The sequence below is a fragment of the Lissotriton helveticus genome, chromosome 3_1, assembly GCF_964261635.1.
Source record: "Lissotriton helveticus chromosome 3_1, aLisHel1.1, whole genome shotgun sequence".
NCBI lineage: Eukaryota > Metazoa > Chordata > Amphibia > Caudata > Salamandridae > Lissotriton > Lissotriton helveticus.
The window spans coordinates 1,143,917,788-1,143,989,876 of record NC_136061.1 but is presented as its reverse complement, the minus strand read 5'-3'; the positions used below and the strand labels follow the sequence as shown (position 1 = coordinate 1,143,989,876).

Here is a 72,089-nt window from a genome sequence, read left to right as displayed (position 1 = left end):
CAGATGAATCCTCAATCCCGCAACATTCCACAAAGCCTCACCCCTGATCTCCCTCCTTTCACCATCCCTTTAACCATGGCTCACTGGTTAGAGGAGGCAGACCCGGACGCTGAGATCAGACCCGGGACCAGGGTTCAATTCCCGACGCGGCAGGGTCTTGAGCCCAAAATGTCCACGGACTCGGTAATTCTCGCTTCGGTGCCAACTCGAATCACAGGTTCACACTCTGCAACTCTGGGCAATAGCTTGCTTAATCTCCACTACGGCCCCCTGCGGCAGGATGCCTGGCTTTCACCTTGGGGGTACCCAGTAGGGGCTATCTCACAGGGAAAAACCAGGACGGGTTCCCAATGCAAAGCGCTTTGAGACCTGGCGGTGATATTGCGCTATATAAAAACCTATCCATCCTATCTTCAGTCCACTCTTCCCTCTTGAACTAGCTACATAGTTACTGATGGAATTGATACAGTATCTAGTTCCATAGATAGAATGGGAATTCTGCAGGTGCCTTTGTAGAAATGTGTATATTCAAGGCAGTTGGTTATTTTTAGGTCTCACCTGTGACAGGGCATGCACTGCTTGCACATGCACTCTGGCTTGCAAGAAATTGTATACAAGGGGTTTTGCTAATGCTTGTTATGTGGGCAGCATAAGAGGTGTGATCATGTAAGTGCTAGATTGCGACATGAGTGAATGCAGCGTGTGTGGTGCAAGTGTATGGAGAAAGGTGCGTCAATATAAATGCAGGGCGAGAGGTTTGAGTGCAATATGAGAGAAGGGCCCATTATGAGTGCCAGGTGGGAAGAGTGCACAGAGTGAGAAAAATGAGTGCAGGGTGGGTGGGTGGTGTGAGCTTGTGTAAATGCGGGGTGAGTGGTGTGCTTGTGTGCGTGCTGGGGGACCAGTGTGCCTCTGAGTGCAGGGTGAGCGGCAAGAGTGAACAGTGAGCTGTAGATGTGACGGATGGGTGCATAGTGAGAGGTTAGTGCAGGGTTAGTGTTGTCCCTGTGAGTTCTGGCAGACTCTTGTGCCTGTGTGCAGGTAGTGTAAGCTGCATAAGTGATGGGTTAGTGGAGTGCCTGTGTAAGTGCAGGCTGAGCAGTGTGCCTATGTGAGTGGTGGGTTAGAGACAGATTGCAGGTTGAGTGGTGAGAGTCCATAGTGAGTGATATGGCTGTTTGAGTGGTGTGAGTACAGGATGGGTGGTGGGCCAATGTGATTGAAGGGTGAGCTGTGTGAGTGACCCGAGTGCCTATGTAAGTGCAGGATGACCGATGTACCTTTGTGAAAGTAGGGCGAGGCGTGAGTGCAGGATGAGGTAATGCGAGTGCAGGATGAGTTAATGCGAGTGCAGGGCGAGTAATGTGCCCATTTGAGTTTGGCTGAAAGTGCAGAAGAGGAAGGATGAATGCATGGTGACTGATGTGCTTGTTAGCAGGGCGAGTGTAGGCGGAGCAGTAAGAGTGACAGCTGAGAGGTGTGCCTGTGTGAGTGCAGGGTAAACATTTGTGCAGGGTGAACGGTGTGAAGGCATGGCGAGTGGTGTAAATAGTGTGATCACTGCGAGTCCAGGGTCAGAGTGACAGGCAAGTTGAGTGTCATGTGAGTGCAGGCTGAATTGTGTGCTCCTTTGGGTGCAGGGTAAGAAGGCCTAAACGGCAAGAGTGTACGGTGAGTGGTGCAAGTACAATGTGATTGTCATGAATGCAGGGTGAGAGGAGACTGCAGGGGGAGTGGTGTGCTCATTTTAGTGCAGCATAAGAGGAGGGTAAACGGTGTAAGTGCACAGTGAGCAGTGTTGGTGCAATGGGATCGCTGTGAGTGCAAGGAGAGCATGGAGAATTATGTGCAAGTTGTCTGAATAAACTATTTCTAATATGGCATCAATCAGGGATGGGGGGGGGGGAGAAAAATGATTTGCGGGTCTTGCAACAAACTTTCAGGCTCTTGATATGCATTGAAACTATAAAGGATGTGGTGTAACGGCCAGAGCTACTGGCTTGGAGTTGGGGAACCAGGTTTGAGTCTTTGCTCAACATCCTGGGATTCTGGGCAAGTCACTTAATATCCCCGAGCCTACAAAAAAGAATGTGTCCTTGTGCAATGTAACTGGTGCTCATGTAAAGTGCCTCAGTACCTTCTGGTCGAGTTTGAGCTATAAAAAAACTGCAAAACAAAATCCAATGTTACTTTTCAGGAAATTCATTTTCCCACTATGGCAGCAAAAGTAATTTGCTAATGTAAGGAACAGGTAGAGTGGAGATGAAGGGGTCAGGAACAGGTGAAAGAAAAGAAACAGTCTTGTTAACAAGTAACAGACCTGTGAAATTCTCAGAGGAAAAGAGATGAAGTGTCAGCCACTGTCCAAACAGGCTATGACAGCGAAAGAACTGTGTGCCCTGAAGCTTCCTCAGCCTGGGATCTTGGGTCAATGTCCACGGACTCGATAATTCTCGCCGAGGTGCCTACGCTAACCATGGGTCCCACTCTGCAACTCTGGGCAATAGCTTGCTTAATCTCCACAACGGCCCCATCAGCGCCGGGGATGCCTGGTTTCACCTAGGAGGTGCCCAGGAGGGACCATCTCACAAGGAAAGCCAGGACGGGTTCCCCAGCAGTATACAGCGCCAGGACACTCCGAGATGGAGTAACAGTGTGCTTTACAAGTATACTTACTTTACTTATAAGACACGATGGGGGGGGTGAGGCTAAAGCCCTTTCAGCCCTATGGGGGCTGCGCACCTCTACATTAGTCACAGAGTCGCCCATCTCCTCTAGCACAGTTGAATGGACACACCAACTCTGAATACCTGCTCAGGCGGACAGCTTCTCCTAGTACCACAGCCCCTGTGGAGGTAGGGTGCATTTTCCATTAAATGTGTCCTGTAAAGCAAACTGCTGTTCAGAAACCTAGGAAGACCACATAAAATACCATACACTCCCAATACTATCGAACTTTCCATCCACCCTGATTCACGACAGGAAGTAAGAATAGATCCTAAACAACTAGGAACATGTGACTGAATGAAAAATCCAAATGTGAGTCTGTTAATCACTATTACTCCTTTAGCTTTAAAACCCAAGAACAAATGCAATTATGGCTAAAAAGTGGCATAGAAAAAAAATATGAACTTCATGGAAACGATCTGCTTTAACATTCAAAGACCTAATGAGAGCAACCCCGAGCGCACAAACACTCAAGAAGACCCGAAACACCTCTTGCCACTCTTGATCAATCATCGAGAATAAATGTGTCCCTTCAAGTTAATCAAGAAAGCTTATAATCACAATCGAAACGGCAACACAGCATAATTTTTATGCTAAGATAGGTCTAGTCACTAATCAGTAATGATGCCCCTTGTTATTTTACAATCAGATCCAAACAGAACATATACATATAGCTTAATTTACTGTAAACCTTAAACCAGTGCTTAACCCATAATTTGTATCAACTCACCCAATTTGCTTTTCATCTCATGCTATAAAACTGCATTATAATTTGGGGTGACAAAAGGAGAAGGATGGCAACTTGTTCAAACTGGGGTTGTTAACGGGGAGGCACTTAGTGAGGAATAAGTGTGGGGGTGGGGGAGGGTGTAAACCTGCTCTGAACACAGAGGCCTTGTGGCCCTGGTAGAAAATGGTCACTTTGCTGATTTTGTTCGTAGGGGCTAGGAGTGTGCGAAATTCGTGTTTGTGTAATTTTTCAAAATATTTTGTGATATTATGTAAAATGCATAGCCAGCATTTGGTTCTCGGTTTTGGCACAAAGTGTGACCTCATGTCCATTTTAGACACAGAAATTCATTCCACATAAAAAAAAAAGAAGTTGTACAAAAAAGTGGCACAGACGGAAGCCCCTCTTATTCTAGTCATCTGCAAAGCTCCTGTGCGCTTGTGCTACATTGTTGCCACAAATAGCACACAATTAAGTGATGGGGCGTAATAGCATAATTTTAGGAATTTCACATGACCAACATAATGTGAAATTACACAAGATTATGACAGTATCAGAAATTTTTCCCAGGCATACTAAGCATGCTGGAATCTAGATCCAACTGAGTAAGCAACACAGATGTGTTTTGGCACACTCTAGGGCAATTCCTGGGTTGATCTACAGTATACATCAACACCATATTGAAATTCATTAGGGTCTACCATCTGTTTTGTGGGCTGTCTTAATAAGGCAATTAACCCCTTGTGGTGTGGTTTCAGTTGTTTGACTCACTTATCTCCTATTGCCTTTCGTTGATCCCGAATGGTCTCCTAATCTTGGTAGTCTGGATCCCTCAGTGACAAGCTCCATAATGAGAGGGAAGAACCCAGGTCTACCGCCAACTGTCTGAGTCCATGAAGCACTAGGGTTACCTGAAATGTCACAGGCTCGAATCAAGCGGAGAGTTGATCCCCACTTTGTAGGCGGACCCATGATAGTCTAATCTTCTGCTGCAACCCCATCATGTGCTCCCAGGAAAAAGAGAAGCATATAATTTACTTATTCAATATTTCTTCATTATTTTGGCCACAAATAAATGACTGCCATGGAAATCTCTGAATCTGTAACTGTTAGGCTTCCAGTTCTCTTTTTGATATTTTTACGACAAGGCAAGTCATCCCATGCTTCTAAAGCTACACAGATATGCCTCATCAAATACATGGATATTAGTATGCCAGATTCAGTTTGTGGACAACTGGAAACCAAAAATACTTTAGTTTATAATATCCCTATACCAACAATCTATATTAGAGCATTGGAATGTTGGGACCTCCACTGAAAACAATGAAGTGCTCCAGGCTTCTAGCATTCCTATGATGTCCTGTGAAGAAAGGCCTCACGGAGCTCGAGGGGATTTCAACCCCTTTGGGCTCTATGAGGCCTTTGTTTCATTTGTTAGAACATTCTGCCCTCAAGTGGCGGAATGTTCCAATAGCCTTATAGCCCTCCGTAGCTGGGGTATACTGGGAATAAAGTCCTACTTCCTTGTTAAAGGCCCTCAACTTTAGCTTGGGCCTTTAATGCTGGAACATGCCTTTAATGGCATGTACAGCCTGCTACGGCAAGCTACAAGGCTATATTAGACACGGCCTGGCACAAAACACTAACTTAGAACAACAACAAGTCCCAGACATCATCATGAGTACACGACCACACCAAAGCGATTCAGATGATTAAGCATTGCTGCTTCTACAGTACATTCTGCATGCTTCCCCTCCCACCCAGAATGGCTCAACAAAGCCTAGTAAACAGAAAACATCCCTTATATCCAAAGCAGCATATAGATGTGCCTAACCAAATGCAATGCCTCTAGCCCATCTTGATCATGGTCAATCAAAAAAGGGAGAACTTACTTTTCACCCTTTGCCAAATGTACACAGACAGCAGGTGGCATCAAAAAAACACAGCTCCAAGACATTGTCTGCTAAGCTATCTAAACCGCTCATCCATATTCTAGCATCATTCTTGATATTATGGTTTCATAGTAGCTTTAACATACCACACTCATGAATACCAACTCTGCCAAAGGCACAAACAAACTCCTCTCATAGATAATTTCCCAATATAATTATTAGAACTTAAGGAATTTTGTGGAAGAAAGGTACATTCTTGAATAAGCTTCGATGTTCACAAACAGCAGAAATTATATCTGGTGCCACCACAGACACCCGCCATCTAGCAAGGAATCACCAAAACAAGCTTTTGATGCAATAATTTTATTTAAAACTATGCTATCATTTTACCCCATGCTCCCAAGTAAAATGCACTTCAGTAATTTTGTACACTAAACGTTATAAAAAGAGAAAAGAATCCTTTAAGGCACATTGTTGGACTTGGCCTTTTTCCCCCAAAATTTTTCGCTTTTGACCCCCTTATCTAGACTGTCTCCCCCATGGGATTAAACCTGTATAGGCCATGAGTGGTGTGAGACCCCTTGTGAAAAATGTAATTACATGAAATAATGTGAGCACTTGTAAAATCCCCCATTTTAAAACTGCACCTGACTGAAATGTAGTGTTTTTAAAATGGATGCCATGGCCCTGGGTTTTGCCACTGGACTGACATAGGTCAGCGGACTAGATAATATTACCCAGCTACCCCTAGCTTTTGGAGGGAAAGCCTGGCACCCAGGGTGCTCACCCCCTCCCCTAGAACCAGTTTAGGCTAGATGTGCCAACATTCTAGAAGGTCCTGGCACTGCCTGGGAGGAGGGTATAAATAGGGAGAAGTGTCACCAGAGAGTCAGTCAGCGCTGGGACCAAGAAGGGAGGGGTTCTACTGTGAGGTGCTACCGCCACATGGGCCTGTGAGCTGGGCCCTGCACCCTTATAAACCCCCCTGCTGCTGTCCCCATGGGCCCCTGACAAGGGAGGGCCCCTTCCCTGGTCACTGACGTTGGATGGACCGGGAACCACGCCAGCACTGCGTGAAGAAGCGCCCAGGAGGTGAGGAGTGTACCCCTGAGGAGGACTGTGGGACTGTTCACCCTCCCCCCTGTGAGGTGTGCTGCAGTAGTGCTGTTTTGGGGAGGTTGATTCCCCCAAGGAAGCGGTGGCCCCTCTGGAAGCGCTGGGCTGTGAGATGCCTATGGTGAAAGGCTGTGGACAGCTGACTGGCGTAAACTGCCGTATCGCCCCATAAGCGCTGGATGTCTAAAGGCTGTTGCTGCCTGTGGAGCTGCCTGGGGAGGATGGTGCCCCCAAGGGACTGTGCCCTGTGATTGGTGTGGCCCCCGAAGTGCTGTTGGTTCTGAGGACTGTGTGGGCTGAGGGAGGAGCTGTCCTCTGAGAAAAGCTCCCCGGTCTCTGTGGAGAATAGCGACAGAAAGATAATTAATTAAAAGGGAGCCTACCCCTTATTGCCGCCGATTTCACCGCCGCAGCCCGAGGAGTGTTGGCGCTGCCTTGCGCCCGTCGTAAATTGGTGAAAATCACCACCGCGGCCCGGCACCGCCTTTCAGGGACCCCCACCGTTGTGAATACCGTTGCGGCGGCCCCCGGTGTGAGGAGAGGGCCGCCGAAGTGAAGAAAGGGCCGCGCTAGGCCCTGAGGCCGGCAGATCCCCTATCACGTGACGGGGGCCCGGCCGCGTCATCGGCCCGCCCCCGCCGTGCACGGATTGGCCTGCGCGGCCGTGACCTTTTAAGGCCGCGCAGGGATTGGCTGACGGCCGGGAAGGCCAGGAGAAGGGGATTCGAAGCCCTGGGTCCCCGTAAGGTCAGAGGGGGACCCGGGTGAAGTTTGGTTGCAGGGCCCCCGTGCCAACGAGGGAGCCCCGAGTGAAGCGACCGGAGCGGGAGGCCACCCCGCCGGTCTGTGCCCCGAGGGAGAAGGTCCGCTGAGGTAGGCGGGGCCGGGGCACACTGTCGGTGCCAGCCCCACCTCCCGACCTGAAGCGCCCGGAGGAGAGCAGCTGTGAGGCTCCCGTGAGGACCTGAGGAGCCCCGATTGAGCCGCCCAGACCTCCGGTGAGGAGGAGGAGTCGGGTGATTCCCCCAGAGGGGAGAAAAGTTCCCTTCGCGTGTGCCACGTCAGGGGGCCTCGAGGCACATTGTCGGTGCCTGGGCCTTCTGCCTTGCAGCCCGGGTCCCCACAAGATCAGAGGGGCCTGGGAGAGACAGAGGTCACGAGAAGGTGCTGCAGGTCCCGCAGGGCTCCCGGTTGGTCAGGGAAGCCCTGCAATTGAAAGCACTGTGCAGCAGGGGCATCGAGGCACATTGCCGGTGCCTGCCCCCACCGCAAAGGAGGTCCTGGACAGCCGGTGAGTGTGGGCAACAATACACAGTGTGGGGGTGGAGAGGGCAACGGGGCACAGGGTCGGTGCTCGCCCCCCCCCCCCCGGAGACATTGTAATTGAGCTCGTGGGCCCTAATTACGCCAGGGCCCCCGTAAGAAGTACCAGCAGGATTGCCAGGCCTCTGAACTGGGCTACGACATTAGTTAATCCCTGCCTGGGGTGTCCAGGTGAATGCCAGCTAGTGTAGGCCCTGGGATTTGTGTTAGTGTGGCAAGGCAGTGCTTCCGCTGAATTCCGCACCCAGTGTGTCAGTGTGTTTATGACCTAAGGGCACACCCCCATATAGGTTGGCTTGAATGAGCCGGGAAGGAACAGATGCCTAGGGGGCCTTCATTAGATGATGCACCAGTGGGGAGGATTAGGCTCATGCGTATGGTTTAATACCTGCCAATGCCCTATAAGGTGTATGCCTAATGTTCATGAAGAGAGTTGGCTGTGGTGTACACCCTGATGTCTTATGCTTATAGTGATGCCAACGTTCTGTCTGATGTTGATACCCCAAGGTTGTTGGTAGAGGGAGCCTAGCTATTTCCTTACAGGTGTTCCTGATATATAAGGAGGGCTCCTACCTGATATCTATGCTGGGCGATGTATGTTCCGCCTAGGTTGGTCAATGGGTTGGCCTGATGTTATTCCAGGCCCTTGTTATGTACCAGATTGATGGGCCAGATAGGCTGATTTATTGCAGATGTTCCTGCCCATGTTATGCCGTGATGCCCTAATGTTTTCTTTCCCTAACAGGGGTTGGGTTGGTGTTAATGTGCATGATGGTTAACTATGCTAATGTAAAACTTTTGCATTTACAGCCTTCCCTGTAGGATGAGAGTCTGAGTTGGCCACGCCAGATTGGGCTCCAGAACTAATGACATTTTGAATCCATCCTTTTTCCCTTACAGCATGGACTACTTCCGATGTACATAATTTCCCCCCTTTATTTACTTGGCTCTGGCGCCATTGGGCGTCTTGTGTGACACTACTGTTTTGCATTATTTTGCCTTGCAGGTTGGAAACCCTACTAAACGACGTATCTTTTTCCAACTCAAACTGGTGTCCTGCCTCTTTTGTGGTGTGCCTGGTGTGTTGACTGAGGGTACTGCGTGAGTGCTTCACATGTCCTCGAAGTTTGGCCTGCCCGCTTGATGCCATGCTACCCCCTTGGAGATTTGGGCAACCCCCATTTCCTACATTTGGTGGCAAGCGGTGGGATAGGACTTGTGTTTGCGCAGTACCACAGCGGCCATAGGTTACACCACAAGTAGAGCCTTGTGGTGGGGATTATTGTTTGGAAGATTGTTTGCTAAATTGCTTCCTCCTGAAGAGTGTTCTGAACTGTCCCCTTGTTCCACTGGGAGGGTGTGTCCCGGGTGTACCTCGCCACGATGGGTTTGATTTACCAGGAAGTGGAACTGATGGAGTACACCGAACAGGAGGTGATAGACTTCCTCCTGGAGAGAGGGATACCCCCAGTAGGGAACATTAGGAGGAATTTGTTTCTCTATGAGGCCCTCAAGAGGGGAGAGCCCTTGGAGATTGGTGGGGACTTATCTGACTACCCTCCCGAGGTTTTGAAGGGTCAGTGGGTTAGAGACCAGAGAGAGGGCTCCCCATCCAGAACCCTGGGAGGTAATTACTCCGATGAGGAGGAGGAAGAATTTGAGAGGGGGGGGAAGAGGCCAGGAGCTGATGAGGACACTGTAGATAGGGAGTCCAGCACTGGGTCCAGCCCCGGGGCCACTGCCCAATCCCTTTCCCTGTCCCCAGAAGAGTGGGTAGATAGGAGGGAAGAGAGGGAGTATCAGCTGGCGCTGGCAAAGCTCAGGCATGCCGAGGGCTTAGCGCAGCTGAGGGTAGAAGAGCAGCGACTAGAGACTGAAAAAGTCCTAGCCCAGGAGAGGATGGCGGAGGCGGAGAGGGCCTTCACCAGAGAGAGATCAGCTCAGGTGGGTAGGTTGTCCCCTGAGAGTGGTTTCAGGAGTCTGGATTCACCGTGGAGGGTGGGATCCAGTGGTGGCAGCGAGTGTAGGCCCAGTGCAAGGAGTCCTACTCCCGAAGCCCAAGAGACTGTGCCTGATTCCCCGGAAGAGGAGGACGGGTTAGTGTTTAGGGGCAGGGGAAAGCTGTTCCATCAGTCCTGGGGAGAGTTCGAGGAGGAGTGTTGGACTGTACTGGAGGATTGGGTGGTGAGGAGAGCAGTGGATGATTGGGAAGGGCTGTGCCATGCAGTTATCCGGGAGCACATGCTGAGGAGTTGTTTCCCAAGACTGCGTCACCATCTGTTGCGGTGCGGGTTCTCAGACCCCAGGGAACTTGCACGGGAGGCAGACCTCTGGGTAAGTGCCAGAGCGTCTGGGAAGGCTGAGGGGAGTGATCCTGAAGGGAGTGAGACGGGGGGGGGTCCCGAGGTGCCCCAGCTGTGGTCACCGGGCCTGGAGTGTTCTTTAAGAGAACCCCAGGTTGGGAGACTAGGCTGTCCCGATGTGTCATCCAAAGGAAGGGATCCCCTCATGTCAGGAGGACCCGGAGCATCAATAATCGGAGCTCCAGTGGTTCGGGGGTCTGACCAGTCACAGGGTTTAGATCCTGGACTGGGGTTCCAGGTTAAGGGGTTGCCTGACCTGGAGGGTGGGGTACCTGTAATTCAGGTCCCTACCAATGACTCCCAGGGGTACTACTCCCAGTGGGAGGGTGCGGAACTCTGGGAGGGGGTGCAGAGGGAGGAAGGTCTCTTCTCTGTCACCAGCTCAGCCACAGGGCGCAGATCCTGGGTTGGGTGGCCAGGGACAGGGGTTGCCTGCCCTGGTGGGAGGGACCTCTGTAACCAGAGTCCCCCCGGAAGTGACTCCCAGGGGTACTTCTCCGGGTAGGAGGGTGCGGAACTCTGGGAGGGGGTGCAGGGAGAGGGAGGACTCGCCCCTGTCACCAGTTCAGCCTGTGGGTTTCGACTCCAGGTTGGGGAGAGAGTTGTGTGAGGGTGTCCCCAGGCGTAGGAGATGGAGGAACCCTAGGAGGAGAAGTAGGGGGAGGAGAGCCTCGCCCCCAAGGGCTGGTCAGTCTGAGGGTGTAGACCCCAGATGGGTGGACCAGTGGCACTTTGGAGAGAAGAGAGTGGTCCAGGAGAATTACAAGCCTGAGGCTAGAGCCTCCCACTCTAGGAAGGAAAAACATCCCACTAGGGAACACCAGTGGGGTGGTTTTGTTGGTGAAGGGAGGGTTGCGAGAGAGAACCATTGGGTTCCAGAGTGGAGGAGAAACTGCAGGTGCTCCTGTAGTTGCAGGCCTGCGTCCACCTTTTTCCGCCCCAAGCAGGGAAGCCCATCAAGGCATTGATCGGTCTACCCTGGCTTTTGGCAGGGGGGGGGGGGGGGGGGGGAGTTGTGTTGGACTTGGCCTTTTCCCCCCAAAAATTTTCGCTTTTGACCCCCTTATCTAGACTGTCTCCCCCATGGGATTAAACCTGTATAGGCCATGAGTGGTGTGAGACCCCTTGTGAAAAATGTAATTACATGAAATAATGTGAGCACATGTAAAATCCCCCATTTTAAAACTGCACCTGACTGAAATGTAGTGTTTTTAAAATGGATGCCATGGCCCTGGGTTTTGCCACTGGACTGACATAGGTCAGCGGACTAGATATTACCCAGCTACCCCTAGCTTTTGGAGGGAAAGCCTGGCACCCAGGGTGCTCACCCCCTCCCCTAGAACCAGTTTAGGCTAGATGTGCCAACATTCTAGAAGGTCCTGGCACTGCCTGGGAGGAGGGTATAAATAGGGAGAAGTGTCACCAGAGAGTCAGTCAGCGCTGGGACCAAGAAGGGAGGGGATCTACTGTGAGGTGCTACCGCCACATGGGCCTGTGAGCTGGGCCCTGCATCCTTATAAACCCCCCTGCTGCTGTCCCCATGGGCCCCTGACAAGGGAGGGCCCCTTCCCTGGTCACGGACGTTGGATGGACCGGGAACCACGCCAGCACTGCGTGAAGAAGCGCCCAGGAGGTGAGGAGTGTACCCCTGAGGAGGACTGTGGGACTGTTCACCCTCCCCCCTGTGAGGTGTGCTGCAGTAGTGCTGTTTTGGGGAGGTTGATTCCCCCACGGAAGCGGTGGCCCCTCTGGAAGCGCTGGGCTGTGAGATGCCTATGGTGAAAGGCTGTGGACAGCTGACTGGCGTAAACTGCCGTATCGCCCCATAAGCGCTGGATGTCTAAAGGCTGTTGCTGCCTGGGGAGGATGGTGCCCCCAAGGGACTGTGCCCTGTGATTGGTGTGGCCCCCGAAGTGCTGTTGGTTCTGAGGACTGTGTGGGCTGAGGGAGGAGCTGTCCTCTGAGAAAAGCGCCCGGTCTCTGTGGAGAATAGCGACAGAAAGATAATTAATTAAAAGGGAGCCTACCCCTTATTGCCGCCGATTTCACCGCCGCAGCCCGAGGAGTGTTGGCGCTGCCTTGCGCCCGTCGTAAATTGGTGAAAATCACCACTGCGGCCCGGCACCGCCTTTCAGGGACCCCCACCGTTGTGAATACCGTTGCGGCGGCCCCCGGTGTGAGGAGAGGGCCGCCGAAGTGAAGAAAAGGCCGCGCTAGGCCCTGAGGCCGGCAGATCCCCTATCACGTGACGGGGGCCCGGCCGCGTCATCGGCCCGCCCCCGCCGTGCACGGATTGGCCTGCGCGGCCGTGACCTTTTAAGGCCGCGCAGGGATTGGCTGACGGCCGGGAAGGCCAGGAGAAGGGGATTCGAAGCCCCGGGTCCCCGTAAGGTCGGAGGGGGACCCGGGTGAAGTTTGGTTGCAGGGCCCCCGTGCCAACGAGGGAGCCCCGAGTGAAGCGACCAGAGCGGGAGGCCACCCCGCCGGTCTGTGCCCCGAGGGAGAAGGTCCGGTGAGGTAGGCGGGGCCGGGGCACACTGTCGGTGCCAGCCCCACCTCCCGACCTGAAGCGCCCGGAGGAGAGCAGCTGTGAGGCTCCCGTGAGGACCTGAGGAGCCCCGATTGAGCCGCCCAGACCTCCGGTGAGGAGGAGGAGTCGGGTGATTCCCCCAGAGGGGAGAAAAGTTCCCTTCGAGTGTGCCACGTCAGGGGGCCTCGAGGCACATTGTCGGTGCCTGGGCCCTCTGCCTTGAAGCCCGGGTCCCCACAAGATCAGAGGGGCCTGGGAGAGACAGAGGTCACGAGAAGGTGCTGCAGGTCCCGCAGGGCTCCCGGTTGGTCAGGGAAGCCCTGCAATTGAAAGCACTGTGCAGCAGGGGCATCGAGGCACATTGCCGATGCCTGCCCCCACCGCAAAGGAGGTCCTGGACAGCCGGTGAGTGTGGGCAAAAATACACAGTGTGGGGGTGGAGAGGGCAACGGGGCACAGGGTCGGTGCTCGCCCCCCCCCCCCCCCGGAGACATTGTAATTGAGCTCGTGGGCCCTAATTACGCCAGGGCCCCCGTGAGAAGTACCAGCAGGATTGCCAGGCCTCTGAACTGGGCTACGACATTAGTTAATCCCTGCCCTGGGTGTCCAGGTGAATGCCAGCTAGTGTAGGCCCTGGGATTTGTGTTAGTGTGGCAAGGCAGTGCTTCCGCTGAATTCCGCACCCAGTGTGTCAGTGTGTTTATGACCTAAGGGCACACCCCCATATAGGTTGGCTTGAATGAGCCGGGAGGGAACAGATGCCTAGGGGGCCTTCATTAGATGATGCACCAGTGGGGAGGATTAGGCTCATGCGTATGGTTTAATACCTGCCAATGCCCTATAAGGTGTATGCCTAATGTTCATGAAGAGAGTTGGCTGTGGTGTACACCCTGATGTCTTATGCTTATAGTGATGCCAACGTTCTGTCTGATGTTGATACCCCAAGGTTGTTGGTAGAGGGAGCCTAGCTATTTCCTTACAGGTGTTCCTGATATATAAGGAGGGCTCCTACCTGATATCTATGCTGGGCGATGTATGTTCCGCCTAGGTTGGTCAATGGGTTGGCCTGATGTTATTCCAGGCCCTTGTTATGTACCAGATTGATGGGCCAGATAGGCTGATTTATTGCAGATGTTCCTGCCCATGTTATGCCGTGATGCCCTAATGTTTTCTTTCCTTAACAGGGGTTGGGTTGGTGTTAATGTGCATGATGGTTAACTATGCTAATGTAGAACTTTTGCATTTACAGCCTTCCCTGTAGGATGAGAGTCTGAGTTGGCCCCGCCAGATTGGGCTCCAGAACTAATGACATTTTGAATCCATCCTTTTTCCCTTCCAGCATGGACTACTTCCGATGTACATAATTTCCCCCCTTTATTTACTTGGCTCTGGCGCCATTGGGCGTCTTGTGTGACACTACTGTTTTGCATTCTTTTGCCTTGCAGGTTGGAAACCCTACTAAACAACGTATCTTTTTCCAACTCAAACTGGTGTCCTGCCTCTTTTGTGGTGTGCCTGGTGTGTTGACTGAGGGTACTGCGTGAGTGCTTCACATGTCCTCGAAGTTTGGCCTGCCCGCTTGATGCCATGCTACCCCCTTGGAGATTTGGGCAACCCCCATTTCCTACACACATTAAAACCAATGGGCTAATAATTCAAAAACAGAGTTCTTACTATGGATACCTGGACGCCACAACACTAATGAAGGTGATTGCTACAATAAAATCAGGAATTAGTGTTGAGGGGTCCTTGCTTAATATTTGAAAACAGAATGGTCACAGTTACATTAGCACCCTATGCACGTATTTAGATTCATTTCTTGTTTATCCACCCAGGCATCACAGTCTATCAACTGAGGGTTTAGCTACTCACTTCTTACTTCCATGCGTCCAAAGGCATTTACTTCCAGTAGTACCAATTTATTTCCCATAAAAGTTTAATGAAAATAAGTGCATCAATTGGTAAATTCACAAAACGCTAAGGCATTAAAAAGGAGTGCAATCACAGGCGAAAGCAATACGCCCATTCAAGAAGAACCTCAGATCCAGTCTTTAAAGTGTATTAGCATCCTCACGATTGCTCTGGTCATTTCGAGGTCTTTATCACTTAGGAGATATATGGTGATCTTAAGAGGTCCGATTCAGGTGGTCTTCATAATTTTCAGGGGATGTTTCATCATGAGGTCTTGCTGAGATGGCCGGATGAGGAACAGATGTGGTACAGTGCCTAATACATACACCAAGGCAAGTCACAAACCAACAGCTTTCTCGTTCTTATGCCAGATTCCCTGGATCTACTTCACGAGCAGTTATAACCTAGGAATATGTTGGTAGTCTTAAAAGAATGTGAATGAGTTTGTGTCATTAATGCTCAGTTTCTGGTTTAAGTGGTGCTACATTTCATACATAGTGAAATGCTTCGTATTGCGCAACACGATAAATAAAAATAGAATGGTTATAGCTTAAAAACCTTTTTATTTCAAGAAAAACAATGATATTTTAATAAATACGGCAGAAACATTAACAAAAACAGACATACAAAGTGACTTCAACATTGAAAAAATTATTGTTCAGATTTAAACAGTTATAAATTATTTATACAATATTTAAGTACAGAAAGCAACTGCCAGCTATTTCGTAATACTGCCCAAAGCACACTGCTGCATTAATCAAAGCATCGTAGAGTGGTAAAAGTCCGCATTTGGTAGAGAAATGATTGGAATTGCATTTTTCCTTGTAAAGACAAAAAGAATGTGCTTGCAGTACAAAGAGCAGATCGTTCTACCATAATTCTCTACCCTGCATATTACAAATGAAACACAGCTTTAATACTTCAAAAATGAAGCGTCTTCATTGGCTAGAATGCTTGTTTTCAACAAGAAATCCTTTAGAGCTGGAGGTCCTTCTTTAGAAGACATTGAGAGAACTATGCAAGTAAATAGCCTATAAGTTGGTGGGTGTACACAAAATGACCGAATCTCTAGGTGGGCATCGGAACAGCTGAGGTACTGTAGGAATTTACCAATTTTAAGGTTTTTTTGTAGTTTTTTTTTTTTTTTTAATAAATACAGCTTTCCGGAACCCGGCCACCTCAAAATGAAGAGTGATGATGCAGTGTTCAAACACAACAATGCTGAGGAAGCAAGTGAAGCCTGACATTAATTTCTCAGGTCTATGGAGTGTTGGCTTCCATGGAATCACATTTTAAACTAGCCTATTCTGTGCCTAATTTGAGGGTGCAACACTGCAAACCAGTTTCTCTAAAGGTGGTACATAAAACGAAGAGCACCTCAACTTCATTTTGAGTTAACAGGACGCGTTTCAAGTATCCTATCTGAAATAACCTAAATAAAGCTATCACGTTTTAAATACAATCACAATGATGATGAAAAGTAGCATCTGGAGAATACAAGTGTACCTATTCTGTCCCTTCCACTGAACTTCACACATACCAGCTATTTCCTCAAAGAACAGAAAAAAACTTTAAAGACTTTCTTTTCCACAAACTCAACATTTTGCTTCTGCAATTTTGTCAGTATTTCCCCGATTCTGCAGTGGGTTTCCCAGAACAACCAACCCATGTCTTCCTATCATTTTGGTTTTGACGAATAACCACAGGAAGTTACAACAGACCACGTGAAAAATTGTTGTCCCAAAAAAATCCCAATCCAGGTTTAGTGAAAAAAAACAAAATAAAAAAACGACGTTAGTAACTTTAACAAGCTTCAAAACAAGGACTCATTAATGGGAAACAAGCCAGAAAGACAAAAATCCAAGATAACGACGTTTCTTCGGGTGCAAAATGTTTCCTTCCTTTCGAACACATTCAAGTTCTTTTTTTGGCATACAATCTATGCAACATTTTGGACATCTGACCTCTTCTTGCCACTTGGTCTACATGCGGAATCCTTAGTACCAAACAAGGTGAAGTGTAGCCAGTTAAGGTGCCGACGAAGAACCACCCCTTGTCTGCACACTTCGTTCAGTCTTCACCTGATCTGAAGACAAGGTCCATATTAATGAAAAAAATGTTCACATGCTCACATTACAGTGCAGCTTTTTGCTTTGTCCTTTCGCAAGTCTGTGGCCAGATCTGGTCTGCTTGGCATGTGTGAAATTCTTTTGGTTACCCGCGTAGACTTCTTCCGCTTTACGTTTTTGTTACTTTTGTTTACACATGCCAAGGTGGCAACGTGAAAAATGTCTCTAACACTGTTTTCTGATTGTAAGGCTGAGCACTCTATGTAAGTTGCTGCACCAATCTGTTTTGCCATGTTCGCGCCCTAAAGAAAAGAGGAAAATATTAAAATTGTGAACAGATGGTAGTCATAGATTGACTCATAAAAATACATAAATAATGTTCGCATATTTCAGCCACGGATAACCAATCTGGTGCTACAACATTAAGGCACAACACTTTTACAACACAAGTGGGATGCCCATTAATTTTCTTCATTAGTTTACAAGTCCAACTTTACTAAAGCTTCTACGATTAAATAAGAATAGTGTGGCACAGTTGCTTATGGCATGTAGTAATTTCTTTAAAATGTAGTGCAATTTCCAATTCTAGTTGGAGTAACCTCATGATAGGTCATGGTGACTATCAAGGAATGACCGTTCTGGGTGCCGCACTAAAATGTAGAGTATGATGACAATCTTGTGTTTAAATGCAACATAGTGTATCTACTTAAACTAAGTAATGAAGGGTTACAATCATCATAGCATTATGCAAATTAAGCAGGGATTATGCAGATGGAGTATGAGAAAAATGAACATGAGAGGAGTCAGAGGAAAGTACTCGGGCGAGGTCAGATGTTTAGAATGTGCGTGCGGGTTATAATTTTTCAATTAGTAAAATATTTGAGAGCCCAAATGCTAAGGTAACCATAAGGCGGCAGAGCACAATTAGGACTCGGATTAAGGGACGGCAAGTAGAGGGAGGCAGTCAAGACTCATGGCACTTGCGAGATGCGTGTCTCATAAGGGAATGTCAGGATCTTGAAGATGGGGGACCAGAGTACAGATGTGAAAAGAGCCAAACAGGTGGAAGTTAATTTTGAAAAAGTAAGGGTATGAACACCATCCAATTGGTTTCAAAGTAAGGTTTCGTTGTTGTGCCAGAGAAAGGAACCATGATCAAGGTGTTGCAGGCTGACAACAGCAAACATATGCATGACCAGTCCTTTGGAAACTGTGTACGTCGTCCAATGCTTAGATCCACCTGGGGACAATGACTGAGGAAGAAGGGAGGAGTCTTGCTACTATCATTCATCTCACATGTGGGACAGAACGGAGGGCCCTTCTGTACTATCACATACACTTTAATACTTCCATATTTCATTAAAGTCTTCCTAATGGTCTACTTATTCAAGGTGAAGGATCAACACCACCGCCCTTCTCCCAGTTCCGCTGTATTTACGTGCACACTCTTAGCCAGAACAGACTATGGTCTTCAGCTGATCTACAGCCCCTTCCTCCATCCCAATCTTACAAACCCCCATTACCTAAAGGTATTTATCAAATGTATTCTATATCTAGTGTGGAGATCTAGATTGGTTTTGTGTGCCACCTCCTCCTCTTTCGTTCAAGGTCACTGAGTGGCAAAGTGACATTAATGACGTTTAAAGGGGGTTAAACAAAAGATCTTAGCTTGAGGGTATAAAAGAATGCACATCTGAAAAAAATGCAACATAAGTGTTTAAACGTATAGCCTTGGACTGTAAAAATATATCCTGTTAATAGTACAAACATTTATGTATACATTGGAACTGATAAAGCACCGGCCTGCCAAGGTAGCAGCTATGCACTGTACATGAAGGGACTTTGGAATTGGGGGATATTCCCTGGAATAGGGTATTTTTATGGTTCTGCTAGCAGATGAGGAGCCCGTTGATTTCCCTTGATGGCAGATGACGGGTTTCAACTCTTTGTGAAGACCGGGATGGTGGAAAGAGTGTGGTCTTCTTGGGGGTTGGGGGATGCTAGTGTAAGTTTGTGGGTGTTCAGCTTGATAAGGCAGGTCTTCTTTAAATGCCTAGTAATTTCCATTCCAGTGATTTCACGGTTTTATGCTATATATGTAGAACATTAGGTTATAGCAAAAGAAATATACTGTCATCTTAAAAAGATATGTGGATTTTTTCGTACTGGGCGTAGACCTGCTCAAAGGAAAGCAAATATTTGGAATCTGAACAGCTAACAGATGCATAATTCAGAAAGGGATGCGCTCTTGCATTGAAATAGGTGTGCTGTATTTTGACTTTTAGATCCATGAACTTGGACGTCCACTGGGGGGATTGAGAACACATTAAATACATTAAAGGAATATTTGGAACGCTAACAAAGAGGAAGCAAGCACTTCTACTGGTGACATCACAAGAGCGGGCACCCACTTTTGTTAACCACTGATAAAATCGCAGCAGTGACTGATTTTCATATAGTTATTCACGATAAAGGGGTACCCAGGAAGCCATATACAACAGAAAAATTGTATATTCTACCTACATTAAAGAAATAGGCAAGTGACTACATTTTCATAACGTTCAATATTTTATTTTACAACAAGTTGGTATTTTAGGAGGTCTGTAAACTGGTTCGAGCTACAATAGCAGCGTAAGAAGTTTAACGCCTGAACCATATTGTGAAGTGGCAAGGAACATAGGCCACGAAGGAAATCATATGTGCTGATCGTCATACACCAGAAGTTGATTCAAGTAACCCTTTCCTGTGCTTTTGCAGGACCCCAGTTCCTTCCAACTCAAACATCTCAGCCTCTCAAGACTCATTTCTAGTCTCCACAGATCTAACTTTTAAATTAAATAAAACACATTTTTCCTCTTGGGACAGTTGCCACCAGTTACAAAGAGAGAGGAGTAAAATGTTTTACTACAGCAAGTGCAACTATAACATAATACGTTCTTACATTACTATCAGCCTCTACAGATGGATGAGTTTGAAAGTTATACTTTACCTGATCGTAAGACACTGGTGTCTGTCTGTGATTGGATAATTCCACTAATGTGGTGAGATCTGTGCGAAGATCAGACTTGCAGCCAACTAGCAACATTTTGGTGTTTGGGCAAAACTCCTGGATTTCACCTTTCCACTGCAAAAACAGAATTATATTCTAATTAGGAGTGTAATGCTAAGAATATATACAAAAATCAATGTTCGACATATATGTACACAAAGCACAATGGCATTGTATTAACAAGATATTAAAGTTCATCCATCTCACACCAAAAAAATCTGGTTATTCAAGCATAACAGACACACACAATGACAACGCACCAATTTAAAGTATTCAAATGTACCAGTAGTTTCCTTGAGGCAATAAGGTTGGTGCGAAATTAAACACGGTGTGCCCTTTTTCCATGTAGGATGAGCGCCAACGCGCACTAATTTATTTTCCACTTCTGCACCTCGATCGGACACTGCTATCAAGGAATCCTCTCAACTAGCATGCAGGTGGTAATTTTACCACCAGTTCACATGTACCCCTCGAGGATATCGCGGACCATAAGCATTAGAAAGCCCAAACTTATCCACATTAACTGCCTGGATTTCCCAATCAAGTAACACAGAACTAAGTAGAAAATCCCGGTCATAAAGTTCCATACCTTACTACTCTTTTGACCATGAAGAATCAAACTAAGAAAAAATATCAAATCCGCTACATAACATTCCGTGGTTAAAATACCAAATCACCAATGCAAATTTTAACACCCAGACAGAAAAGACACCCGTCATCCAGCATAGAAAACTTGGTTACGGATTCAAAAGCCCCATGCAACACCTCTTCATACCATCATCTTCAAAGCTAACCCATGATTTGGGTCAATCATCATTCTAATGAGACTACAAGGAGCAGCACTCACATAGAAGAATCTCAACATCTAACACAACCCCACTGGCTAAAAATTCAACCTTTTCACGCCCACCCGCATTGCAGAAATGTTAAAATGGTTGGCTACAACGCTACATCATTTAGGTGCTCTTTAGCTGAAGCACACCAACACAACCAGTTAACCAACATTTTGAGTGTGAATGGCAGGATAGTCAGAAGACCAGTACCATTTGCCAGAAGATATTGTCCGGTTTATGTAATTTTTGGTTTAACTTAGTTGTAAAAGGTAATGACTGACATTACCCGGAGTGTCCTTAACCCTCAGAAGTGATGCAATTTTCAAACTGGTACATTTGTACAATATTAATAATGACCTACCTAGTTTTAGCTAAAAATGTAACCTCCATTTAGATTTTTTATTCTGTAGTCATTTTTTGGCTATGCAGAGTGCTGAAACGTGACACTAGTGTGTGAAGGAACACAGTTGATGAATGTTGAAGGAAAGGTGAACAGTGAGCTGACAAATGTTACAGGGATGTCAGGGGGAAATTAAAAACATACCTTCTTTAAAACACTGTCAAGAGTCTCAGGACGGCTGATGTCAAAACAAATCAAGACTGCATCAGAATCCGGATATGAAAGCGGGCGAACGTTGTCATAATACGGAGAACCTGAAAATGAAATTTATACATTATAACATTTTTAATCAATCAGAGCACTATATATAAAGAAACCTTAATTCTCCATTTCCCTTCATACAGTGGAATAGATGGTTTAGTCAAAGGAACATGAAACCCAAGAGTAAAAACAGTAGATAAAGATCAATCAGACCGCACCCCCCCCCCCCCCGCCCCCCCAGACTTGGCCCCCTACCATACATCATTTTCTTTAGGGTCAAGGAACTTTAGCAAAATAGGCCATCAGAGAGTGAAATCAGACATGTAGTTCTAGATCATACAGATATTGCATGGGACATATTTTATAGCTAGGTTTTCTAGTGCTGTAAAATTTACAGCATTTACAGCATCACACTGGGATGCCGGAATAAAATGAAGTTTGAAAGTTCCTCAACATAAAGAAAGCCCAGAGAAGTCAGAGGATAAAGAGGCGGCAGAGTGGGCTATGCAAACACAGTAATGTAACTGCATCAGAGACAGATGGGCCAATGAAGGCAATCACATTGGAAGCCCGTAATCCACTAATACACCAGAGAGAAACACTCTTGGCTAGAAACAGCTGTACTAGACCAATCTACTAAAGGAAACCCTCACATTCCAACCGAAACAGCAAGCACGACTAGGTTAAAAAAATGCCTTTTTAATCCACCTGGATTTTAGGGCAACCTTGAACAGTTGTGCGGTCTTTTGAAAAACCGATGGATTTAGGCCCATGTCTGTACTGGGGTGAATGTATGACATTGTTCTGCATTCTGTCCATCAATTGTTCTTTTTGCCTTTGTCACCCCGAGTGGGACAGGTATGCTCAGACGTGAGCCCCGTGCTCTCCATTCCACTGGAAGCAAGCTATAATGGCTGGTGAGGGCTGAAAGCCCGAAACCGGTCCTAGGATGCTTGTTCCTAGTCCAGGGAGAATCTGGCCTGGCAGTTCGGGCTGGACTGTTCCCATTGGGTGCAGGGTCAAGACTGATTTGCATATGGCTGGGTCCAAACTGGAATGGCATGGTGAGCAAAAAGAAAAACGATGGATTTAGGGCCAGATCTCTTTACTGGGGTGAATGTCTGACATTTTTCTAAATTCGGTCATCAATTGTTCTTTTTGTCTTTTGAATGAAGGCACATTACCTCACAGTTTTATTAAAAACCTATGCAGATAGTGATCTTAGACAAGAAGATGTAGGTGCAAAAGGCCAAGTAAGAAGTGAAGGTTAGCCTTCCTTCCTTTAAGTTAAAGGTTCATAAAGCTTTATCATCCAGCCTGCTGCATGTTCAGCCTTCTAGTTTTTGACTGGTTAGGAGTAGTTGCAAGTCAAACGTGCAACAAGGAGTAGGTAAAGTCTAGAAACTCCGCTTTTCTGATGAAAATGCAAATTGTGGTTACAGGAGCACCGTGCAGCATACCGAGGGTGCGCAAGGGCAATGGAGTGGAGTGGACATGTATGGTATCATTTTGTTTTATTTATTGCCTTTTCAACTTATTCTGCACTCCCACAAAAAATTCACTTTGTGAGTAGCACGTCCATAAAGATCACCTATTCAGAAGCACACATTTATTGATGTATTAAATTGTAATAGGTCTTTCCTTATAAGAGTTGAAATTCGGCCTTAATGTATTAGTGTTTATATGGCATCTTAATTAAAAAGCATTACAACTAAAGTGCTAAAAGGAAACCAGAAATAAACTATACAAACGCCGATATTCAAGAAATAAAAATGAAATGCAAGCAACAAGAGGTGGTGTTAAACAACAATAAACCACATTTGTCTATGCATATGATAGAGAGGGGAAGTGTGTTATGGTTTGCCAACGGTAAGTTGATGAATGAGTGTTCCCTAGTGCGATTTTTGGTCACCTAAAGGACACCCAGCTAGAATTACCAAACAAGGGTGGTTGAGAACATTTATGGCTGGAACGCTGCCGCTGGGGTACAACATCGGCTCAAGCAGCAGCAAAATCAACACAAGTAGTAGCGCCCTCTGGTGCGCTGCCATCTGCACTGAATTTTCAGCATGGAACAAGCTCCTGGGCCTAAAAACCAGTTCGATTAACTCTGCTGAATCTTATGGAGTTTTCACGTAACTTGACAAAATTACACAGATTGAAACTCCACTAGGTTCGCCCAACCCTAGTGATTGCTGTTCTATGGAAATCTCACATTAAATAAAAAAAAAATCTTTTAAAAATAAAAATACATCTAAAAATCTTGTGTCATTAATGACCGTACCCAAACAGTTGCCACTACAAACACTGGTCGAAAGGTGCATAAATCAGCACACAGTGCACTTCACCAGGTATCAAACATGCATTGCCGTCAGCACTGACCACAAATTCCCACTTGAAAACATGCCCTGATTCAGCATAAATAAGCAGGATGTGCATTTAATTTTAAATAGCTCTTTCATGACATGTAGTGCAAATATGCTTTTTGAATGAATTAACTAAACAGCTCAACGTTTCTAGGACAGAAGCCAAAGCCACCGAATGCTTGCCGTTTGTAGGAGTATGTTAATTTGAATACTACGTACTTCGCTCTTTAAAATGTGAAAAAAAAGTATCTGTTTTTAAAAAAAATAATATATAAACCATTATGCATCAAGGCCTTATACAAGACAAATTCACGGATCTACAAATTCCAACAAGAGAATCTTCTGCCAGACGTAACCCCCTCAATGTCTAAATAGTTAAAATTAGTTAGAATGATACACTTTATAAAAACATTTCTTTAAGAAACCCACACACAACAGAAGGTGTTCCAAACACAAAGGCACTGCCAGATCTACAGCACATACAGCTGGTGCCTACGTCCATTGCTTGGCTCGCTGTCATGGTCTGCTGGAAGTTGTGATCTCATTGTGCACTTTGCAAAATTTAAAATAATTTTATTCAGAGAGAAAAATGTACTTGGAGGTAAATCCGTATTATTTTTGATACTCACTAAACCTGAAAAATACAAGAAAATACAATAGTTGAGGCTCTTGTACCATCTAGCCAGGTAAAAGTGTCTTGGTTTATTTAGCTGTGCACAAAAGCCCAAGTTCAATCAGTAGATGCACAAATGTGTGGCGGAAATATTGGCAATTACTTGTATCCTCCTGAAGTTAATTTTGATCATTGTGCCAATTCCACAGTGATGCATCCTGGACAATGTGTGTGTGTTCTAGATCAAACTGGCCACGTTGAACCATTAACTTGTGAAAGCCTTCGTCCAAAAATATACATATCACCATGCACAAAAATAAATAAATAAATAAATAAATAAATGCGTCAGAGGCCTCGCCCTCTTCCCACCATGAGGCATCACAGCTCTGTCTTATGCACTGAAGGATACTGGTCAACTAGCCGCTTGCTCAAAAGTTATTGCCACACATGAATAAATCTGCAATTTCCAATCCAAAGATGCTACAATAGAGTGCAACGTTTTAGTGAGAGGGATCATTTAGAGTGGCTCTTGATTTAAAGAAACCATTACATTTTAAATTTACCATTTGCGGTAGACAATCCTTTGGAAGAGGTGTGGCGCAGCGGCCAGGGTTGCTGACTCTTGACCACAGAGTTCACGGTTCGATCCCCAGCTCCGGCGGTAGGTTAGCCCAGCACCATGTGATTCTGGGCAATAGCTTGCTTATTCTTCCCGACTGCCCCCAGCGCCAGGACACCTCCGTTGGAGGTAGCTGTGCGCTTTACAAATGCTGGCTTTTACATTTTAAGGACATTTACGTACTCTTATATGCCTTTAAGAATTGACCCCAAAACAGCCATTATGTAAATTAAATATATTCATAAACAACTAGTACGAATAGAAAGGACTTGCTCTTTTCACTCTTTTACTGCCCAGGAGTTGGAGATGGTACTCCAATAGCGCAACTTTGCTGTTTTCGTAAATGCCTTTGTGAATCAGCCGCATTGAATCAATTACCTCCTTAGCGACCACACTGCACGGTTCAGGGTGATAAGCTATAGAGTGGTAACTAATCCAACAGAGTCCAAGCAGAGCATATCTTATGCTCACTTCTTCAGTTTTGCCCTGACCATTATTGAACTGTAGAGTAGGAGCAAGTCGAAGCAACAGTAGCTTCTCCCCTTCTAACGTACATTAATATGAATTCTCAATGATGGACTGGCCGGGTGAGCGAGGGGAATGTGGGTGTGCTCAGACAGGGCCAACCCCCTTAGTGATGACCCCTGGCTAAATCGCTCATGGCTAGTGGTGTGGCACGTTATCCGGTTGCTGGACTTGCCTCCAAAATAGAGGAGACAGATTAACCCGATTGAGTGTGATGAGAATGTGTGTGTAGGTCTTGTGTACAAAGAGAAGACTAAAGGAGGGGGCTCCCCCCCTTCCATTTTTCAGTGGGGATGGGAGGGGAGCAGACCCCCTCAACCCTCCCCACTCCTAAAATAGTTTCTTTAAACTGCTATTTATAGAACTCATTTTTTTCTCATTTACCTGGTAACACGCTTACAGCACAGGTTTAAAGCAACAAGAGCAGCTTCCATAAGTGTAGTCAGAAGAGGAATGCAAACCTATAGAGTGGGGCCAGACAGTCAACCACCAGACCCTCAGAAAGACTACAATCACATTGGCTCTGCATTCTAAAAATGGAGACTGGACAGGCCCTGGAATACTAGAAGCCGATCAAAACGCTAGGCTAGGCCTGCACTTTACAAAAATTAATTTTCATTTGTAAGTAGAACAACCGAAAGTTAACACTTTAACTGGAACACAATAGTTGAGTGTCAACAATTATCTTTCATTTATATATGCAAGGAATTATAGGCTTACTAGCACAAATAGATCACTTCTATGATGGCTAACGTTGTGACAAGGTAACCCCTCCAACCAACCAAATAAGTAATCAAAATTATCAACTATTTACAAATGGATTGCAAGATAATTTCACACACAAATTCAATGCTTCAAACGCTGTTCATTAGAACCAAACATGTGGTGAAAATTAAGTGTAGCAAGCGCTACAATGTCAGTAGAGCAAACACTACAGAAAATTCTCCACAGAGCATGAATGATCATCCAGGGGGTAGGTCTGGGCCAGGGTAGGTCTGGGCCAGGGTAGGTCTGGCCCAGGGTGTCCAATAGGGGGCTGAATGACCAACATAAGCTGGACTGCTTTGAACAAAGTTCAGTAAGATTTGAGAGCCAGCATGAAATGTTATAATCAAATGACCATGTGCAAGAAGCAAATGGTTTAATTTATAAACATTTAAAAAAAAAATCTAGAACAGACTACATGTCAAAGCCTTAACCATGATCCAGTGAATGCCATCTCATCCGTAGACTGAGAATCAGCTCGATTTCTTCACAGCACAGGCCAGTATTTGTATTATCGTTTGCCGCATGCTGATGCACATAAAATACAAAGCCAAACATTGTCAAAGTACATATAATTATTTTTGTCATCATATTACTGACAAAGGACACAGAACCGTGAAAACATAAGTGTGTATGATACACATTTTAATTCAATGGACAATTGGTCAAGCTTTACATTTCTGGTTGCATAGCCAGCACGCGTTTCACCACATACTGGTGCTCAGTCCTGGGGCTCTCTCAAGGCTCTTATAAGTAGCTCCCATGTGATCTAACTGGTCCTAGGTTGACAAAAATTATGAGGTGTGTTTCTAAATAGAAAGTTCTTGTTGAATTTGTTGGTTTATTTAATAGATCTTAAGAGATGTAGATCTCTTAGCAGTGCAAGTCGATCTGATCCAGTGAGTGGGAAGGTGAAGAACAGAATTAGGCGCCAGGCAATTGGTCAGTGGCGTGTGCGTGTCTCTGCAAGTTGTAGGTTTAAAGAATCGGGTGAGCAATTGGATTCATTTCACAAATTGTGATTTTTTATAACACTTAATTTGCTTTTAATTCACTACATTCGTCTGTAGGGCGCTGCTGGATTCAGGCAAGCACTTGCTATTGCACCACCCAAGTACAGCACTACTGAAATGTTGTTAGAACCAAGTAGGTGAAAGTTAAAACAATTAAGCAAACAAAGTGTTCCTTAGTTTTCAAAAACTAGCACCTGAACACTTCGGTTCAGTGACTTTTTGACAGGAGAATAAGGGGGTGAAGAAGAGTGGAGGGATAAGACTAGAAATAAGTGGCAGGTTTGAATCTTTCCCCAGAATAGCATGCCATAATCTTCAGTTCCTTGTAAAGGGAACCTGCCGGACAGGAGGCATTCTCAAACCAGACATTTAAAACCTCGTGTCAATATTTTACTTTTGCTCACAAAGAACAGAGCACCCGAATAAAAGCGCGAGATTCAGACAGCGCTGAGAAACTATAAAGCAAGAGAGATATGAGGTATTTCAATTCCTGGGACTCCTGATATAGCCAAAGTATATACCAAGGTTTAAGGGACTAATTTCCCCCTTAAAAACTGTTAAGTGGGAGAGACCCTCAGCCCACTCACTCAACAAATGCGAACCTCCCGGTTTTAGACGAGAATACATTTTCTCTCTCCTCATCCAGCAGAATATACTACAGTGTATCACATTCAACAAAACTACCTTTTTACATAGCGCTTAATAGTGAGGTTATGTCGATTCCTAGCACTGTAAACAGATGCTACTGACATTACCACAACAAGAGGGAGGTGGGGGGGGGGGCGAGGAGAGGGGGGGGTTCTCGGGGAGGCAGTCCAGGGTCCGAACTCCCAGCAGGGGAGAAGCAGGAGGGTAGTTAAAAAATCAATCAAAGGTGAGGCAAACCCCTAGATATGTGGTATTAATCGTTCACAAGTCTTGTTTCGAGCTGTGATCCTTTTATAGAAAACCTGCATAATAAGTACAGTGTGTGATCATCCGGGGAAAAAAGCAGATGGGAAAGTAAAAAGCAAAGTTGAACAAACACGAAGGGACTCAGCAACTGGACACAAGCCAGGTGTATAGAGCACTGCACAGAGAGCCTGCCCTTGGATTCAGACGAATAACTTTCTCCCGACTGCCTGGCCCGGTGTCGAATTCTGTTCTTAACCTCACCACTCACAGATCAGCCCTCCTTATACGAAGGACTCCAAAAAAGGAATTCCAAGAATGTTCTTCTGAGTGAGAGGCAACATATGGGAATGTACATAATACCAAACTAGGCAGCGATAGATGATGTATTCAGGCATGACCCAGAGGCAGGGCATTCATTTCAAAAGCATCCCCATTAAGGAAAAGAATACGGACGGATATCCATTTTATGACCAGGTCCCAACCAAAACCCACAATTACTTAACAAATCAGAATTCTGCAGTAGTTTAAAGCTACCAGCATTATTAACGGATACATCTAAGGAAGGGAGTTTTAAGAAGAAACTCCACGCTTTTGCAATACATTAAAGTCCCTACTGTTAGGATTTTGACCATAAGGGGAGACTCTGGCACGCAAACTAAATATAGTGCAATGACTAACGACAAGTAAAATAAAATGAGAACTGTTCTTACTTAAAATAAAACGGAAAAAACAAGCTTCTGTCCAAGCTCCCTCAGACCGTATTTTCAGCACTTTTAGCTAAATGGGGTTTGCCTAAGAGGTATAGAAGCACTCTGGCTGCGCAAACCCCCCCACCCGTTGTAATTTTAGGGCAATTAGTGCGAAAGGCAAACTTTGCTGAACAGCTGCACACCTCATATAACCTACCCCCTTCCCCATCAAAAGTTTCCATTTCCTCACCAGGTCTCTAGCAGTCACATGCATAGTAAATAAAAAAAATTGTAAAAAAAAAAAAGTTGCGAGTAGATTCCCTTTAAACCCAAATGAGCCTTACAATTTATATTTGGCAGTTAGTGCTCGGGCAGTAACCCCTTGAACTACTTCTGATATGATGCCCTCTGGCGCTGAGCTGGTGATCCTCTCCCACTCAACCAGTACATCCATGGTTATACATTGCCAACATATGGAATGATGAAGTATTGGGGGGGGGGGGGGCATAATTTACTTTCCTCATTGACCAATATTGAAGTGGAGAAAGGTTTAGGAGAGACAGGTAAAATAAAGCCATTTTGGCTTTAAATAAAATTTGAGTATTCTGGCATAATCAGGTGTGTTGCTATGTATTAAGCTTTCTATGCCCGTTCACATGTACTGCAGGTGGCTGTCAAACATGAAAGTAGACAAGAGCATTAACCAATCGCGATTAACCAATTAAAATGTACTAAAAAAAAAATATGCACCGAAAGGCTTTCCACTGACCACAAGATCTGTTATCAACTGGCGATTGGGTATATGAACAAAACTCAGCTGTACTTTTCATAAGTTGTAAGACACCCCATAAGTTGTAAGACACCCCATAAGTTGTAAGACTCCCCATAAGTTGTAAGACTCCCCATAAGTTGTAAGACTCCCCATAAGTTGTAAGACTCCCCATAAGTTGTAAGACTCCCCATAAGTTGTAAGACTCCCCATAAGTTGTAAGACTCCCCATAAGTTGTAAGACTCCCCTGTCAAGTCTGTAATTCCACATGTCCCTAAGAATCTGAACACATTTCTAAGTGGTTTCTATAGACAAATTGAAGCAGCTGGTGGGTATGCATGCCTCCAATTTTCTTTTAAGTCAATATAATTTTATTTAATCAAGAGAAAGGTGTCAATACAAAATACAAAAGCAATGTAAGAGGCAAGCAACAACAATCATGCAAGCAATGAATCAAAAATATTATATAAAATGGGCTAAAAGTAAAGGGAAATGAAATAACATCATAAAACTAAGACAAGTTAAAATACTAAAGACAGCAAGAACGTCAAGGATGATTAAGGAGGTTTTGAGACTTCTTGTTGGGCAGGCTGTAAACGAAATGATCTGCTAGCACATACATCTAAATATAATGTAATAGGGAGCCACAAATCCTTACGTTTTGCTGCCACAAAGACAGTATCCAGTCTACAATTATGACATACATTGTACCACCATGCTCTAAAAGAAATTTCAAAAGTTTACAGTTAGCTGTAATCTGTTGAAATGCAAGTGCTATCAGTAGATCAATAATTTTCACATTAAGTGTAACATTTTCCCAATATGGAGAAAGACTACCCAAGAAAATATGAGTGAAAGAAAAAGAAAATGGAGTGTGAAAAATTAAGTTAATCTGGGACCATACTTGTTTCCAAAAGTTATGTACAGCCTGGCATGAAAATAACATGAAATAAAGTAGCATTTAAGGAAGAGCAAGTCCAACAAACATCTGGAATTGTGGAAAACTTCTTGTTCAAGTCATGAGGTGTGAAGAGAAGTCTGTCATATATAAAAAAAAAAAACAAGGACTGCGTTATAGTAGCAGCTTTGGATGACTTACGAATTTTGGTCCATGTCCTATTCCACAAAGGTTCTGGCCAAATAGTGTCAAAATCACATTCCCATTGCTCTTCTACTCTTGACATTGGCCGAATGAGGTCATTATTATTATTAAGGTATTTGTAAATGGCAGAAGCTTTGGATGTGGTTTGTAAAAAGGTATGAAGCTGTGAGGTAGAATTAGGAGTTATAGGTGAAGCATGATAATTTAACAAATCGAGTGTAAGTAGTCAATACCGCCTCTTTAAGTAAAAGGTATTTGTGAATGAAAGAAGCAGGTAAATTAAAAGATTGGCTAAGTGATGAGAAGGGTATGAAAGTAGAGTGTAAAAAAAGTTGAGAAATCCAAATTAATCCTCTCTGCCTCCAAGTCCTCCAATAGAAAGGCTTGTTTTTAATCAGTAAAGGTGTGTTATGCCAAATGGTGGAATTAAGAAAATCGTCAACTGTGGTGGGAGGAGAAGGGGTGAAAGATAAAAGCAGTTTGGAAGTGAACTGATGTATGGGAGTGGATAATGTGTGTGGTTTACGTGAGAAAGAAATATATTCGGTAAAGGAGAAGGGGAACAAAGAGTTGTTCAATCGTAACCCACAGGGGACATTCATCTACTGGATCCCGTAACCAAAAAGATGCCAGTCGTAAAACAAAAGCCTTTTGATAAGCCGGAAAATCAACTCCACCTTCCAAATTTGGGACGTATTAATCTAAGAAGGGACATTCGGGGTTTTTTGTTATTCCATAAAAAGGAAGAGAGAATGGAATTAATCCTCCTAAAAAACTTTGTGGGAATAGGAACTGGAATATTAGAAATAGTGTAAAGAACTATAGGGGATAACATCTTGTCAAGGCGACCCCACCATGATAAATAAAGAGGGTGCCATCTGGCTGTCAAGTCCGATAACTTCTGAATACACTTGTTCATACAAAGTGAAACAGTGTCCGAAATGGAGGATGTAGTGCCTACAATTTTCTATCACACGAGAATTAGATACAAGAGAAAGTAATGAAGACAGTTAAAAAAAAATGCAATAAAAACACACACAAAGACAAGTCATTTGGTCAATGACTGGAATCCAGTTATGAAATTATTCTTTTTTTTTACAAGTGTAATAATATTCGAGGTGTAAGAAGTGACCGTAGCAGTCAGAAAGGAAAGCTGTAACAGATGCACTGCAATCACAAATACATAACAGAGTACATACAGGTTGTTCAATGTAGATTCCCAAAACACAGGCCATCTACAACAGAAACACTCTGTAAAGTTGGAAGAGACGAGACCAAGCAAAGACAGAACACATCCCTTTTTAAATATTTGTTTACTTAAGCATCCCTTTTTAAATATTTGTTTACTTAAGCAAGGTTTCCTAGCAGGGCAGAGCCAACACCTCACTAGCGAGGATTCTGCAGCAGCCATGTGAACATATGACTGGAAAGTGCTTACCAGCACCAGATTTCTGGTCTATGTTGGCTCATCTATTACAATCTGTTACCTAAAAGTAAGTCATTCACTATTGATAAATCTATTATTTAAATTAGTATCAGCAGAACATTAGTCTCTTTTTGCCACAACAAGTTCTTATTCTTACTGTTAAATATACTAACACATTAATGAACTTTGCCAGCACTGTCCATAGTCTTAAGATGTTCAACTTCTTTTACACCTTAAAGGACCACAACTACTGTATGTGTGCTTTCACCAATAAGTAGTAAATGCAAGCAGGTTATTTCACGAGTGACCAACTTACACCTGGGGACTAGAATTGCTTTTTTTGCTACTAAGGAGAAGACCACTGCCACACACTGCTCTAATCAAAAGATAAACCAACCATCTACTATCCCTTCTATCTTTTTTCCCCTCCAATTTAGTTGCCTCAGTGCGCGACTTTACATTTCTACCCATGAAAATCTCAAACTAAGTGCAGGTTGATTCCGTTTACCCATTTCCACATACAGTAGCATCATTTTTATTTCTTGGGAATGTTAACTTCCAAGTTCACTTGTATAATAGTTGGAATATTTAAATCAACTGTGCTCTATTTCTTCAGCAAGTTTCAGTTTACATTTAAAAAAAAAACATCTGTGTCTAACTTTAGAACTGGCTTCTCTAACTTGTGAGATGCTAGTGGCGTTCTTGCTACTGCAAGTCGATCTTCTACGTGCACCCTAGACTACTAAATTAGAAGCACTTGCGTGGATGAATAGCACACTTAAAATTATAAAGTGTAATGGGTATATTTTCAGACCTCATAAGCTGATTTTTAGAGAAAAGTAGTTGAATCTCCAAAATGTATTCAAGTCTAATATTTGATCGATAAATCATGCTGGGGTAGGGAGATTTTTCTAATATTACCTTGGTGCCAAAGGCATTGCAGCCATCGCCATATTACCCATCTAGAGGTATTCCAAATTGAAAGCGATTAGTTTGATATTGTAGCTGGCAACCCTCCCCAATGCACTGAGGTTATCACTACCAGTAATTTTGCATATTGTAATCTTGTCTGTTATGATCACTATTCTTAGTTCTGATTAGAGAAAAGGTTGGAGACCCACGTTTTAGGAACACTGAGCTAAGTCTCCATCAAACTAAACTGTACATACGGACAACACAATAAAAATGGATTGTAAAGAGTATAGTCTTGCACAGCTCCAATTCCATAACCATTCCACCATAAAGCAATCACATCAACAATCTCAACCAGATCACCCCACGCACACACAGATTCCTTAAAGTACAGCACCTCTTGTTGAAGATGCTACTAAAAGTAACAGTTCTCTAGAGAGTTAGCAGCTCCTTGCAGCAAGATAGATTCTTTAACAAATACCTTACATACCCCAATTAAATCTTAGATCTCAATTTACATTCCATTTCTTAATGGAACGCATGCACTCTGCAATGCTTTGTAGTACGCAGGAGCGTTACCTTCAAACTATTTTATCTCCTTTCAACTCTGGCTATATAGGACACCGACATCTCATCACTACTTGATCACTGACGTGTTATTAAATTGAGCTCTTACTTCGGCAAATAAAACTCTTTGTATCCTGGAAAAGTATCACCTGCTCAAATATTCTCTACCTAAGTTTACTGAACTTGTCCTTTTCCAAAGTGTCAAACTTTGCATATGAACTGTTTTCAATGTAGAACACACACAGTTGACACAACCTAGGTTTGCCGACATAGCCATTTGCTCTAGAAATAAAACTAGAGACACCGGTTTTATGGTATTCATTTTTTTACCATTCCAGTCTACATTAACCCATATTAATGTATGGGCCATTTTATTGTTATCTACCCATACTTATTTTATGTTTTGAGAATAAATGGAGTCGTAAAATTGTAAATTTTCACACGTATTTAACTGTTAAACATGCACTTTGATTCCTGTCAAGTATTAGCAAATTACCAAGCCAAATATAACAAAGCACTACACAGACATGTAAATATTAGCATTATATACACCCATACTAACATATGCTTGCAATTAAGGGTATCCGATCTGATTTTTAAATCCTCATGGTGTCCGTCTGCTTAGCAGCTGGTCTGGAAGCCATGAAGGACAAGAAGACTCATTTACAAGAAGTACAATTTTCTATATTTTTCCGCTTTTAAAAATAAATCTACCCAGAAAATAAAGTTTGATCTGAATATATTTATCTGTAAAAAAAAAAACGGAAGCTTTACATACAACCAAGGTACAGAAAACACACAATGGTAACTGCTGAACATGTTAACCCATGGACAAATTATCATTCCCGTCGCAACAGGGAAGAAAAGTGACCAAACCCAGCCTTTGCAAAGTTAGTAATTCCAAAAAAGGTGTATATGTTTCAAATGGTATCCTGAATAGGGAATACATTTGAGGAGATTGTAACACTTCAGCCTACAATTGTACGGTTCCTGTGTATATTATGCACTGAAATGAACAAACCACTGGTAGGCCCAAGGCACAAGTGCACAATGAAACGCTTTATAAACGCATTTGCCAAACAATGCAGTACGTCCAACGTTTTACTTAAAACAGTTCATATTTTATGCGGCTTTAGACCCTGGGCAAGACCGAATTCATCTAGGTCTACCACCATATAGCCATCAGGAGACCATTTTATTCCATATTTTTTTTTAAACCTGACAAAAACATGGAGTCAGATATTCTAAAGTATAAATGACAATCTGGGTAAGAGGACAGCCGGTCATTGTCCATACATATTTAAAACCCATTGCCTGGTATTTAGTACGATTATTGGCCCTTCCAAACCTAGACGGCCATTTCAACCCTACAAAGTTTCATTGTAGTTAAATGAGCATCACACGGCCCACAATTAAAAAAGTATTTTAAACCTGATGCACTGCTTTCCAGCGCTACAGTTATTCAAATGCTTATCTTGGCAATAAATTCCATTTATAGAGCTTAAATTGAATTTGTAAAATACATATACTCGTTACAAAGAATGAGCCCGACATATGTGGTGCACAACAGGATTTATTCCAATCTTTACAGCACGGGTCATGCAGATATTCAGGAAACGCCAGGCAGACGTGCTTCAGCAGCTATGCTTTCTTCAGTGCCGGTTTCCAAGCAGGGTTTCTCACCTGGGGGGGGGGGGGGAAGTCATTAAAAATCCTGTGACGTTCTCGTGGCCACTCATTCGCATGATGGTCCGTCCCACCCTGCCTCTGGATGCAGCTGGCATTCATATCGTGCTCCACGGAGACCAAGTCAATAGTTCGACGCAGAGACCCATACAGTGAAGAGAATATATATATATATATATATATATATATATATATATATATATATATATATATATATATATATATGCCACGCGGCTAGACATTCTTTCAGCATCTTTACATCATTTGAATATGTAATGCACTCAAGTCAGTTTCCCCTCAATCAACACGATTAGCTGTCACACTTCTGCATGCACATCTATGTAACAGACTGTCTCCATTGACATTTTACAATAGCTGCATAACCTTTCACACTTTTGCTTCGCTCTCCAAAAGCCTACTATCACCAATGCTGGTTATGAAAAACAAAGAGGCAAGCCTCAATGAAGGGAGACTGCAAAAGAAGGTTCCCAAAGAACACTGCAGAGCAACAGCAGGAACTTTCCACTTGAGAGGTTGATACAATGGCTTCCTAGCATACCCCTGTGCTCTTCTACAAGGATTTCTAAAGAACTAGATATCAATACCCAAGGAGTTGAACCACAGAAAACACCAGTCTTCAGGCACGTTCAGACTCCTAAATCTTAATACAGGCAGCGGCACCAGTCCCATCTAAGTGTTAATCTAGGTACCGGCTATCTCACCATAGACTAAAATGGCACCCATGCTAGACAGAAGATGGGTCCCCAACTCTTACAGCAGCAAAGGAATAGCTTTACATGGGCCCTGTCATTCATCTACAACTCAATCGTGAGAAAAATCAATATTGCTATTCATTGCTAACATCAACAACCCAAAAGCAGCTTCTTAAATCTACAAAACGTGTTTACGTTTTCACCAATGCTAGGATAGCAAGTCCACCTTACCTGGCTAAAAACACTGCAGCGCCGCTCTGACCGGTTTATGTTCAGTTGCTCTGAACTACCATATTGGCTGCTTAGTCATCTGTTTATCAAACATTACAAGTGCATACATTCCTGCCCCCCCCCCCCCAAACCACCCAAGTCTTGAAGAGGCACACTATGCTTTCATATTGTCTATCACCACATCACTGCTAGATTCCTCGTGGTTGTCCATGTACAATACACAGCCCTACTTTAGGCATTGGGAACTGCCATTTTAGTTGAGGGAAAATAAACACCAAGGCACAATGGAATGACATGGTCCCCAACACAGGGGCCTAGGTACTCAATGTCATAACAAGCAATGGTCCTTGTATTACTGTGGACAAACCACTGAGGTGCCAGTAGGCTAGAAGACCAGCTATGCGTGCGCAATCAAGGTTTGTAGGGGTCTGCCTTCCACCACAGGAAGAAAAGAAAAATTTGACCAAAAAAAACAAACAAAAAAACACAAACAAACACGAGCAGAATTGCCCTAATGAATTTTGTCCTTACCGTACATGGCACAGTACAAGTAAAGGCTCACAAACAAATGTGAGCCCCAGGACAGACCATGTTCTACCAAAATAGCCGAGCTGCCCACACCACAACCAATCTTCAATCGTCAAATTCTCATCTCAAACCAATACAATGATAAACAAGCAGTGAAAGGCCAATAGCAGGCCGCAAATGAAAACACACGCACGAGCGTGAGGAATTTGCAGGTCCATTTTTAAACTCCCCTCAATAGGGCTCTCTTCGCGAGCCCTAAAAAAAAAAAAAAACAGCCAACATCCTGCACATCTAATTCGGAGCATTCCCTTTGGGGAGATGCTCCGAATCAGGAGGATTTGTAGCTCGGATGCCGAATGTGCGGCTGCACAGGAGGCATGTAGATTACGTTTCTTGGCCAGGGGTTATTCCTCAGAAAATATCAATAAAGCGATCAGGCGCTCCAATTCAGTAAGCAGACAAGAGGCATTGATCTCTAAATCTAGGAACACTAATTTGGAGATTTCTGGGACAGGAGATGGACAAATGAGTTCTCCACGACTCATTTTGACATTTAATCGTCAACATGGGGCTTTACGTAAAATCGTAAATAAAAACTGGAATTTGGTCCGCAGTGACCCAGTAATTGGTCACAAAATAGACACCAAACCCATTTTGACTTTTAGAAAGTCCCCCTCAATGTCCAAAACCTTGGTCAGTAACACTCTGGAACCCAAGATCTCTGCAACCTGGGGAGCACTTAAGAAGGGCTTCAAGATTTGCCCACAATGCAAAGCCTGTCGATATGGTTCCAACAAGACCCACTTCCAAAGCCCTTTTCAGCAACATCCCACTGCCATCCTTAAATGGCTTAACTGTAAAACTGAGTACGCCATTTATGTGTTGGAGTGTCCGTGTGGACTCCAATATGTGGGCAGCACTAAGCTGCCCGCCCACAAGCGAATACTCCAACACATACGTGCAATAACTGGGCATGATCAGAACTATCCGGTTGCCAGGCATTTTCAGGAGAAACATCTAGGCATTCCTGACAAACTCCAATTCTTTTTAATTGATTGTGTCGAGCCATCGAGGAGGGGAGGTGACCGTGAGGCCAAACTCCGCCTCCTCGAGACGAGATACATCTTGGAGCTTAACACCAAGAATCCTAATGGCCTTAATGATAGGGAGGACCTTTATACCTGCCTTTAGGATTTAGGAGTTTGTTTTGTAAGACCTGTCCGGATAATGTGATATTCGTTGTTCTAGGCTTGTTGTTTCCACATTTCTGTAATTGTATATATGGATGAATTTATTTCTCTTCAATTTGTAAATATTTTGGTACGAATTTTAACATTAGAGAATTTTCAATCATAATATTTGCACTTTGTTATATTTGCACTATTTCTTCATGCACTTTTCTTGGCTGTTCAGACATTTATTGTGACTTGCCCACTTGGGCTCAATTTTGATATCTATTGTCATATGGCTTTGGATTAACGCTGCTAACTCATATACTGAGCTATTTTCTTTTGGGCATAACATGATTATGAGATAATACCCATAGTGTACATAGATGATACTAATTGTCGTGTATATACTTTTGTTGGTTTTTTATCATGTTTTTTTATCATGTTTTCTTTGCCCTACAAATATGCTCCTTTGCCTAGGAAATCCCTTTACATGATTTCACGGATTGTGCTATTTTCAATGAAAAAATTGCTTGATTTTTTGCATTCTTTGACTATTTGCACGTGGGCAGCGTTTCATTATATAGTATTTTTTCCATGCCTATGATTTATTTGATTGCACTGTCACTTTAAAAGCTTTGCTAACTATGTGTAGTTTGTCATGTGATCAAGCCTCCCTGGAGGCGAAACGCGTCATGGCGGCAGCGCTGGCTTCACGTTATTAAAAATCACCTTGCACCAGCACTTCTGGGTCGACTCTTTGTTGCTGGACACTGTTGGCAAACTGTTCTTTTGCCAAAGCGACAACTTTCGGAATATATATATATATATATATATATATATATATATATATATAGGCTCCAAACACACCGGAACCGTGGGTCACTCTTAGTGTTGGGTGCTGTCAGAACGCGGCGGTGTACCGCGTTATTAGATACAAGCTCCAAACTTTATTTCCATACCCAGCCGGGTCGGAAAATCCAGAAAACAGCACTCCCGGGCTCAGAAAGATGCAGCAGTATTTTTTATTTCTTAAGCAAACGCGTTTCGGGACAGCGTCCCTTCGTCAGTGATTCAACATTGTGCTTCACGCAGCGCCATTATTTAAAACCACAATCAGTTATTGAAATAAACAACGGACTTGTAACTCGATTCCAAACGGCTACGCCATTTTGAAATGGTCTATGTGGTCACAGTAAGTATATAATAGTAAGCATTATTTACATTAAGTTTACACCTTACTTTTTCATGCTATTGCTTCAAACAAGTGACCCAATTAACGCCGTGTATCGGCCTTGATTCTCGTTGTGATTTCATGTTTTTATGTGTTTTTCGGGGTGCCTTCACGATTGAGCCAGACTTAGAAGCTTCGAATTATTCGTCACCAATTGACGGATATGAGTTTAATCATATCAAGAACAGGGGAATATTGCCTTGTGATCTTGCCGTGGATCGACATATTGCTTGAGATCATTGATAGGCCCATTCCATATTAGGAACAGGTCATCAATGTACCTGTACCATTTTACCACTTTGTTTGTCCATGTGGCATTGATGGGTCCCCAGGCTTCCTGCTCCTCCCACCAGCCCACGAATAAATTCGCGTAGCTGGGGGCGAAGCAGGAACCCATCGCAGTACCTGACTGCTGCCTATATAGAGTCTCCTGGAAAAGGAAAATGTTATTGTGTAAGCAAAAGCTAACCAGTTCTAATAACATTTCATTATGCATAGCATATTTTAATGACTTTTTTCTCAGGAAATAATCTATGGCATGGAGTCCCTGTTGATGCTCGATGCATGTGTACAAGCTTGTTATGTCGAGCGTTGCCATCACATAGGTAGATTGCCATGTTACAGTTTCAATCTTTTCTATGAAGTCTGTAGTGTCTCGTATATAGGACTTCAAACCTAAAACGAACTCAAACAAATAGTGATCCAAGAACTTTCGTAATTGTCTGTTTAAACTGCGAATTTTAAATTTGGTGGGGGAAGGGTGAGTCGCGATTGTGTCCAGACTGATGTTGCTGACAATGCAGCCATGTGTGCTGCAATTGCCGATCCACGGCAAGATCACAAGGCAATATTCCCCTGTTCTTGATATGATTAAACTCATATCCGTCAATTGGTGACGAATAATTCGAAGCTTCTAAGTCTGGCTCAATCGTGAAGGCACCCCGAAAAACACATAAAAACATGAAATCACAACGAGAATCAAGGCCGATACACGGCGTTAATTGGGTCACTTGTTTGAAGCAATAGCATGAAAAAGTAAGGTGTAAACTTAATGTAAATAATGCTTACTATTATATACTTACTGTGACCACATAGACCATTTCAAAATGGCGTAGCCGTTTGGAATCGAGTTACAAGTCCGTTGTTTATTTCAATAACTGATTGTGGTTTTAAATAATGGCGCTGCGTGAAGCACAATGTTGAATCACTGACGAAGGGAAGCTGTCCCGAAACGCGTTTGCTTAAGAAATAAAAAATACTGCTGCATCTTTCTGAGCCCGGGAGTGCTGTTTTCTGGATTTTCCGACCCGGCTGGGTATGGAAAGAAAGTTTGGAGCATATATATATATATATATATATATATATATATATATATATATATATATAGCCAGTGTCCCTAGGTCACTATGAATGACCACCATGATCATCTACATCCAACCTTATTGGATTCATTAGAATGTGCAAATTGCAATTTTTACTTCAGTGGTTGCTGCTAACAGTGCATAGTGATCATTTAATTTTGAGCAAAGAGAGAAATGAAACCATTGGGAAGCAAGATTTTCTATGTGTAGATCTAACCGACAAAACAAGGCTGCCTAAATAAAAATACAATTACTTTCAAGTTAGTTTCCTTTAACTCGTAAGATAATTTATAGTCAGGAAATGAAACAGTCCCAAAACATTCATATACAGCCTCACCCCGAAACAATGATTCCATCCGGTGACGCATACCTATCTATTGCAGTCACCGCTGCCTGAAGATCTTCAATACCATAAATGTACATGCACGTACAGTAATTAGGACTATAATCACACGTGTACAGAAACCAGCTGCCCTCACCACGCAGGCAGACTGGTTCTGTCAGGTCAGTTTAATCATTTACAATACAGCAACCCGTTTGGGTGACAGTAAATCAGTTCCTTGCGATGAGTGTGGGTGGAAGGTAGTTGGGGGGTCAAACACATCTCCCACACCGTTTCTCTTCAATATCTGCATATTTCTGAAGCACATTTTACATCAAGGCTGAAGAATCCCCTTCCTCAAATAAAAAACTCAGACGCAGCATAAAAGGAATCATTACCTAGCAAAAATTGGAAACTGTAAACAGAGACCAGAGTTTAAACGGTGATTACCCAAATTCTCTGCGACAGTTTTCCCATCACCCCTGACCATAACACATGTCTGCATAATGCCAAGTCTACACAACCCCACCCATAACAGAAACTAGGCCGCCTCAATTATTCAGGAATAATCGTCTGGCAAGTTGCTGTCACAGATACTCATTACAGCAGTGGTTTCTAAACTTTTTTGAACCACAACCCAATTTTTAGTACAAAATTTTGCGACCCTATCTAGGGTTACTGTGAGTGTAGGAGGTGGGAAGCATTATGCATGAATCAAGGCAGGCCTGCCCACCTGCAACAATTGCACCTCTGAGCAACTGCATTTCCTGCTTCCACGAAGAGCTGTAATTGGTGCAGGACGATGGGCCGGTCTTGTTTCGAGGTATGTATAAGGATTTTTGTCATTATGCATGCTCTAATTTTCACTAATAGTTTCTGAAAATGTAAAAATAATTACAGTAAAAACAACATCATGCATTGTAATTACAAATGTGCTTTATTACATATACCAGGGCATTCACCACCCACCAAATTAAGAAATGCTGCATTACAGAAGCACATTCCACTGGAAGGAGCCTGGAGTTAAAACAAAGGTCACAGAATGACAATCTAATAAGATGCAAACAGATCGAGAATGGAGTTATTAAAATACCTTTAAACCTCCAGATAGTAATATTCACAGAGGCGGCCAGAAAACTGGCCAAAATGAAATGTTCATGTTAAGTTATAATTTTTTTTCATGTGGTAGAAAAGGCACAGAAGCAAAACTCCAGTTGGTGTTTGTGAATAAGGTGTGAGCAGGTGGAGGAAGAATTTACTTAAGTTTGGAGACCAAACAGCAAATAACTATATTTCGATAACACGAGCTGTATTAGGGGATGGGGGGGGGGGGAACACTACAGATAAGGCAGGGACTCAGCCAAGAAGTAACAGCAAATTCACAACAAGAAGCACAAGTACAGTACCCACTTCAAATTGTTTCTAAGGCCCCCAATCACCAAAAACCCGTAGTTAACATTTTTTTTAAACAGAGAAAACCCATCAGTAATTGTAGGAGTATTACTCAAGTGTCTTGTGGTATTTGGTTCAAATATAAATATACATTAATATGAAAAATCTTTACTGTAATTAGAGTAAAGTCATGTGCTCGTTTATCATACCGTTTTTTTCCTGGGGTCATGTGTAACATATGAGCTATTTAATTCGCTTATAATAGTGAGCCATTACCAAGATGTAGATCTTATACAACAAAACGGTTGCCAATCGAAACAAAAAAAGGTATAGAACATATCTGAGGTCCAAATGTACGATGGTCATTCAGATTTGAATACAGAATTGCAACCCCTGAAGTCCAGATTGGTGCTAAATTAATTGTTTCAATATGGGGTGCAATCAAAGAAAAATAAATAAAAAATAAAAAAACAGGGAAAAAAACACCTGCAGACACAATTGGATGAACAGCGGTCACAACAGACTTTCAGGCTCTAGACTAAACTTCTTTTTAATACCACCTGGACGGTTTGAGAACCATATTTGAGCCTGAAAAGTCTCAGAAAGACTAAGATAATAAAAGTAAATTCACTACATTGTGGTGATTTGTCTTTAGCAGGTGTAAATGACCAGGGTAAAAACATAGCGGAGGGTGGTTAAAGAAAGTTTCTGTAGAATCAGCCATAAAACTTCTCTGTGAATGCAACCAGGAAGCAGGTGCTTTCCAAATCAGATGCTCAGTGGATAGGTCACCAAAAAAATGGTAACAGACACAAAGATTTAAATGCTGATCATGAAGGTTATATTGGAGCCCATAATAACGTGCTTGACTAATTAACAAATCAGAACAAACTGACTAGAGCAGCTCTCTTTTCCATACGTGTAATACATCACAAACACAAGGTCAAACATCCAAAACATTTACAAAGCTAAGACTGGAAACCAGAACGCCATCAGAGAGTATATGAAGGAGAAAAAAACATTGAAAATGCCTAAACAATCAATTAGGATAAAAGAATGTCATCGGCTGAGCTTTATGGTCATGCTTTGTTTACTTTGAAAGACTCCCTAATATCGTCTGTGGCAGTTACACCACAAACCATTTCACCTGTCCTAGCCCATCAAGTTTTTATTTTTAGAAACGGATTTGCCGTTTTTGTGACTTAACTACTGGGTCATTTTTGAAATAGGCAATGCAAGTGCACATCTGGTAAATGCAGATGCCACAACTTGCTGTATTTATCAAGTGTACAAATAATTATTTTTCCATTAGAAGTTTTGGACTTGGAAATGGGTGGCTAACATGATAAGAGTGCATATTTTTACCTGTCTTGGGGACCTAAACTTAGGCTTTTTACAGTGTGCATGCATGTAGGATTTGGTTGTTGTTTAACATGTCAATCAATTATGTGGTCAAAAACCCACATCACGATTATTGCCTCAATTCTAATCCTGCTTTGGGATTTGCATGGGAGTGACAACGGGGCATGGGAGCGACAATGAGGCGTTGGTTATATCATTTTGGGCATGTATGACTTAGCCACTGCTTCTTCCTTCCACTGGCCTCCAACACTCCATCCCCACTGCAGTATCCGACAAGCAATACAGATCTATCAAATGGGTAACCCAGCAGGATGCCACCAGCTTTTAAGAGGGTACTGGCAGCACCACTAGGCACTCAAGTGTTTGCTGGGAACAAGGGCAGTACTAACATACAAAACACCACCCCACTACCATGGAACACTGGACAAGGCTGTAAAGAAGCCCCTTGCAAGCATGAACGCCAGATGCGGATACATTTACGGAAAAGATGACCACCAGAGAGCTGGTTGAATATTTTGAAGTCAATCGGTTTCATAATTTAGAGCAGCCTCATTTCCCCTGTTGGAAATTACAGAAATTAGGTATTTTCTGTTAACAGGTGAACTGATTTGGAGAAGAGAAACAGATGTAGTGTATTTGATTGGCAGCAAAGCATTCAGCATGCACAGAAATGGATACCCAAAATGTCTTCTACTGGTCCATGTCTTTAATATATTTAACAGAGACACTGCAAGATGGCTAGAATAGAAGCCATTCCTCTATGCATAGAACAGCAACATGCATTATATAAACGTAGTCAGATTTGAGAAAGAAAAATGTGCATTAGTAGCGCAAAGCGCTTACTCGTGCATTTGCAGCAAAAACCTATTGGGCCAACGCAGATGCAGGAATAAGGCACTGAATGCCCTCAAGAGTTATTGTAGGCATTGGTCTTAAGATTTACGACCACTGACAGACAATGTAGTAAGAAAAGTAATGAAAACCTTAGCATGCACGGGAGTTGATAAAGTGTGGTTTGTTCTTGTTGCTTCAACCCTTTAGTAACTATGCTACTGGTTAAACACTTATTCCAAGTAACACAACAAAAAACACGTATTCCCATTTATACCCTTTCAAAGAATGCTTTCAAGATCTAAACCCACCCATCTTTTCGCTGCCATGTAGTTTTTTTCACCCCCTTTACCTACCCAATGCCCATTCTGGTCCTGGCGAGCACAAACTTCCTGAAAATGAGGTGAGCTAAGGATGGGTATCTTTGCTAGAAAGTACCGATAAAGTAAGGAACAATGGCACTGGCATGGATGTGTATTAAAATCTAACACCATCGTGTGTTCTAACGTTTACACCATTTACAAGGGGTATTTTGTGACTGTAGTGAGCTAGGGTTTTGAAAAGGACGTGTGTTACAATGATTGAAAAGTCATGATAAATAATAGTTGTAGATACATCACACTATTACATCGTCCCATAAGAGGAGAATGTGGCCAATCCGAATTTCCTTATGCATAGCAATTTACAAGTTGTGACAGCAATGTTGAATACAAATTTAAGTTATGTGATGCAACGAGTGTCGTCTGAATTGAATTCATTCTACAGGTAAGTTCACTCCTCCTCCCCCCACACTCCCCAATACACATACCCTTCTTGCCAGAACACTAGATTATGCTGTCCTGGATGCAAGGCAACAAGCCTGCTCCATCTACAACCTAGAAAGGGAACTTGACAAAGCGTCACACGTTGGACAAGTCAACCTCCCACTGTCGACATCACAAGAATAAAGTACACTGGCATTACTCCAAGGTCTACCAGCAGCACGTATGGTCCAGTTCGGTCTCATCATCCACCTCCCAAGGGAATCCCCATTTTAAATACAGAAAAAGCTAACTGCCAAGAGAAAAATTCCTCTACCACTTGCTTTTCATTTGACCAACACACAACTGCTTTCAGAGATGCATATCGAGTAGACTTGCATATATGAAGCGAAAAAATAAACACTGGCGCCTTAACTAAACAAGCATTTGCAATGTATATGTCTCGCATTTGCAAGAGTGTAAGCTACTGGCGTTGTAAATGATAATGCCTTTTATTTATCAGGTATAAAAAAAACAAATGAAAGGCATTGTCATTTACGTCAATAGCTCAAACTCTCGTAAATGCAAGGCCTATTGCAATTGGGGAGAAAACCAGCAAAATATTGTGCGCGTATTTATGGTAAATGTTTTGATTTTTTACATATCTGAAAGCATCTTAAAAAGGCTGTTCAAAAGCATTAACAACCAATGGCAAAGTCAATCGGTCTCACCTTTTGGCTTTGTCCATACTTTTAGCTGACGCTGTTCAACATGGTCAAAAAAATTGCATAGTGCTGCTGCTGTTCAGTCTCTTCAAATAAACATTAAAAAGTGATGGTTCCAAGTTGGCCGACAGCAATTGTGAGCGTTAAATGAAAGAAATAAAAATTGTGCACCAAAGCGCATTTACAAAATTGAGTGGGCCATAATAAAACTGAAGCAGTGTGCACTGCTAAAAAAGTTTTTTAAAATGGGAAGTGGCAGCACGGGGGTAGTTGTGGGGTTCAAGGGGCAACTAAGCACTGACTAGAGGTGGCTTCAATGAGGGCAAAACAAAATAAAAAAAATAACACAAAAGCAAAAAAATAATTGTGCAAGCAAAGCGGGGGCCGTGCAAAAAAGCATGTCTACCTGCAATAGGAGAAACTCAATAAAGAAAACAGACTTTGTAAAACACAAGTAAAGTGTCCAGTCCTCTTGAGAGTTTAGAAATGAAGACATGGCAGTCCTATGGAGGGGCTACTTAGCCTATTCATGAATCAAAAGCAATGATTTCAAGAGGACAATTATAGGAGCCAATTGTAAAGATGGGCGGACCTTCAAATCAATACATGATCACAGCGCAGTACATGCGCGACCCATGCTCCACCTAAAAACATGAAATGCCACGTTCTAAGGACAAACACAGAATTATAGATCAATTAAAGATAGTAACAAAATAACATAACACTTTAAAGAGTTGTTTTAAAATACCCCAGGAAAGAAATTACACTAGTATGCAGCAAAAACAGAAAGAAAGTGTATACGAACAGCCATCCTCAGTCACTCCCGGGAGATCCTTCTACCTACGAGGCCCTTCAGTGTCATTAAACTGAGGGTATATAGATTCGAAAGACAAATGAATGGCATTTCCTACAATTAGTGTTAACAATCGTGTCTGACCCTGAAACGCTGGGTGCCTTTTGTCTCGACTTTGGGGGCTTTCATCTGACAGGCACGTTTTCCCCATGGAATTTTAAAGCTTTTCCACTCTCTGCTCATTAATTGCACCAGACCATGACATCAACCCAGTGGAAACCAGCAAGGGCTGCAGGCGTGTTACTGTGGTAATCCATGAGTTTAGGTTTTTTTTATTTTAAGCAGCAAAATAAATGATAATTGTTTTTTGGGGTAAAAAGCATCCTGTCAGGGAACATTGAATTCTTCAGTCCTGATAGGGGGGAATTTTAGAGGTTGTGATAAGACCGAATTGCCTCCCAATTTCTCATTTTTCTGATGAATACAATATTAAACAAAACGGACTTCTTCAAAAATACAAAGTTTTCCTAAAATACTGTGGAATTTCCGCTTTGATTATTTCACATATTCTGCATCAGCACATCCGTCCCACCACATTAAAGCATAGTTTGCCGCATATCTGCTTTGCTGCGTGTTTACGGTCTGGTTAAAGATAGCTGCAGCTACTGGCGACAGCTCATGCCATCACTACAATAAAAGAAACGTACAGAAAGAAGCTCTGGATCAATCCTCTTCTGGCAATGGCTTGTCTAGTTAAGTCCCCTTCAGCCATTGCTCGTCTGTGGTCTCCTTCACATTTTCCAAAGTCAACTGGTTAATAAAGTAGTCTATTTCACTCATCACAAAGCCTTTCACCTGCAGCGTAATCTAAAATTAACATAATGACAAAAAAGACAATTTAGAGAAGGAGGTTCCTCTTTTCTGAGCATTACTAGAGGGTCCGAGACCCTCTAGTATTGCTTCTTGCTGGTCTAAAATGAGTCTGACTAGAACACACAGATGCCCTCTGCTAGTGCCATGCATTGGAACTAGCACCTTCTAGGTAGTCTATCTGAAGTACTGAATGAAAGGGCTTTCTAAGTACCAGTGACTCGAAATATCTACAAAGAAAATGATATATTTACTGTGGAACACGGGAGGTGCATATACGGCTGCACTAATGACCACCATTAACCTAGTACAGATAATTGTATTCAACCCATGAAAAAAAGAGCAAAAGTGAATATGGACATTCGTGTATTGAAAAAGCACCCTATGATTTTCCATGTCAAAAATCAAAAATATTATCGCGTTTTTGCCATTGTTCCGGTCCACTTTCAACAAAAGCAGACATTCCAAAAAGTCGGTCATAATTCTCTGGACGTGGGAGGCAGGCAGAGGACCGCACCAATGGGTCCTCTAGCAATGGTCTCTTGTACAAAACCTGGTACAGCAAGGACTCACGAAGACCATCTGGTAAGGTTTTGAGGTACTGCACCTTTGTGAACAAATTACCACGGTCATATGCACAACTCAAGAGGACATACAGCAAGAGCTTGCTTTAGCTGTATTCATGAGCACACAATGCAGATGTATTGAGTTGATCAGTGCTTTTCAAACACAAGCATTTTTTGCAGGAGTCATCACATTGAAGGCAAGCCAATTGGTTTTGCCTTTTATTTTTTTTAACAGTTTGCTACAGCTCTCTTGGGGAAACATGGGGGGGTGGGGGGCAGAAGAATCACTGGAAGCAACTACAGAGGACACATCTCTTTTAGATTCCAGGACCGCACATACACTAATGTGCTATAAATGGACCAACTACCACTTATAAATCACGTGGCTATAAGAACTAAGGGCACAATCAATGGACTAAGCTGAGGTGAAATATTATGAGGCGATTCTGGACTCCAATATCTTACTTACACCTCAAGTAAATCCAGATTTCAAACAAATGTTTCTACAGATACCTTCGCTTCATTTAAAGATTTCAAGCTACCAATGCCATAGCGCTGTCCCATATAGAATAGGAAGAAGGATTAATTCTTGGAGACATTTTCTTAACACTAAAGAAATTAGAGAATTACCAATGCAGCTGCTACGCAACTCCGTAACCTCTTCCTTTGGAATTGCACCTCACCAACCCTCATTTACCTCCATTGGGTGCCTGTATGAAGTTGACACTTTTTCTTTAAAGTAATGTTCTTGGCACACTGAGCAATATTCATGGTACTCTTCCTTCAAAATAAACTCTGCACCAAACAATACTATTAGGTTGCAGATTAACCTGGCAACTATGAATCCTTTCAAAAAGTTGCAGTCCGGCAGAAGATACTTCTCCGCCCAGATAGCCAAGCTCAGAACTCTATTTCAGCAAGAATGTGAACGGTCAACCTCCTGGAATTCTAGATGGCACTAAATGTCTGCACTACCTTTGGACACAAAAGACATGAACGACAAATTACTAGTTTTTTGCTTAAAACATGATATATGCAACAATGCATCAATTTTCACACTCTGCAACACCTCATGCTTGTGTGCAAATGTATACTGCATGATGTTTGAATTGTGTGTTTGAATGATGTGCACCTCATCCAAAGCCTCCCTTAGGACAAACCACATCCAACAACATTTTCAACCACACACTCCAAAATGGCACCAAGAAACCACAGTCAAATCAGAGCGGATACTGGCTTTGCCAAGTGTGTATGAAGGGCCACATAAAATTCAAGAAAGAATTGGAGTTAATTACAAGCTAAACTAATACTGTTAACACAACAGCCAATGAAAATATGTTGTATTTAGTGGACCAAACACCAATTGCATTGGTAATAAAAATCCTCAAGAAGGAGAAAGTGTTTAAGAAAATAGTCACCAAGAATTACCTCAGTGTTCAGTTGGTAATAAGTTAACTTCCAACAAAAGAAAGCGGAGGAAAGAAGCATCTGTATAGTTAGTGCTACACAATGTGAAATGGCAAACATCCCGATCTGAAAATGTAAGTGCAGGTTGACGGTCTTCATATGTTTCCTGAAGAGCTCTGAATGTTTTGCGCTCAAATTGCTCATATTCATTGTTGTAGTTTGTAGTCTTTATGCAGGTATTGCTATACCTGGAAGTTTATAAGACAGACCATGGTAACATATTAAGCATTCTGAACATGCTGTACTGTGCTCAATCAAGGATAAAGCCAATTTGTTTTAAACCTTCCTTGGCCTTTCTGAATTTAATTAGATCCAATCCCTTCCTCAGCAACAACATGTTGGCTCTGCTGAGAAGATTTTCATTGGTGCATTAATCACAAAGCCTTCACTTCGGACCAAAAGCCATTGCTTTAAAATATACACAACCAGGCTCTTCTCACTCCAAGACTAAGGGATGAGTAAGTATTTGAGAAAGCCAACAAAATATTCATGGCCACAGAAATGGTCTGCGGACATGCGACAGTTCATCCTTTTAGCCAATAATCAAAATATTTCGGCAAAGAAAGGGCCAAGCTGAGATTCATATTCACAAAATATGCTTGAATCTGCGATTTCAATACACAGGGCAGATACTAAAATACCATTAAAGATATCTAGAAGTGGAAAGACCCAAATAAATTTCAAATATCGAGTCACTGCTATTTTATTTGATGAACATTATGCAACAGACCACATTATAGAAAGCAGAAAATCCTTTCAGGACTAAAACAGAAGAAGATGTGACTATGTCATTATTCACCATTTGAGACGCTGTTATTTTGAAAGGACCTTATAAACATTACAATGTTTAAGTGTACATGAGATTCCCTGTCACACAAAAAAACAACACTAGTAGGAATATTAGCCAACCTACTTATACAATTTTTTAATAGGAGTTTACATTTTATTGTAGAAATACAAACCAGTGTGTAAAACCGTACAGGCCCCTAGCTGCAAGAGAAGGCTAATTTAAATACAACTGTGAAGTGCACCACCAACAAAAGACTGATTTAAGTCCATCCACTGTGGAGATTATAAAAGTTTATCTTTATTCTTCTTATTCATTTAAAAGCAACAGCAGACGCATTTCGTCCAACGGGTGCGGACTTCATCAGGGCTTAGAGTGAATGTAAAGATCTTAGGAGTAGTAGGCCGTTTATACGTATGTAGAGATAAAGTAATACGCTGTATATGTAATGGGAAACAACTGTGCCCTCCTGGATCCATGGACAGGAGGGGAATAAAGCGGCTCCTGTGCTGTGCCTAGTAGCGGCTCAAAATGTTCATGTGTTTGGCCTGGTTCCCAGTAAGTACCCAAGTGCAAGAGTAGGCCTACAACAGAAGAAATTTTTTGACTTCCAGTACAAACAACTGGAGATGAAAGGGCAATAACATTATTAGGATAATCCAACTATTAAATGGTAGAATGTTTTAAACGGCCCATCATCCCAAAGTGTAGGCTGATCCACAAAGGCCCATAACTAGGCATACAGCATTTAAGGACTACTACAACTGGAGCCAAAAGGTACAGAAAATTATTACAAAACCAAATCTGAGACAAAGACACTAAAAAGTATGCAGGAGAAGCATCAATAATCAATGGCGCAAAAGCTGCCTAGCAGCCACTGTCGTACTCTGCCATGACGGTCTTCAAAAGACTAACATTCCTGTGCTAAAATACCTTTGAAATGTGCGTTTAATGTATCATCCCTAAAATAAAACATCCAATTTTGGCTCTTATCGGTATGCAACATTAATAGAGGCAGATAAAAAAAACAGGCAATCACAAGCTGAACCACAACCACCACTGCACAGCAAAAACTGACAAGTGATGGTATCTGCCCAGCATCTCCATCGCACACCATAGGGAGGTACATGCCATATAAGACATATTTCAAACAACCTGCAAAACCATCTTTTCAAATTATGACAGCACCCAAACTAACCTCTTGCATATGAGGACGCAGCCTACCCAACTACCCCAGACCTCAAATCTACGCTCAAAAACATGTGAGATTTTTCCTTTACACACTTACTTTACCACTCATGAGATCTATGGCATAAAAAGGAAGCAAAATAAGTAAAAACAGAAATAAAACATAATGCAAATTAACGTATGTTCAGATTTAGAGGTCAAAGAAGGTAATGAAACAGGACTTACACAAGCGACTATAACTTGCACCCGCAACCCCTTCCCCACACACCCCACCCCCTGGCAGGATGCACACATTTCAAAACAGTTATTTAAAGCACTGGCAGAGTCTTGTACGGGAACACAAACAGTCCATTCTTCTACTAGAGGCGACTTTAAATAACTGGTGTTCAGTCACAGGGGTTGTTCCTGCAACTGTTTTCTCGGGCCTATTTTTAGCTCCGGAATCTCCATCTACACGATGCTTCAGGACACGCAGATCTTCGTAAAAAAAAAAAAACTATACACAGACATCGTTACGTCCTCCATGTTGGCCTAACTGCATCAGTGGGAGACAGCCACCAAATGCAATGCCCTAAAAAGTGGCACAAAAAAAGAAAAAAAAAAATCAGTATGCCTGTCCTTTACAAGATTTAGCTTTCTGTAGAATAGAATGTCATGTCAAAACTTCAAGCAAAGTCCGTTCCATGCATTTTGCTGTGCTGAACCACACGTGTTAAAATCTACACTATATAGGCCTCTTATTACAATGCCTGGAGCGTGCACTTCTACGGTGCGATGTAGCCACCGCCTTTACATCCTGGCGAGAAAGGTCGCGGTTCTGGAACAGGCTGTGCTCGGGCCGCACTTCCCCTCCTTGGGCCCCAAGCAAAACATGTTTTTAGCAGCGGCAGGTTAGTAATGCGAGCCAGGAATGCAGACAATTACCAGGGCTGGAAACATTCTTGGCAGCTCTTTTTAATCACTCCCAGGCCTTGCTCGAGCAGAACCCTGCCTCTCTGGAAACTTCCAGGCAGCACGTAAGACTGGGGCCCAAGGTGAAATGATAACCATTTTAGGACACGGGTTTCAATAGGATGAAAGAAAAAAAAAAGTATTTGAGCTGCACTTTCATGCGGTTGGCAGTCAAATTAAAAAGCCTCAAGACATAAGAGTTTTATGAGGCGCACCTCACACCAACACAATAAATTAAGCATCTGTACTAAAAAAAATAAAAGGAAGAAAAAAACTATTAAAAAAATACGTTTCTGAACATTGGACAGGCTCACTCTAGATTACACTAACTCCTGCTTTTCGGGACACCAAAGGCAGAGGCCTAGCTTCCAATGGGCAGCAGGGCCCACAGAACACATCCAGGTTTTTGTTTTCTCTTGTCTTAATTATGCTACTAATTGTCAATTACTTTAAATACCAATAATTCTTCATTCACAAAAAAGACTGAAAGGCCAAATATCAATAGAATGGACCAGAAACCTAAGCGTGCATCGATCGGTGTCAGATTAACTGAGGCCAAGCAACCAAGATTGTTCTAAGACCTATTCACATAACAACAATATAGTAAGAATATGCAAAGAAATACATGCGTTCAATACAATCTTACTACTCTTAAGTCTACTACATCTGTATATCTTGAGGACGTATTCCTGTATATCTTAAATATGTAATCATAACTTGCCTATATATACACACTACCACAATAGTCTCATAAAAGTACATAGATTAATATATATGCACATCCAGTTGTACATACTTAACTACCCATCTGTGCAAATATACCTAGATGGAGAGTTAAGATTAACTAATCCTATGCGTGCCTGTGTACTTCGGCCTTCACAGTACAGTGGTTGTCTGAGATAGTCTGTATAGAATATTTTTAACAGGACAATATCTATATTCTGATAGTACCTTGATAGACAAAGCGGCTGGAAATGGGCCTAGCGCCAAGACTGGCCGCTCTAACTAGAGTGCAGCAGAAGGTTCTCTACTCCTTCGGAAAATACGTCATTACGTTACGTACACCTAATAAAGCGACGCGACCGTGCAGCGCCACAGAGGACAAACAGGAGGATCACAGGCGGCCTTGGGCCGGCAGACCACACATGATTCCTCAGGGGGAAATAAACGCTTTGGGCGAGGGCAGAGACCACACATTTATGCGGCCACCGCCGGTTTAAGTTAATGTTTCAACAACACTCTTTGCGCAGCCCCAGACGACTCTTAAACATTAGGAAAAGATTGCATTTACAAGGCAGCTGAATAAGCAGGGTGGTGCATGGTCAACAGAGGCTGGGATACTTAAAACGTGATAGCACAACACTCAGGGGGTCGGATGCCAGAGGGAAAGCATGGTAAAGTCCCTCAACAGTGCCGCACCAAAAGGAGGACTAAACTATCATCGAGCACAGGGACGTACTAAAAGACAATAAATACCATCAAGCCACACGAAGGGCACCGTAAACTATCCCCCAACAGAGGGCCGTATAATGAGATCGTAAAACACCATTCTCCTCCTCTGTGCCACACAAAGGACATACTTAAACCCTCAAGCACAGTGTCAACACAATAGAGTACGCCCCCACCCCAAAAAGTACTATATAAAAGAGTCAGTTTAATACCATCACGCACTGGCCACATTAAAGATATATAAAAACATACGCTTCCAGTACACTGCCACACAAAAGACAATAAAATGTTCCTCACCAAGCACACAGTAAAAGATCACTCAGCGAGAACCAGTGTACTAGTGCAGCAGTACAATATCCAAAAGGATAGCAGAAATAGATCTGTGCTTGAATTTTTCAATTGAATGTAGCAACTCTAAAACATATTCTTTGCCTAGAGGTTGGACACAAATGTATCCACATAGTAACATCAAACTCTGCTGCTTATACAAAGCACAAGCCATTAAGCAGGGTTAAATCCAAAAAATAAAGTCAGCAAATGGTAAATGCCTTTATTCGATCAGCTTCTCTGGCTAACACAGTATGTTCACATTAATTTAAACCATTGAAACAGGTAACCAACCACTACTAAACTGTTCAATTTGTATCTGGAGGTGAATACTGTCAAGTGAAGTGCTCAAGATTTCTCTACAAAAAGTGTAGCACGCAGGGGTGTAGTGGGGGCGAGCTGCCCCTGGTGTCATCACTGAGGGGGTGACAAAATGGCAAAAATGTGTTAAACACATTTTTGCCAATCTGGGGGTGAAATTGTCCGCACCGGGTACCACCTGGCCTTGCTAAGCCACTGGTAGCACGACTCCTTATGTAGACTTCTTGCTAGACGTAGCTTAACACTGATGTGGTCTCCTCAATGTGCTTTTCTTGCACTCTAATAAAAACCATGATTGGGTTTTGAGTGGTCCATGAGGGGGTCTTGTGTGCTCAACTAGTTGCCCATGTCCCCCTGACCCAGTGTGTGAAGCGTGGCTATATTAGATACCTCTATGTACAGACAAAGAAAATAAATTATAACATGATTCAATATTCCTTCTTGTAGCCTTTAATCCTCAGACTCCCAAAAAGTGAAACGGACTCCAAGTTTCTCCGTGCAATTTTATTTTCAGTGCTTGAATGCCGCCATGACGCGTTTCGGGCTCGATCCAGTTTGCCTCCATTTATTCTTTTAGTTCCAATTTTAAAATGGAACAGGACTACAAATCCCAGAATGCAAAGAAAAAAAGGACTTGGGGTAGCTTCTTACACACGGAACGGGGAATCTTGAGACTTATGCAAACCCATAAAGTGATCAGCCGGTCTCGAGTTTGTGTCAGTAATTACCTCTGCCCCAGCCATAATGTTCATGACCATATATCAGATTCCTAGTACTACTCTGTTCCCTGTCCAAGCTCAGCTCAAGTGCAGTTAAGGGGCCACATTCCAAACAGATATCTGAACGCCCAACATTCAGCTTAAATACAATGCATGGGAACAAGTTATTACAGTGAGGTGATGGTGCCTAAAAAGAACAGGTCAGCACAACAACACAAAAAACCTTATTCAACAGCTGCTAATACAAATAAAAATGGGTAAACTTCTGATCAACATTTTTTTTTGCTTATGCTACACACAAGTAACGTATACACTTCAAGGCCACAAGAGGGGAATGCCTGAGACCTTTACGGCTCAGAGATACAGAAAAGGGAATAAAACGTTCTATCACAAGTAGTTGCCATAAGGGTAGGCCTGTATTAAACATGGCATACTTGAAAATGAGACAGAGGGCAACAGAACCCTGCATAGCTAGGAACCAACATATGCAGAACCCATCACCAGGTATTTATTACACAGAGGCTGAGAACTGAGGATGGAACATAACATTTCGTTTTTTCAGGAGCACAAAATATGTAATGGGTCTCAAGACAGACAGTACACAGGTATCAAGCATACTGTGGTGGCTGTTTCCACAGCAAATATTCAAGACATGTTACCAGGCAACAATCTATGGGGGGAAAGACTTTATTTATAAAAACAACAACAAAACACTGAAAACTCTACATGGTAGATACCGAATTTCCCAACTTGAGGGATTATCTCTCATGGTCTCTTTCTTTTCCAAAAAAAAATACCGATCACGTAAGAATTTAGAAGCGCCACATGTTTTGGCCTTCCAGCTTCCACTTTCATACATAGCAACGTTTGGTAACATTTGAAAGGAAAACGGGAGAAATGTGATTTCTCATGAAGGTATCCTGAAAAAAATGTAACCACAAGTATTCAAAAATAAAAACATTTTTGATAATATTGGCTTGTATGCACGACTATAGCCACTGTGTTAATGTCACTAGAGGTCACCACCGTATGCTTATATCTCAGGCTTGAACTACTCCCCCCTCCCCCAGAGCCGTGACCGATGCCACCTTTAAACTCCATTCAGAGACAGACAGACTAGCAGGGGCTCCGGGAGGGAGGAGGGCTCGTGCGGGCTGAGGGCGTTAGAAAGTAAGAGATGCGGGGATCCCCCGCCCGGGAAGGTGCCTCGCCTTTCCGCAAGGAGTCCCTGGAGCGGGCTGGGCCGGGCTCGCATTCCTTGCTGGTGCGTCAGAGGCGGGCGGGGAGCGCACGCATCCGCCGCCGCCAGCCCCCGCACACGCCTCCCACCACACATGCGTGCGACAGAAGCGGAGTGGCACCCCCTCACACACAGGCCACTGAACGCGGGGGAGTATCTGCCCCCACTAAACACTGACAACCCGGAGGAGTCCCGCCGCCCACACGCACGACAGCAGCGAGTGAGGGGCGAGAGCTCCGCGCGGAGGGATGCTCCCCCACGCATCAGCCAGGGCATCCCAAGGACTGTCCACACGGGGCCATAATCCGATCTAATCCCTCCCAGACCATCCTTTCACAACATTCAGCGTACTTTTTTCAGCGTTACTTGTTTTTCAGGTCCACTGAGGAGCTAGAAAACACTTTTTTTTTTATCTGCCTTTGCAGTATGCAATCAGGGAAACAAGATCGTGAGGCATGAACCTCTGAGACGTGGGAGCAACACCCTACGGGCCACCCAACCCGTGCACAACGATTAAATCCAAGGGGTGTCCCTACAAATGCATCGCCGAATGAACTAGTTCCCACAAACCACGGTAACTGAAACAAGAGGCCGAGCCCTCAGTCGCACAAGATATCCGGTAAAGTACAACTTGGGAGCCAAAAGTTTCCTGCCTACTTTCCCAAAAATATTTAGAGGCCCAGCACAGACTCACCCCAGAGTCCGCATCAATGGGCATTGCTGCTTGTCCGTTCAGTGTCAGCCACGCACTTCCCCCTCTTAATAGATTTAGAGGTAAGAAGATTATCTACAATTCCAGAGTAACGTGATCGAGGGGATTTACAGTAATGCATTGCAACAGGTTCAGGTCACGAAATTCACGCACATTCTAAGGGGAGGTAAGGGAAACAGGTCCGCACACAAACCCCCACCTACCTACCTACTCACTCACTCACTCACTCACTCACTCACGGGCCTTTCCCTCGCGCGGTACGACACCCACCAATATCCACATCCTAAACCACACTGACAGATTAACACGGCCACCCCCAACACATTGTAACCCATTAACCAGCCTCCGACTTTGCGCATTTTCTCACCCCGCCAAGGAGTGAGAGAAACGACGCTCCCTCCGGGGATAATGACCCTGGGCACACAAAGCAGGCCCGCCTGCCCACATACCCTGGAGCCGTCAGAGGTGAATCCGGCGATTAGTTTAGATCGTGACCACACAGCACATTCTCTTACCAGAAGTGTCCCAGAGGCTCAGCTCTATCCGCTGCGTGTCAATCTCAAAGCTGGCCGTGTAGTTCTCAAACACTGTGGGGACGTAATTCTGAAGAAAACAGAAAAGGGAGGTGGTTAAACACCCGGGCCAGAAACATACATCAAGGAACTGAGGGTGGGTAGGGCCCGTCCCACCCAAGGTCAGAATTGTACAATCCTGGAATTGTAAACTGATTATGGATTGCTACCAGCCTTGTGTCCTCTAAAGGGTGGTCAAGTTGTGCATAAACTGTACTAAAAAATGCCCAACACGTGTGTAAATCTTTGGTCACTCTAAAGATCCACTCTGGTTAATAATTAACAGTGGAAGCTGCCACACGACCGTTTGGCACACGCAATGCCCCAGTTTCAACCTTCTAGTGGTTAGAGGTGTAAGTCTGTGCTCTATAGAGGTGAGCACGGAGCTGGTGGACAGAGTTTATTTTAGTTAAACTGTTTTATATAGTGCTGGCTAGACCCTGGGGCATCACAGCACTTCACATGGGTATCAGACCATAAACTGCAGTTTACAGCTTTACACAGTTATTAGAGTATGGCAATTTTAGTTACAAGTAAGGTTGAGACAAACAAAAAGGAAACGAATAGATAGGGGGAAAAGCTGGCAAGGGGAGACATTCCAGGGAGTGGGGGAGATAAGAGCATGCTTCCAGCCCCAGGGCTCCCTCTCCACCAGCCCAGGGCCGCGCTCAGACCCACGCCCCGGTGTGGCGCCCCCTGCTGACCTACCTCCGGGAAGGAGTCCTTGGCGAACACGTGCAGCAGCGCCGTCTTGCCGCACTGGCTGTCCCCCACCACAACGATCTTGCACTTCACGTTCTGGTTGGGGTCCATGATCGTTTTGCTGGCGAGTTTTTGGCTTGTTCTTCTTTCCTTCATTGAGGTGAAAGGTTTCCTCAGCAAGTCTCCCGCGGAAATTAAAGGATGAAACGAGTCAAGCGTCCCCCATAAACCTGTGGCGTGCAAGCGGCGGTCCGGGCTGCGCGATCCCCTCCGGCGGCTTACTCCTGTCCTCCACGCTGCCACCAGCCCCGGCGTGAGCACACTGCTTTTGTTCCGCCCCCCCTGGTGGCTTTTCTATCTCCTCGTCTTCCAATCCAATCCCTTCTCATTGAAGACAGAGTCCCGCCCTCTGCTGAGCCTGAACCAAACTTGTAAAGGCTGCTCCCTCTAGCGGTCCTACCTGGAATCTGTCCCTGGTCTGCTTACGAGAGTGATCTTCTGGCAATTACTGAAGTGTGCATTTTAAAGCACTGACCCCTAACCTCCCCTCTTCTGATGTTTCCGAGTGGAGTGGTTACCTTACTGCGACGCTTTTGTATTCAACAAAATGCTAAAGCGTTACGTTGTAAGTGGTTAAGTGTGGGGATATTTTTCGTCGGACTTTCCAGAATGTTGCAATTCTCCGATACTAGGGCCAACATGACCTTTTTGGTGTGGAGAACATTGAACAGAGTAAATATGCTGCTTGGATGACTGATTGACGATGGGAAAGGAGCGTCAGAACCTCCATGCGAAGATCAGTATTTAGTAACTAGCAAAATACCCGATCAGCCTGACTATAGAAGTTCAAAACTATCCTGGTTTGTAAACGTGGGTCGCTTTTTTTTCTTCTTTAGCTATCTGGTTCACTAGTCGGGGCCACTTTCATTTTAGTGCCCAGGCCTATTTCTCATCGATGTCCGACACTGGACACGCTCAAGGTTTACCCTGCAGCCTAATAGATGCCAGCCAGTGTCTCCCTTAGGGAAAAGGTACTCAAGGGTTGATTGCACAGCTGAGTGGGTAAATGCAGTCCCCGTCAAAGGTTTTAAACGAGCAGCAGGTCACCAGTTCATACCCCCGCAAGGCCCACCCTACTTCCACTATTTCGAAGTCAGTCATTTCCGCACCATTGGATTATCTGCTAACGGGCGTAACGCAAGCCCCTGCACCGCAGGAGGGGGGGGGGGGGGGATCTCTTCAAGGAGGCCCCCGGCAGCCCAAGCTTGGTGAGATATGGGTGACTAAGCCCACCCCCCAACACATTCTGCAGGGGGGCATCACTTTGCATTACTCCACTCAGTTACAGCACTGCAGAAAGGAGATGTATATAATGAATGTAAGAGGTGAGCGATTTCAAAAACATTGCTGCAATTGGCTCGCTGCTTTACAAAGTGGCAACGTGTACGTGCACGTTTCCAAACCAATACACTGCTTTTCTGGACCAGCAGGCAAAAACATCTTTTGTCATAATGAGATCACTGACATTGCGCGGCTTTCTCGGCTTTGCTGGGAGATGCTGGTAGAGTATATCCATTTGTATCTCCTTGTGTGACTTTACATCTTGTACATTTGCAATTTTTTTCTGTTTGTATCCTTTATGTAACGCATGTAATCCGAAGTCCTTATGTTTTTCAACTGGTCCTTATGTAAAGCGCTCTGATACCTTCGGGTAAAGTTCGCGCTATATAAAATCGCAAAAATAAATAAATAAATATAGATGCTGTCCCCAAAGTGCCAGGTGCGGGCTACAAGTTGCCCGTGCAAGTTCCCTAAGGGAGTGTTGTTCACAGCAGACAGAGGGGCACGTATCTCCGCCGCACCTCACTCTACACAATGCTGTGTATTAATCCTCTCTAAACTGAGCTGTCCCGCAGTCACACGGGTGATTTGATCCTACAGGCTAAACCAGCGACAGCACTTCCCCTCCCCCGAGAAGTGGAAGGGAGACTTCCTAATCTATGGGCTGTCCCCTGAGACTGAAAGATTCCTGGCCCCGCCCTCTATGTCAGCCCCGGCTGCTCGGAAGCTGCTGGGGGTGGGCGTGTCCCTGCGTGTACTGATCCCTTCCTCCCGTCCGTGAACACATTACAGGTGCGAACGTTCATTGTAGTTTGTTCTTCCTGGTGAACCTTTAGCGACCGTTCCGATGAGTGGGCCTCTTCGGATCAAAAATATTGAAAACATCTCCCGGAAATCCGATCTGGGTGTAAAAACGCGCTCAAATGACATATATGTAAAGTAGCAGCTAACAACCTTATAATACTGTGAGGCTTATTTACAAGCCCCTTGAGCCACCGGTACGTCACTTTTCCCCATATTAAAAGTGACGCACTGGCGGCGCAAGTGTCTTGTAAATAAGCCCCTATGTTTTTATCATCTTAAATCGTGCACTATATGCAACAGCGTTCTGTTGTGATTGGTCCACGTGAGAGAACCTGTTCACGGCTCAAATGAAGGAGAACCCCGAGGCAACTTAAACAGAATACACGCAGAAAGTGTCATCAGCTCGTGGGTTACATACCTCTCAAGATTCCTAGGCCCTCAAACGAGTAGTGCATTCGGTGCGTTATTTTATTATTATTATTATAAAATTCTGTGCTTTAAAATCCCGATTTCATACTGGGATAAACCGGACTACAAGTCTTATAATGCAAAGTAAAAACCTGACCTGAATGAGTTACTCGCTCTGGTTCCTAGGAAACTTGACAAATCCGGTGTCCTCCGATCAATCATCAACTGGAGCAGGGACCAAAACAAAGGCATTCTCTCAATATGTTGCAACTTATAAAAACACGTGTGACACTCAAATATAATGGCACTCTCTTCCCTATGCTCTAAGTAACATAGCACATAGCTGCCGAGTTTCCCAGATCCATGCGTGACTAGGTAGTCCATACCATTGTTTTTAATTCTTAGAATTCTGGAACTTGTAGTCCTGGTTAAATAGTAGGTTAAATAAGAGTACTAGTTCCACATTTCTAAGTAAAACGTGACTTGCTTGACCAGTTACGCATGTATTTGGGAAACATGGCAGTAATGCTAGCAGTGAGCTGAGAGAAACACTACAGGGAGGGAGGAGAGACTGGACCTCTCCGCTGCGTTCGACACGGTCTGCCACCGCACCCTAGTCCAGCGCCTCAGCAACATCGGTATCCAAGAGAAGGCACTGGAGTGGATCATCTCGTTCCTCGCCGGAAGAACAGAAAGAGTCCGCCTCCCCCGTTTCGCTCCGAGGCCACCGAAGTCATCTGCGGAGTCCTGCAAGGATCTTCACTCAGCCCCACCCTCTTCAACATCTACATGAAACCTCTCGCAGCCATCGCACGCCAGCACAACCTCAACATCATCTCTTACGCCGACGACACCCAGCTGATCCTCTCCCTCACCAGAGACCCCGACACCGCCAGAACCTGCCTACACGAAGGGATGAAAGACGTCGCCGAGTGGATGAAGGACAGCCGCCTGAAACTGAACTCGGACAAGACGGAAGTCCTCATCCTGGGATCTTCGCCCTCCGCCTGGGACGACTCCTGGTGGCCCCCAGCCCTGGGCACCGCACCCAAGCCAACCGACCACGCACGCAACCTGGGCTTCATCCTGGACCCCTCCCTCTCGATGACCAGACAAGTCAACGCCGTCTCCTCATCGTGCTTCAACACCCTGCGTATGCTTCGCAAGATCTTCCGCTGGATCCCGACAGAGACCAGGAAGACTGTCACCCAGGCACTCGTCACCAGCCGACTGGACTACGGAAACGCCCTCTACGCCGGAACCACAGCCAAGCTACAGAAAATACTCCAGCGCATCCAGAACGCCTCCGCCCGACTCATCCTGGATGTCCCCCGACGCAGCCACATCTCCAGCCACCTGAGGAACCTGCACTGGCTCCCCGTCGACAAGAGGATCACGTTTCGGCTCCTCACCCACGCACACAAGTCTCTCCACGACCTGGGCCCCAAGTACCTCAACGACCGTCTGACCTTCTACACGCCCACCCGCCAGCTACGGTCCACCAGCCTCGCCCTCGCAACCGTACCACGCATCCGAAGAGCCACCGCCGGAGGAAGATCCTTCTCTTACCTGGCTGCCAAGACTTGGAACTCCCTCCCCATCCACCTTCGGCTGACCCAGGACCATCTCGCCTTCAGGAAACAACTCAAGACCTGGCTGTTCGAGCAGTAGCATACCCCTCCCCCCAAGCGCCTTGAGACCCTCCCGGGTGAGTAGTGCGCTATACAAATGGCATGATTGATTGATTGAACAAAGCGCAAGAGAATCCGATGGAGGAGCAGAGGTGAAGGATCACACAGGGACAGCACTGGAGGGGGGTCAGTGGGAGAGGCAGGGTGATTACAACTTGATAAATAAAGAGCCCAACGCCAAAGAAGAAAAGAAAAGGCATTACAGAAGATCCTCAGCTTCCATGGAGTGTTCGAATGCAGCTACACCAGCCCAGGATTGTTTTTTTTCATTTTGGGTCTCATAGTCCTGACTTTTATAATGGGTTAAACAACACTAAAAGTACCAGAATGCAAAGAAAACTTGGCCTGGATGAGGGACTCATGTTTAGACCTGGGAAGCCTACTGGCGTAAGCAAACTTGATCCCCCCCCTGCAAGGTACTTGAAGGGACCCCTCCAGACTTAATCAGGAGCTCTTCAGCCAGAGTATTGCGCTAAGGAGGCCCCCTGGAGATTGGGGGGCCCGCACCACAGGGCCTGTGTGACACCACTGGCGTAACGAAACTTGAGGCCCCCCCTGCAAGGTACTTGGAGGGGCCCCTGCTGGACTCAATCAGGAGCTCTTCAGCCAGAGTATTGTGCTGAGGAGGCCCCCTGGAGATTGGGGGGCCTGCACCACAGGACCTGTGTGACACCACTGGCGTAACAAAACTTGAGGGGGCCCCCCTGAAAGGTACTTGGAGGGGACCCTGCTGGACTCAATCAGGAGTTCTTCAGCCAGAGTATTGTGCTGAGGAGGCCCCCTGGAGATTGGGGGGCCCGCACCACAGGGCCTGTGTGACACCACTGGCGTAACGAAACTTGAGGGGGGCCCCCTGCAAGGTACTTGGAGGGGCCCCTTCTGGACTCAATCAGGAGCTCTCCAGCCAGAGTATAATGCTGAGAGGGCCCTCCGCAGCTTGCCCCCCCGCACCACAGGGGTTGCGGGGGCCTGTGTTACGCCACTGGGGAAACCTCGGAGCTCAGCATTCCTAAGGGAGGTGACCTTTTAAAAAGCGAATGCAACTAACTACCTGTTAATGTTATCAGTATTTGTATAGCACCATGTCTACTAGTTGGAAGGTCTGGTAGTGTGCTTGAATAGCTGCGTCTTTTTTTCTAAACAGTTCTGATAAAACTCATTGACCGGAGTCATTGTGGTCTAATGAGCTGAACATATTTGGGGTCATGAGTTCTTGTTCTATATTGTTGCCCGGTCCAGGAAGTGCACGCAGCTGTGCGTAAATTAATGGACGTGCTGAGTGTTTGGTATTTCTGTACTAACTGTTGCCTCACTTTTATTTGCCATTGCAGCACTGCCAACACACAGAACAGTAAATATTGAGAAACGTCCTGATTACTTACCAGTAACCTTCATTACTCTGATTATACATCCTAATTCCACTACTTACATTAATGAGTTAGTCACACTTCCTTTCCAGGCACTTATATCCACTGAGTCTCTCCATACACCACCACCTTTACTCCCAGACCCCTCCTACTCACCTGGGATCTTAAGGTGAGTGAGATCGCATCACGTCCTGAAACCCTAAAGCAGAAAGGAAGTGACATTTTGATAATGGGAGAGAGGGTGGGGTAACAGTACTAGAACGAGGAAGAATAAACAGAGTAATAAAGATTACTTGTGATAAGTAATCTGGACATTACTGCTTCAATCATGCACAGACAGAGGGCAATGACCAAGATGATGGGCTCGTTAGACATGCTCTTGGGAGCACCATCTTGGGCCCGCTAATCATTCTGTCCTCATCTGTCTGTGATGGCCCCAAATCACCCTATGTTCAATCAATCAATCAATCAATCAATCAAGAAATTTGTATAGCGCGCTACTCACCCAGAGAGTCTCAAGGCGCTTGAGGGAGGGGGGGTCCGCTACTGCTCGAACAGCCAGGTCTTGAGTTGCTTCCTGAAGGAGAGGTGGTCTTGGGTACGACGGAGGTGGATGGGGAGGGAGTTCCAAGTCTTGGCTGCCAGGTAGGAGAAGGATCTTCCTCCCATGGTGGCTCTTTGGATGCGTGGAACTACGGCGAGGGCGTGGTTGGTCGATCGTAGCTGGCGGGTGGGAGTGTAGAAGGTCAGGTGGTTGTTGAGGTACCTGGGGCCCAGGTCGTGGAGGGCCTTGTGTGCGTGGGTAAGGAGACGGAACGTGATTCTCTTGCTGACGGGGAGCCAGTGCAGGTCTCTCAGGTGTCCGGAGATGTGGCTGTGTCGGGGGATGTCCAGGATGAGTCATGCAGAGGCGTTCTGGATGCGTTGGAGTCTTTTCTGCAGTTTGGTTGTGGTTCCGGTGTAGAGGGTGTTTCTGTAGTCCAGTCGACTGGTGACGAGTGCTTGGGTGACCGTCTTCCTGGTTTTGGTGGGGATCCATCGGAAAATCTTTCGGAGCATGCGTAGGATGTTGAAACACGATGGTGACTTGTCTGGTCATCGAGAGGGAGGAGTCCAGGATGAAGCCCAGGTTGTGTGCATGGTCCATTGGTTTGGGTGCGCTGCCTAGGGCCGGGGGCCACCAGGAGTCGTCCCAGGCAGAGGGTGATGATCCAAGGATGTGGACTTCCGTCTTGTCTGAGTTCAGTTTCAGGCGGTTGTTCTTCATCCACTCGGCTACTTCTTTCATCCCTTCGTGTAGGTTGGTTCTGGCGGTGGCAGGGTTGTTGGTGAGGGAGAGGATCAGCTGGGTGTCGTCGGCGTAGGAGATGATGTTGAGGTTGTGTTGGCGTGCGATGGCTGCGAGGGGGCTCATGTAGACGTTGAAGAGGGTGGGGCTGAGTGATGATCCTTGTGGTACGCCGCAGATGACTTCGGTGGCCTTGGATCTGAATGGGGGAGGCGGACTCTCTGGGTTCTTCAGGCGAGGAACGAGATGATCCACTCCAGTGCCTTCTCTTGGATTCCGATGTTGCTGAGGCGTTGTACTAGGGTGCGGTGGCAGACAGTTTCGAACGCTGCGGAGAGGTCCAGGAGGATGAGGGCCGCTGTTTCCCCGTTGTCGAGCAGGGTTCGGATGTCGTCAGTGGCTGCGATGAGGGTGGTCTCGGTGCTGTGATTGGCTCGGAAGCCGGACTGTGAGTGGTCGAGGGATCCGTTTGTCTCGAGGAAAGCGGCAAGCTGACTGTTGACGGTCTTCTCGATGACTTTGCGGGGAACGGGAGGAGCGAGATGGGGCGGTAGTTCTTGAGGTCGGTGGGGTCTGCTGAGGGTTTCATCAAGAGGGCGCTGAGTTCGGTCTGCTTCCAGCTTTCCGGGAAGGTGGCGGTGTTGAAGGAGCAGTTGATGACGTCCCGGAGTTGGGGTGCGATGACGGAGTCGGCCTTGTTGAAGACGAAGTGGGGGCATGGGTCGGTTGGCGATCCGGAGTGGATGGTGTTCATCGTGCGGATGGTGTCTTCGGTGTTGACAGGGGTCCTGGCGAGGAGGGTGGTGGTGGGGGGCGTTGGTTCTGTGGTTGGGTGCGTGGTCTGTTCGCCGAAGCTGTTGTGTATGTCGGCGATCTTGCTGTGGAAGAACGAGGCGAGAGAGTCGCAGAGGTCTTGTGAGGGAGTGATGTCGTTGTTACTGGCGCTGGGGTTGGAGAGCTCTTTGACGATGCTGAAGAGTTCCTTGCTGTTGTGTGCGTTGTTGTCTAGTCGGTCCTTGAATGCTGACTTGTTGGTGGTGTGGATCAGCTGGTGGTGTTTGCGGGTGGCATGCTTGAGGGCGGTCATGTTGTCTGTGGTCGGGTTTTTTTGCCAGGCTTTCTCGAGGGTATGGCAGTTCTTCTTGGAGTTCTTGAGGTCGTCGTTGAACCAGGGGATTTATTGCTTCCGGGCCTGCTGGGATGGTTTTTCAGGGGTGCGAAGTCATCAGCGCAGTTGGTGATCCACTGTGTGAGGTTGTTGGCTGCTTGGTTGGGGTCCGTTGATCTGGTGGGAGGGTTCTGGTTCAGTGATGTGGTGAGCTGGTCGGTGGTGATCTTGTTCCAGCTCCTGCGGGGAAGCTGTTGTGGGTGGTGGTGAGTCGTGGTCTTTCTGAAGCTGAAGTGGACGCAGCTGTGGTCTGTCCAGTGTAGTCCGGTGGAGTGGCTGAAGGAGATGTACTTGCTGGAGGAGAAGATTGGGTCGAGTGTGTGTCCGGCGTAGTGGGTGGGGGTGTTCACCAGTTGCTTGAGTCCAAGGTTGGCGAGGTTGTCCAGCAGGGTGGTGGTGTTGTTGTCGTTGTTGTTCTCCAGGTGGAAGTTGAGTTGAGTGGGGGCTGTAACTGGAGGTCCTGCCACACCAAAAACAACTGCCACCCTGAGACCGGGGGCTGAAGTGGATGCGGCGGAACACTTGGCAGCCGTGAGGCATGCTGAATCCCGGCCTGCACTGGTATGACAACTGAGGATCGCAGTGAGGGGGGAACCTGCCATCTGACATTCTTTTGGGGCCTCAACTGCAAGAGCATTCATGAGACAGGTAGCCTGTGTGAGCGTTGGCCCTCCCCTAAACAGTGTTTAGATGCGCTCTTGCTCGGTGGGGCCAAGGCGACTGAAAAGGCCAGCAGGCCAAACATCACAACGTCAGCCGCTGTGATGGCCCTCGATGGTCTTAGGGGCCCTGAAGTGGCAGGGGGGCATCGGGCCACCACACATCAGAGGCAAGTAGCCTCTGCATTCCAGCACCATTAAGGCTCTAGCCAGAATACTGTGGGGGCAGAACTCTGCTGAAACCCAAGGTGAGATTACTGAGGGCTGACCACAGGCCTGCTAGTGGAGGAGTAGCGGGGTTGGGCTGCTGCGAGGCACCCCCATAATTGGTGTGCACATGGAGGACGGACCACAGGGGGAGCACCCTGGGAATCATTCTGGGCCTACTGACGAGGCCTTCCCTCATCGCTGTGAATGCTGTCTCATTTCCAGTATCCGGGATCCTACACCCATTCATTGGTGATTGAGTACCCTAGAAACTCTCATCCTGAGGAAGGGTTTATATCGCTGGTCCCCCTCCACATTATCAAACAGCCAGGGTCTCACAGCTGCTACACCACCGGTTAGTGACCTGTAGGTGGCTTTTGTTCTACTCCGGGCGAGTTTTAGCACTGAGCAGGACATGATGGTGAAGCACAAAACTGCAAGAGGCTAGCCCGAGGCCTCATGGGTGCTACAAACCAGACGACTCACCTGAATCAGAATGTGGGGGCATTAACTCATCTCAACATCACTCTATTCGCAGTCATTCTGCCCAATTTGAGAAGGTGCTGTAGGCCCTTCTTAATACAAAAACCACTCTGAAAACCAAAATTGACGCTGTTTCCCTTGATGTCAACCTGCTCCGTGCGGATCATCGAAAACTGGTGGAGCGAATTGACAATGCTGAATTCTCTCTGACGTCCATGTGACGCACGCTACAGGATCTCCAGACCCAGTTGAAGGACCTGCGGGTGGAGGTCACTTCCCTTCACTGATGAGCAGAGGATGCAGAGGGAAATTCATGTCGAAACAATGTACACTTTCTTGGGTTTCCGAGCGCTCAGAAGGTGCAAACTTGGAACATTTACTGGAAGAATGGCTGATGATCACGGTGCTGGGGGAAAATGTACCGAAATTGTTCTCTGTGGAGTGGTTGCCTCGCATACCAGGTAGACCACCACCTCCAGGGCCCCCCCTCCCCCACAGCCAGTTATTGCCTGGTTCCAGAATTACAATATATTAATAAATTACATATATAAAAGTATTTCAACATCTCTCAGAAACAATGGCAGCCTATCCAAAGTCTTAAACAGGATGATTAAATAGTAGTAAAACCTTCAGATAAAGGGGGTAATATTGTGGTTTTGCCAAAGGAACAATACATTAGAGAAGCCCTGAATCAACTAGAAGATCGAGAATGCTATTTGCCCATGACCAGAAGAGATTACTCAATCTATATTGAGACCTTCCATCAAAATTTATGAGAGTGGAGGGATGAGGCAACGTTGGACACTAATGAATTTAATTTTTTGTTATGTGAGTATCCTACAATGCCTACTTTTTACCACCTTCTGAAGGTCCATAATGACATTTATTGGCCCCCTGGAAGACCTTATGTCATTTGAGATGTCATCAGTGATGTTATCTGTGATGTCACTGACCATGTCATGAGTGATGTAATATGTGATGTCATCAGCAGTGCATTGTGGGGGTGCGAGTCATAGTTAGCTCAGCTAACTATAACAGCCAAATTTCACTAGTTTTGTATGAGTGAAATCTCCAACTAACTATAACGTCCCTGAAAACTGTGATTTTTTCGGTGAATTTCTAAGGTTTTTTAAATACTAATTTCCAACTATAACACCCCTGAAACCTATGGTTTTTCAGTGAATTACAAAGGTTTTTTAAATGCTAATTTCTAACTTTGCCTACAGAGGTAGGCCATGTGCAGAAAGAGGAAGAAAGGCACAGAAAGAAGCAAGAGAAATGCAGGAAGAGGGAACAGAAGACCAGAAAGATGAAGAAAATTACAGAAAGAAGCAAGAGATATGCAGAAAGAAGCAACAGAGGTGCTGAAAGAGGCCATTTTGCAAAGTCATCCTGTGCCCCCAACTTTTTGCTGACTGGTACTGGTGGTAACTGACTCTGACTAACCAGGCCCGGAGCCAGTGCTATGCTAAAAGACACTTAGAATACAGTGAAAACACCTACATACACTATGGTACACTATGGGCTGGGGTACCCCTGTGATTGACATGGCCTCCCCTGTAAGGCCATCGTACATAATACGGCAGGGGGATTAAAACTACCTCTAAGTGAGAGTTTCAGAAACAAGCAAGTGAAGTGCAGAAAGAGAAAAGACGGGTGCAGAAAGAGGCAAGAGAGGTGCAGAAAGAGAAAAGAGAGGTGCAGAAAGAAGCAAGTGAAGAGCAGAAATAAACAACATAGGTGCCGAAAGAGGCAAGCGAGGTGCAGAAAGAAGCAAGTGAAGTCCAGAAAAAGGCAAGAGAGGCGCTGAAAGAGAAAAGAGGGGTGCATAAAGAGGAGAGAGAAGTGAAGAAAGAAGCAAAAGAGGTGCTCAACGAGCAACGAGGGATGCAGAAAGAGGCAAGAGCAGCGCAGAAAGAACCAAGATAAGTGCAGAAAGAAGCAACAGGAGTGCAGAAGGAGGCAAGAGGGGCACAGAAAGAGGCAAAAGAGGTGGAGAAAGAAGAATGGGCAGTGCAGTAAGAAACAACAGAGGTACAGAAGGAAGCAAGATGGGTGGAGAAAGAGGCAAGAGCAGTGCAGAAAGAATCAAGAGACGTGCAGGAAAAGGTAAGAAGGGTGCAGAAAGAGGCTCAGGTGCAGAAAGAAGGAAGAGAAGTGCAGAAAGAAGCAACAGAGATGCTGAAAGAGACACAAAGGGTATAGAAATAGGCAAGTGAAGTGCATTTTGAAGCAACAGAGGTACAGAAAGAGGAAATAGTGGTGTAGAAAGAGGGACAAGAGGAGTAGAAAGAGGCAAGAGAGTTGCACAAAGAGGGAAGGGGTGCATAAAGAGGCAAGAGGGATGCAGGAAGAAGCAAGTGAGGTACAGAAAGAGGCACGAGAGGTGCAGAAACAGGCAAGAGAAGTGCAGAAAGAGGCAAGAGAATTGCTGAAAGAAGCAACAGAGGTGTAGAAAGAAGCAAGAGTAGTGCAGAAAGAGGCAAGTGAGATGCAGAAATAAGCAGGAAAGGTACAGAAAGAGTGAAGACAAGTGCAAAAAGAGATAACGGGTGCAGAAAAAAAGCAAGACAGGTGCAGAAAGAAGTATGGGAAGTTCAGAATTAAGCAACAGGGGTGCAGAAAGAGGCAACAGAAGTGCAGAAAGAAGCAACAGAGGTGCAGAAGGAGACAAGAGACGTGTTGAAAGAGGCAACAGAGGTGCAGAAGGAGGCAAGAAAACTGCAGAAAAGGGGAGAGTTACAGAAAGAGGCAATTGAAGTGCAGAGGGAGGCAAGAGAACTGCAGAAAGAGGCAAGAGAAATGCAGAAAGAGGCAAGCGATCTGCAGAAAGAAGCAAGATAAGTGCAGAAAGAAGCAACAGAAGTGCAGAAAGAGGGAAGAGGGGTGGAGAGAGAGGCAAGAGTGGTACAGGAAGAAGCAAGACAGGTGCAGAAAGAAACAAAAGAAGTAAAGAAAGAAGACACAGAGCTGCAGAAAGATGTAAGGGGCATACAGAAAAAGGCAAGAGAGGTGCAGAAAGAGAAAAGATGGGTACAGAAAGAGGCAAGAGGGGTACAGAAAGAAGCAAGTGAGGTACAGAAAGAGGCAACAGAGGTGCAGAAAGAGGCAAGAGAGGTGCAGAAAGTAGAAGAGATTTGCAGAAAGAGGCAAGAGAAGTGCAGAAAAAGAAAGAAATATCCACTCCACTCCAAAAAATATTAGTAAAAAACATTTACAATGCCAATAGCTCTAACTGTTGCAAATGCGAAACCTATTACGTTGCAAACACTTCTTAAGCTAGTAGTCGCATTTGCAGAGTGGTGGGAAAAGGGTGCTGGGCCTCTGACCAGAGCTCCGGAATTCCACTGCGTAGGATTTACAGGTGGTACCAATAAAGCTTCTTGGCTCCCAAAGTCCCTCAGGAGTAAATTGGACTTCATCCCCATCCCTTAGTCTGCCAGGAGGCATTGTTGTGTTCGATTTTAGATTCTGTATGCATTTCCAGATACATGCCCTTATATAGGTATATTTCACATTGCTCTTATATAGGCATAGATATCCAGTCCTTATTTAGGCATAGTCTATGCTACCCAAATACAGACATGGCTACTTCCATCCATTCATCTATGTCACAACGATTTCTAGGAAAACCAGGCTCTTAAGTTGTTAGGGACTTCCCCTTGCTTGGATATTGATTTCTCCAAGAACTCCGTTATTATGCATGAACATCTATTCCTTATGGGGTTATTCATGACGTTTCTATGCCCGACTTTACATCAATACTGGCATTCCTAAAACACCTTCAAGGTATAAATATACCTTCACTTGCTATGGCAAAGCACAGTGTGGTTCGGTGCAGTTCGACTACCTACTTGCACGACTCAGCTCGCTACAGCAAGTGCTGAAGGAAGCCAACTCTCCAGCTGACGCATTGATCAGAAGCTGTCATCCTCCTGCTGAGAAATCCAGCTCCAGTGTTTCTGACTCCCCTTGCGGGTTGTTGGGAAATCGAGTCCCGAGACAGAGATACAAACCTCTCATTCTAAGGTATGGAGCTGATTAGAACCTAGAGAAACCATTGGCAATTCTTGGCCGAACTAAACCTATGCTAAAGACAAACGCCTACTTCTTCCCTCGTACTAGACCTAGGTTAGGTACATTGGGGTTGGCGTATTATAGAAGCACCAGTTGAGTATTTTAGCCTGTGTTATTTATGTATGTAATTTTATATGACATAGCAACAGACAATGCTATTACAGTATTATTTTATATTACTGTTTACGCTGTACGCATTATACTTCGCATTCTGTCTAACCATTGTAGCAGTT

General features: G+C 44.7%; 1 protein-coding gene across 1 annotated transcript; it reads right to left on the bottom strand.

The window, feature by feature from the left end:
* Window positions 1-15,138: 15,138 nt before the first annotated feature.
* Window positions 15,139-58,930, bottom strand: RND3 (Rho family GTPase 3). The gene is made up of 5 exons (XM_078681755.1): window positions 58,370-58,930; window positions 57,605-57,692; window positions 21,088-21,197; window positions 19,651-19,785; window positions 15,139-16,963 (listed from the first exon to the last, which is right to left on the bottom strand). Exons 1-5 carry the CDS (start codon window positions 58,517-58,519, stop codon window positions 16,721-16,723), a joined length of 726 nt encoding a protein of 241 aa, XP_078537881.1. The 5' UTR covers window positions 58,520-58,930; the 3' UTR covers window positions 15,139-16,720.
* Between the last annotated feature and the right edge of the window lie 13,159 nt (window positions 58,931-72,089).

Bases quoted from the DNA above. Each gene is read 5' to 3' on its own strand.
- RND3 (XM_078681755.1), bottom strand. From the start codon at position 58,519: ATGAAGGAAAGAAGAACAAGCCAAAAACTCGCCAGCAAAACGATCATG. The intron at 21,198-57,604 runs GTAAGAGAATGT...TTTCATTTTCAG, and splicing joins GAGCCTCTGGGACACTTCTG to GTTCTCCGTATTATGACAAC. The intron at 19,786-21,087 runs GTATGTTTTTAA...CTGTTTTTGCAG, and splicing joins TTGACAGTGTTTTAAAGAAG to TGGAAAGGTGAAATCCAGGA.